At 42.3% G+C, this 72,089-nt stretch overlaps 2 protein-coding genes across 6 annotated transcripts in view; one reads left to right on the top strand and one right to left on the bottom strand.

The window, feature by feature from the left end:
- The window catches only part of ndufa10 (NADH:ubiquinone oxidoreductase subunit A10), a 6,047-nt gene extending 979 nt beyond the window's left edge, over positions 1-5,068 (top strand). The window contains exons 3-10 of the mRNA XM_062457268.1: positions 17-232; positions 851-937; positions 1,222-1,343; positions 2,286-2,365; positions 2,494-2,548; positions 2,755-2,840; positions 3,260-3,368; positions 4,791-5,068. Of these exons, the coding sequence (XP_062313252.1) occupies positions 17-232; positions 851-937; positions 1,222-1,343; positions 2,286-2,365; positions 2,494-2,548; positions 2,755-2,840; positions 3,260-3,368; positions 4,791-4,859 (824 nt within the window). The 3' untranslated portion in view covers positions 4,860-5,068. The remainder of the gene's footprint in view (positions 1-16; positions 233-850; positions 938-1,221; positions 1,344-2,285; positions 2,366-2,493; positions 2,549-2,754; positions 2,841-3,259; positions 3,369-4,790) is intronic.
- Positions 5,069-24,210: 19,142 nt separating this feature from the next.
- Positions 24,211-58,529, bottom strand: LOC134017541 (glycophorin-C-like). 5 transcript variants are annotated; one of them, XM_062457267.1, is made up of 6 exons: positions 58,423-58,529; positions 58,234-58,329; positions 56,050-57,972; positions 55,773-55,891; positions 27,143-27,184; positions 24,211-26,361 (listed from the first exon to the last, which is right to left on the bottom strand). In XM_062457267.1, the coding sequence occupies exons 4-6, from the start codon at positions 55,843-55,845 to the stop codon at positions 26,165-26,167; spliced, it is 312 nt and encodes a 103-aa protein (XP_062313251.1). In that variant the 5' UTR covers positions 55,846-55,891; positions 56,050-57,972; positions 58,234-58,329; positions 58,423-58,529; the 3' UTR covers positions 24,211-26,164. The 5 variants fall into 5 exon arrangements, with proteins under 5 accessions (XP_062313251.1, XP_062313250.1, XP_062313249.1 ...); XM_062457266.1 differs by lacking the exon at positions 56,050-57,972; XM_062457265.1 differs by having other exon boundaries at positions 58,234-58,528.
- Positions 58,530-72,089: the final 13,560 nt, after the last annotated feature.

The following is a 72,089-nucleotide window of genomic DNA, read 5'->3' as shown; positions in this document are numbered from 1 at the left end:
CTTTTGGCGTTTGTAGGGATGTTGTACATGCCCGAGCCCGACACCCACTACTTGGACAAGATGACAGAAGAGAAGGTGTCTCTTCCTTCGCGGTTTAATGGCAGCTGCAGCCTGGAGAAGTTCTACCTGGACCCCAAAGCCTCGGACGGGAACTCCTACCGTCTGCAGTACTGGATGTACATCATGAGGCTGCTGCAGTACTCCAATGCCTTGGAGCACCTCATCACCACCGGTACAGAGGCCTCAGCCCATCCTGCTGGCGATGTAGAGCAGCGTTTTAGAAACTGGGGGGCAAAGCCCTGATAGGAGAATGGGAGGTTGTGGGTAGAAGGGTATGGTAGGACATCGTTATAGTAAGTTAGTAAGTACATTTTATTTATAAAGCAACACAGCAAGGCTGACCGAGTTGCCGAACAAAAGCAAAAAACAAAAAAACTAAAAAAGACCATCAAATACATAGTAGAAACAAAATACAAACCGTCAATAACAGTAAAATAAGTAACATCACAACTCAAGAGGTAGTGGGAAACGCTAGTGCATATAAGTATGTTTTAAGTTTGGATTTAAAAACAGACATTGAAGGAGGCCTGCCTGATAGAGAGGGGAAGATGATTCCACAGCCTAGGACCAGCAACTGCAAAGGCTCTATCACCTGTACGTTTACAGCGTGACCGGGGAGTGTACAAAAGTAGCTTATCCGCAGACCTCAGTGACCTAATGTTATAGGACAGAGATGCTGTGCTGTGAGACCTCCCTGTGCCTTTCGATTAAGTCTCAGCTGAGCGTTTTGATTATGTCATTGTTTTAAACATTTGTTCAATGTTTTAATGCCAGGTTCTTTCTGTTCTAGGCCAGGGAGTGGTTCTGGAACGTTCTCCCTTCAGTGACATGGTGTTTGTGGAAGCCATGTTCAAGCAGGGCTACATCAGAAAGCAGTGTGAGTACAGGAGTCCATCATACAGGATACATATTGTCACATTTCATTCATGTTTAAGAAAAGTTGAATGCATTAAATATGCTATAAAGAGAGGCTATAGAGCCTTTGTTTGGATCTATCCCTGTGCTCAACACCAACCCAGCATTTGTATTTATGCAATACACAGTCTTGCTCTTCAGAATATAAAGTCTGGGTGGTGATGGTAGAGAAACTGCTGTCCATCTATGCCTGAACAACCTTGTGAGAGGGATCAGTGATTGATTCTCATATGTTCTGGAACGCAGGTGTGGAACACTACAACGAGATCAAAGGGATCAGCATCTGTGAGTTCCTGCCTCCTCACCTGGTCATCTACGTTGACTCGCCAGCAGAGGAAGTGCAGAAGAAGCTGAAACAGTCAGGCAAGGTGAGGAGACGGCAGCACCAGCTGGCAGCATGTACGACTTCCTGTCCTACTTCCTGTACATCTGCCAGTTTGTCTTTGTGTCTCTGTCTATAGCCAACTGGCCATCTGTGATCAGAAGTCTTTTCTGATTAATTTGTTCTTCCTAATACTCCATATAGATTGTTCTGAAGGCTCATTTTGTAATCATATTTATGTGCTCTCTGTGGTTTAGTACTGTAGGCAGCTCGAGTCTAAAGGACGTGATTGCTTCTGTGCTGATTATGCAAATGGTCCTCATTTGGAGGATCTTGGAAACCTCTGCAAATCCTCTAACAAATGCCGTAGTTCAGATATCGAAAGAGGCACTATGATTCCTTGTAGAAAGGAAAAAAGAGGCATAATTGGAACCTTTTCCCTAGCCAAATGCCTCCATGCAATGTGTCACAATTGCAAGAATGATTTGTAACTTTTCTGCACACGCTACCCATTAAAGACCACTCAAATTTGGCAGACAGGCAAACCCTCACAAAGCCTGGTTGTAATTAGCAGTGTGCAAATAGTGGTCCCAGAAATAATCTGCTCTTTAAAGATAATCACAGGGGCCTGGAGGAATGCTATTGTGAACTGAGTCAAACATTGGGCCCTGTTGGCAGAAAAGACGGTCGTTTTGAGCTTGATGTTCAGAACTTTGATTATGATTACTGCTGTTTGATTTATACATTAGATCGTTAGTTAAAATCTATTTTAAGCCCATTTAAAATTGACAGTTTAGGGGCGGTAGGGTTTTTAAACCTCGGTATCAGAAAAAGCTTCATAAACCTACTGAAAAATAAACCTGTTTTTGGTTATGAAGTAAACTAAAAAAATACTTTGGTACCACAATAAAAATAAAGACTTTCAAAGATATTTGTTGTTTGACTATAGAACTAGGAACCAAGTAGTAAATATTTGTTTATTTTCCAGTCATATCTTCAAAATGTACCTTTGGCCTATCTGAAGAGCATTGAGGATGCTTACAAGAAGACCTTCCTTCCTAAGATGAGGTGAGTGAACCTGAACAGCCTTGCTTCTCTGCAGCTTGGTCAGCCCCTGGGGTGCTGACCTGGGAACAGGACACAGAAGTCCCATCTGTGACTACACAGCTTGGTTGTGTTTGTGTCTTATGTTTCAGTGAGAGTGCAGAGCTGCTTGCATATGACACAACCCAGATCCAAGACATTGAGAGGGTAAGTAAAGCAGGAGGAATGATACGAGGCATGTTAAAGACAGTGACAGTACTCCAAAGAACACACAACAATTACATGTTTATAGTGTCTACTGATGTTTTTACTGCATGCATGATTTAACAACCAACCTTCGTTTGAAGAAGTATACATATCTCTCTGCCGTATACAAATCAGTCACCTCACTGATAAGTCCTCTTCTTCTATAGGTAGCAGAAGACATTGACGTCTTAAAGTTTGATAAAGGACCATGGATGGAGCAGGACGATGTCACTTTCCACTACACCAGGATGCTGTGAGTCTGTTAATCTTTGTATCCACACCTGGAATACCAGCCTGTTTATCTCAGGGAAGTTGTTTGTTGAGCATCTGTGTAGTTAACTGAGGGGAGTTTTGCACAGTACATTGGACTAACTAGCTGTCATCTTAAGTTATGTCCTTGTTCCATGATTCAGTATTAGATTTCCCTTCTGTGGAGAATGTCACATTGCCCCCAGTTAATATCCAATGACCTGCAGGCTGAGAACTAACTTTCGACAGTTTTATTTAGGATAAGAATATTATCAATGGGTCATTACTTCATTCGTGCTGTATGGATAGCTGTAACCAAACGCTAGACTTCCCCTGCTAATCCCAGCCTCATAGCGTCTGCAGTTTAGCTGTGGCGGCCTGGCGTTCTCTTATGCGTGCCATTTCCCTCCTGCTTTCCCCCAGGGTGGAGGACAAGCAGCTGGTGGGGGACCTGGCCTGCATACCCCGCTTCCTGCCTGAGGTCACCATCGGAGCCCACGAGTTTGATGCCAATTACTATGAATACAAATCGGTATGTGGGGAAATATCTCAACATTTCATATGTGCTCTGAATACTCGGGCATCTCTCTGCTCTTTACGCTTTACTCCATTATTTTTCATATACTCCATAATGAATTGCATTTTCCCCTGGCTGTGTTGGTGCTGTGTTCGTCAACAGCGAGGGCCTTGCCTGCAACATGATGAAGAACTGGTTTCCTTCGAAATATCGACATGAGAAATGAAAGCGGTGAAAATGCCATATGCAGAATATTCTCCAAGTCATCAGTCTTGCAGGAAAACATTTGGCTCTGACCTTTCTAGTTTATTGACTGGAGACTGGTTTTGTCTCCCTGGCACCAGGAATTGGGGCTAGGTAATGTGCTCCAGGGGTCTTTGAGCTGGCATTTAGCTCCGAGTTGGACCCTGTCTCAGTGTGGATAAGGCTGTATGCAGTTCTCCTGTTGCCCTGCTGTTGACTTAGTCTCCTGCAAGCTGTGATCAGAATAGAGTACGCCTCTTGAATGTACTTGTCATGGACACAAAAGGCTGTGTTTATAATGGCATAGTACCATCAGATCAAAATCCAATACATTTGTTGTTGTATAACCTCTTCAAACATGCATTGTCATCAAGGGCTTCACAAGAACACCAAAAATTCCTAGTAATACCCCTCAACTAAACTCACATCTCCATAGACTTGGGGAAACTTTCACAAGCAGGCTGAGTAACATTTCGACCTTGGGAGGAGTAATTCAACCTAGGGGTCTCCTCTCCCGTGCCTGTTGGGTAACTGCTGGGAGCAGATCCAGGGCAGAAGACAGATATCAAAAATGGTTTGTGACTGTGGTCGGGGTCGTGGTTTCTTGACATTTGTTAAGAAATGTATGCCACTTTCCCAATCCTGACCAATGTTGCCTTGACCTGCTGTCTTAACAGCGGTTACCCGCCTGCTCGGCTAATTGTGAAGTGGGTGGTAGCGTTAGCGCTGTGAAACTAACGACATGGCAAAGAGCTGGAGGCAGAGCTGCCCCCCTGTCTGTCACTCAGTCACTGGCGAGGCTTCAGGTTAGCAACAGCTCATAACAGGATGTTGGACAAGGCTCGGGGTGATGGACTGCAGTGTCGCCCTCAGTGACACGGCACTTTGCTATGTCATTAGTCTCAACTGTCAGCCCTCACCTGAGGATGAATGGGTCCAGACCAGCTCCTCCCTTAAAGCTTCAAGTGCAGAGACAGACCCCAGAGCCTAACATCAGACAACTGTTAAATCAGCAAGCTTCCATTAACTATTACTGACATGTCTAGTTATTGCAGACAGGACCGTGGTGACAGTGACCCCTGTTTATACTTTCCCCTGATTGGCCGACACCACAGCCTGTGTGTGGGCATGAGTGATCTCTCCTTCTCCGTTTTAATTGGCCTTTGTTACTGTTTCTTCCCTCCTTCTCTGCAGATTCCTGGAAAGAAGTACGCACCCGGGTTTAATGCTGACGTAGGAGACAAGAACATCTGGTTGAAGTGAATGAGGGAATGGTGTAGGGGAAGCCTGGCTGGTGACTCACCTCCTCCTCCCAGCTTTCCTCCCTTGCTCCAGCTGCCCTGTGGGGGAGGAGTCTATGATGGGCTCATCCAATCAGCAGCTTGTAGTCGGTGATCTGACAGCGTCTATCTGGGAGAGGTTTTATGTCTTGTATAACGTGTATGTAATAAAACAAATTTAATTTAAAACTATTCAGTATGCCTTTCTTCTTTTGTATCTCTCATACTCTGTATCTGATATAGTCTGTAATATACTGATGGAATACACATGAAGAAGTGCATAAAAGGAGGTGGAGTTTGTGTGTGTCACCAAAGAAATATACATAGACTAAATGCTGTAGTTTTACCTGTGCCTGAAAACTCTGACAAAATAAGTACATGCATACCTCTCCAAACATAATGCCTAGACCCACTAAAGGATAGAGCACTTAGATTAAACAGCAGAGAGATCCACAGCTTATCTTTGACCCTCTATTATTGCCAGACAGGCATATTACCTGACTACAGTTATGCGAAGCAGCACCAAACACACAAGATTGGTTCAATTCATGTCCCACTTGCAGCTTTTAGTGTTTCAACAGCATCCTCCCGGAATACATTTCAGGGCCAGCTATAACTGGAGTCCTTGTTTCCTGTGGGATGTTATATGAGTATGGTGTCTAAACTCCTCTAAGAAGAGTGAATTAAGCTGTTTCTAGCTTCATAGCACTTTCCCAGTGTTTAACTAAACACTTTCCCGGTGTTTAGTTGCATTTCATTTCTTTTGATTCCTTAGTTTACCCTCACTTGTGGTAATATTTGTCATGCTGTTGCTTGTGTTCACAGGGTGTTTTTCTAAAAGTAAATTTAGGTCTCAGTAGATTGAACCCAGAGGAAATGTTGGTGGAATATATAAAACCAAAAAGTCATTGTACCTTAAATTTGAAAAATTATATATTTCTGCTACTGTCTATCAACACAAGAACAGTTGTGTCCATTAAATGACATTCAATTCACTTTATTGATCCTAAAGTTAATTCAAGTATCCCATTATAAGATTGGGTTTATCTGATTATCACCTTTTATCTTCTCTGCATGACGGCGAGCTAATTACATTATAGCTTCGGCACAGGTCCATCTTCTACTATCATCATTAACAGATTTTACGTGTTGTTATAAAGACTGGAATCGCCTTTGAGTGTGATGAGCGTTTTTGCTGCACAAAAGGCAGATCTAACCGTAAGAGGCCACAGCAGGGGCCCCTAACACAGACCAGAAGAACACAATGAAAAAGGTTTTAAATGTAAGTGAAAACTAGGCCTGAAGTCCTTTACATCAACAGAGAATGTTATCAAAGTTAAACAATGTTATCACGAAAAACTTTTTAAAATTTAGTATAGTTTTTTATAGGTTTGCACTCATAGCTTGCCAAGGGATGCTATCTTTACCTTCTCTATTTCTGTTTCTCAGTTCCTAGGCTGAGACATAATTTAGCAACCAAACCTCCACAAATAGCTTGTGCTAAGAGCTTGAGAGAAGCGATTCATTCCTTTTTCTTTTGTGGTCTGTAGTCGGCTCTGTGCTTTAATCAAGCCTTGATTGTCAGAGCTGATGTACTCAGAGGGCTTTATAGCTGAGTGTGCATGTGAGACTAAAAGAGGATTCTCCAATTACACCCTTCCTGCTCAAAGATCTTTATGAAGATAGCTCAGCTGGACTTGATTCTCTCTCCTCAACGGCTCTTTATTGACAGCTCTGGCCAAAACATGTGGGGTCATAATTCACAACCCTCTGTGCTGAGTCAAGGTTTTGTGTAGCTTCAGTGTTTCTAAAGATTTGTGATATCAGACAGAATGGCACTGTCAAGTAATTTTCCAATAGACAGGACTGGAGCTGAAGATCTCAGTTTCAAAAGGGGGCACTATTGCACCATTGTAACTTAGCGTCAATATTTCAGTTTATTCAAATATATGTTTTTGTTCCCCCAGATTGATATGCATGCTGTGGTGTGTGCTTTTGTCTGGGGTGTGGTGGATGTTAAGAAGCTTCTGTTTTGACATCAGCGTTTTAGGAGTATATATTTTATATGTCAGAGAATGCTTCTCATGCAGCAGTTGCAGCATCAGTAGCATCAGATCTTAGGTCTCAGTTTGCGGAGAGCACTAAGCCTGCTGGCATGGGTCTGGTACAAGAAGCTTTCAGTGGAGTCACAGCTGATGAAAAGAAGTTGCTAATTCATTAACTCAAAACAACATCATTAATCAAAAGCTAATTCCAACCAGAAGTTAGACATCTGTCCAAAACACTTTATTGAGCACATTCATTCATCAAAACCTCACTTAAGTTCATAGCAATTCATCAAATTCATCTTCACTTTCTTATTTAGTTTAAAGATGAATACACATGATACCTTTTCCTTTGAGATTGAGACACATCTAAATTTATGCGCGAAAAAGAGAATGTGGGTGTCCCAATACCCATCTCACTAACTATATGGTAAACACATATAGTGTATATACCACAGGCCTACTAAATAGTATGGTATGGGTATTGGGACATACAAGTCATTATGGTCGAAAAGGCCCTTCATAACACTCACCAACAATTACATCACAACTCTTAAAATAAGAGTAAAAAAAAAAAAACTCTTTGCCAACATTTTGCGGACAATACTATAATAAATCATAAACACAATCATCTCACATGAGAACTCCAGGCCAATCTCTGACACGGTTCCTCAATGCCGAGTTGGATCCAAACGGTTCTGTAAGCAAGTCCTCCTTCAGGGGCTCTGGGAGGAACACCCTCTACAACAGGTGGCATGCCAGGAAGAAGGAGGACCGGGGGAAGATGGCTGCCACCAGAGGTTGAAGAACATAATGAGAAGATCAAGGAGCCTGACACGACGGTGTTGGAGGATGTCAGAGGAGCGGGGCTGCTTAAATGTGAATGAGATGAGCAGCTGGAAGACAGGGGGTGTGGGACATGGGAGGTCTTGCTGACAAGTCAATAAGGACCACTCCATATTCCACATGACATGTTCCCTCCTCGGTGACAGAAAGGCACTGAAAACCTCAGGCTCTCATTAGAGGGAATCAGGAGACTTGGTAAACTGGTGTGTACAGTATATTTACATGCAAACACAAAGCATTAATGTATCCTCATGAAGTCATCTTTTTAGAACCGTACATACGGAGATGTAGCATCTGAACTACTGTAGAATTACATCTGAAATATTATTTTAAAACATTTGAATAGGATGCAGAATAAGACTGGTTGTTATATTAATGCCAAATTATTCTTACCACAGACATTTGATTGTTTTACTGTTTTAGGGGTTTCTAGTTCTGGTTTCTGATCATTTCGTCACCTTGTGGATACAGCAACCCTAGGGGAATGACAATGTTGATATGCTTAATGTTTAATGATGCTTGAAATTTTCATGTGCCCAAAGGCCTCATGTTCATTCACTGAAACATTCTTTCCACTCCCTATTCGTAGTTTTGATTCGATTTTAATTAGCTCCAATAGACAAGTTTCAGTTTTACCAGCCTTTTCAAATGAAAATACTAACATTATTGAAGATTCTACATGTTATATTTCTATGTGCCACATTGTAATATTGTGCGATTGGCCATAATAAAGTTTTGTTTTTCCAACACTGTATGACAATTTCTTTTTCTTTCTTCTTTACGGCACTCTACCTTCTATAAAGTTTCATCAACCTAATCTCATAACTCACATGAAAATGGAAAAGATTTCTAGCACACAACTTATACAGAACTGTAGCTATGATGGTCTACTGTACTTACTAGTGGCAGCCTAGTGCATGACATTCACACTTCACTTGTTTGGTCATTCTTTGACCAACCTGACATCAGTTTAATTGTTGTCGTTCAACACCATTACAGTAAGATATCACCTTGCTTGTTGACATCTCTCCATCAACACCTCACATCAATGCAACCCAAAGGACTTGTTTTCACTGATAAATGTTGTCGAGAAATGAAAACCTTGTTCCTTATTTTTGCTCTCACTGAAATAGAAACACAGTAACTTGGATGTGTTAGGTAAATTAAATAAATTAACAGCATGAACTTGAACTTGTTCTGGAAATGACTCAACAGTGCACACAAGCACACACACGCGCAGACACACACACACACACACATAGTCTCTCAGTACCGAGGGGTATGGATTTGATTCTGCTTCCTCCCACTGACTATAAATGCCAGTTCTAGCAGAGAGAGGTGATCTCATTCATCAATATTGCGAAATTGTGTCTTGTAAGAAAGTGTGTGTGGAAATGCACTTCAAGTGTGACAAGCAATATTTTTGCCTCGTGAAAATATTCCGTCATATGACTGAATGCCACCGTACTCGGCTGTAATCTTTTCTGAAAGCCACATCTGGAGAGAGAAAGTGCCCTGCAATTTTTTTTTGGACTTCTCACGATAAATAGAGTGCTTACCCCTGAACGCTGGCAGAAAAGGCTTCTGAGAGTGCTGGGTTCCAGTGAGGCGTGTTTGCACAGTGTAAGGCCGTCTTTTGAACGCAATCATGTCCAACACCATGTCATTTACCACTCCAGAACTCATTTATTTATCACATTGTCTACTATTTCCCTCTTTGAGTCACAACTCTATTATCACCCTATAGGAAATTGTGTCATTTAAAACGAATAACAAAAATGGCTCCCAAGGCTGTGCGTCCTTCCATCAGAGTCAGGGCGGAATGAGCAGCAGATAGTGCAGACATCAAGGTGAGTGATGTCCATCAAAATATGAATGTACAAATTATAACTTCAGAACAGACTACCATATTCGGTGGTTGAGATCCAGTTATTCTAATGTACTCAGTATTTCTCTGTGTTTATGCATAGTAGAGGACGTCAGTCCGTGTGGCTCTGAATGGAAAGGTAAATTTATGTTCAGTCCCTAACAATTGCTGAAGACTTTTTAATTCTGATGTTACAGTTGTTGACTAAGCAGACATTTATTTATGCTATTCCAGTGTAGCTAAACATCCTGTACATTTAACTAAAGCACTCACTGTAAATGCTGCTGAGGTGTACATTGTGTGTTAATTATCAATCAAATTGCCCACATTTTCCATGTCTAAACTAATTGTTTCACCTAACAGTAGGCTATTTTATCTGATCTACAAAGTGAAACATCTTAGTTCAACATCATGTGTAAACATGTGCCTCATGGGCAAGGTAAAAAGAAAAAAGAAATCAATGGAACGGTTGTTGAATACTCCCTCACTGAAGAGAAGCGTGTTGTCAAAATGACTTTTCACAGCACACCACCGACCCACAACCCTACTCCGTAAAAGCTGTTCAGGTGTTGAGACTTCTGGAGATGTCCCCGAGGTCAGGCGCTGTACGGCTTATCTGCTCAGTATCCACAACAACACACAGTTTTCAACAGCTGAGACACGAAGCTGGACTCACGATGTGACTCATTGCCGAGGAAACCAGGCAAGGCTGAGCCGACGGCGTGAAGGCGATGCCGCCCGCCAGCGTTAACATATTCTATTATTTACCAGCCAGGCAGAGGGCCCTTGCCCTTAGATAATTACATAACTTAACACTTTTAACTCCTCCGTTTATAGAGCCACACACACTGTCAATGCAGATTAAGGCACTCGCCCAAGGGTGGAGAATCGGCATTGCCTCAAACGTGATTTGAAGCTTCTGGCTATAATCTTAAATCCCTACTCTGAAAATGTCTTTTTTCCAAGAACAGACGCTGATATTTCTGAAAATGGAAAAATAGAGAAAAGCCTGGGTTTGTTGGATAAGCAGTGGGAGCAAGCTTTAAATAGAAGTTTTTATTCCGATGTTCCATGTGTAATACACGTTGAGAAAAAAGGATGAGAAAATGACTTGAGGGAATCTCTTGAAATCCAGTTAATTTGCTCCCTGGCCAAAATTAAGCACAGAGCTTTCATAAATTACCATGTCATTAAGATTCGAAAGAAAAACAGATTTAAATATTCATGTATTCTCTGGCACTCTGGCCTCGTCTCTGATTAGATTTTAATTACATGACTTTGTCTTAAACAAATGAGGGGCGTCAGTGTAAAGACCCATTCGTCTTTGCGGACAATGGCGCACCTGAAAGGTAGCTCTGCTGATAAGAGCGAAGCGGATCCTTCATGAACAGAAACAAAAAGCTTCCCCTCCTGGATCCTGTCTCCTCTTGTTTACTTCGGAAGACGGACATTAAGGAACGAAATGAAATAAAATCATTGCTATCCACAGCTCGACCCAGCGGCGGTGATTCCACACTTTGTCATGAAGTGGCAGAAGCTCTCTTCTGTCTGAAGAGCGTTTCTCATCACCTCTAATCTCTCACCACCTTCCGAATGTCCCTGTTTTTGAAATGTCACCTCTTTTCACAACCCTGAATGACATACTCAACGCCTCAGTCATTTCTGAAGTGGGGCAGCATGGATAGGTCAGGGTCAATTATTGCGTCTTTGTGTGTGTGTGTCTGTGTGTGTGAAAGGCTGTTTGGCCTTACAGTAATTCATGTATGTTTGTGCACATGCATGTACATATGTGTCTGCACCTCGGTGTGTTCCCGCGCATGTACAGTATGTGTGTCTATGTGCATGTGTTCCTTTGTGTATTTCTCTGTGTGTGTGGGTGTCTCTGACTGTTTATCAATTCGAAGAACGCTAAGAACGTACTTGCATTCTTGAGAAGAACGGTCTTGCAAGACCACGAGGATGGAGAACCAAGGCCGTAATCATAATATATATTGGGGGGGGAAATATTCAAATCTGGTCAAAATGTCCCCCCCAATATATTGATATAAAAAAATATAAAAATGTCCTACGCAACGACAGGCAACCACGCACGCTGTCCAAAATTATCTTTAAAAATGTCATTCGTCCCCCCCAATGTTGACTCCATGGCTACGGCCTTGAGGAGAATGAATTGAAATGAGTGTGTTCTTGCAATGACTTCTGGGAAATCAGATGTGTTCTCGCTGGCCAAGTCACAATCCAATGCATCCTCAATAAAAGAGGCGGAGCCGCGGAACACTTCCGGGTATTTTTGGCGTCCTTGGTGACTTGTGTTCTTTGGATTGGAACAGTACTTGAAAGATGACGTCAAACGAGTTCACAAGAACACAAGAACTGAGAAAAACATGGATTGATAAACGGCCAGTGTGTGTGAGTTTCTGTGAGTGTCTTTATGTGTGTGCTCCTGTGTGTGTGTTTGTTCCTGTGCCGGTGTGTTCCTGTGAGTGCCTCTGTGTGTTTGTGCTCCTGTGTGGGTACTTGCTCCTGTCTGTGTGTGTGTGTCCTGTGTGCGCCTCGTGTGTGTGTTTGTGTTCCTGAGAGCGCCTTGGTGTGTGTGTGTGTGTGCCCGAGGCGTTGCCCATAATGCCCTGCAACTGTGTTTACACCACAAAGTCAAACCCCTACCCTCTCGCAAGGGTTGGTGCCAGGTGCTCCCCTGCCAGCGTAAACCGTTTTACGAGACCCAGCAACACCTCCCTGCACTGGTACATTCACTGCTGCTCACTTGAAGAAGAGTGTCACTGCGATAAACAAGTTCAAATTGAGGAAACAGGAGTGGGTTCCATCTGCTGTGGTTTGCAGTGCTTGTAACAAGCCTCCATTTCCTGCTGGGTCTCTCTCTCTCCCCGCTCAATGTTGGTGTGTGTGTGTGGGTTGATCAGAGACCAAGAAGTAGTCCAAGAGGGAGTCAGGTGGCTGAGCGGTTAGGGAATTGGGCTAGTAATCCGAAGGTTGCTGGTTTGATTCCCGGCTGTGCCAAATGACGTTGTGTCCTTGGGCAAGGCACTTCACCCTACTTGCCTCGGGGAGAATGTCCCTGTACTTACTGTAAGTCGCTCTGGATAAGAGCGTCTGCTAAAAAATGACAACAAAAAAAAAGAAGGGAACACTGGCATTCTCCCACAACTCACATTTAACAAATGAATAAATAGATGTTGGTTTCTCACTTCCCAGCTGTTCCATTCACTCTTAGAATTGTTGTACATGCTTGATTCAGTTGCACTGTAAAAATTGTTACAGTTCTGAATATTTTCCCCACCCCTCCTATTGCTGGTCTTCTGGACATCACTTGGCGGGCTGATAAGACATCTCACATTTCTTCATTCAGCACTTCCTCCTCGTGTCCTCTTAGACACCCCGAACCCCGGCATGCCTGTGGGAAGGACAGAGAGATGATCCCTGATAATGATCTTCGTAGAATCAGGAAGCTGCTTTTTGCCCGTGTAAGCAGCATGTCGTCCCCTATGACATCCCTAGCAGGATGAGCAACCATGCTAACTCATTTTGGCTAATGGCCCCACAACTGGATCCACCCCCCTCCTTGCCTTCACCTCCTCGCCTTCACCTCCTCTCAGCCAATTAGGTCCCAGTGTGGAATGCTAATGAGACCTGGTGTTTGATGTGTGAGGCTCAGATACGGCCTGATCCCCTTAGGTGGCATCTGTTGCATGACTCATAATGTCTACAGACTCTATGTCCTCTCTCTGCCTTTTCATCTTCATTGATTATCGTGGCAGTGGCTGGAAGTGATTCATTTTAAAGTGAAAAGAGTTGGGCAAACTTCCTTGTCATTTAATTCCTTGTCATTCAATTCTCTCTCTCTCTCTCTCCTGCTTTTCCTTCTCAACCTGTTTGTTTTCATGACTGGCCCCCTGGTGTATGGAATTGGCTACAGCAGGGCTCCTGTGCCCGGAGGCAGGTAGAGTCCAGTTAGGTAACTCAGCTTGCTTCCACTTCTCACTTTAAGGTTAACAGCTTCCACTGCCTCTCGCCAGGGGCTGCACCTGAGGCTGTGCAAAGAGGTTGTGCTCCATTGACAAACGTGTGTCATGGCTGAAAAAGCAATTAACCGTAACCTTGTGTGGAATAAAAGCTGCAGATTATTTTTTAGTTTTTTTTGTATTTATCTTGAAGTGATTAAGGATGTTTTCATGTGGATGGATAAGAAGCAGCCAGTGTAGTGCATTTTTTATTAGCACATGAATGGCAGTGAGGACAATCTAGAATGTGCTTTCTCGTAAGAAAAACACAGGTGCACTAATTAATCATTCAACAGATAGCAACTGTCAGTCAAGCTCAATGTATAGCTAGAGATATAGGACAGCATCACAGTTTTTACTGTGTGTTCTCAGAGTGGTGTCTCGGAGCACAGGGGTATATAGTTGCACCATATCTCAGAAGCAACAGAGATCTTGTCACTAATCATATTCCGAGTCCTTCTTTCATCCGTTCCCCCACGTGATCGGCAATAACAAGCGCTAAAATGAGCTCACATCACTGAATATCCATTGCTAGATAAACTAGAGAGGGTACAATTTCTGGGGAAATTGTAGGGTGTGTAGGGTTGCACAGGGGTCTGTATATTTTATATACAAATGCATAGGGCCTACTTATTATTTATAAAGATTACATAGATTTAAAAGCATCTTTTTTTTGCTGCTTATTTGCAACTCAAAATACGAGTGAAGTGTAGAATGAAATATGATGTCTTCTCATTTCCCCTGCAAGAGGCAGCCTCATAGCTGAATCAAAACGAATACATTTGGCAGACCGGTGTAAAAATGGACCTAATCTCTATGACTTAAACGTCCTTTTAAGTTTTCCCTTCTCGTGATATTTTCAGGCATTTAGCCTACTCATATTGCATTCATTCATTAATAAAGAACCCCCTTTGAAGATTATTCTACGACGTTACCGGCAGAAGATAGACTCGCGATTCAAACAGTACCATCTGTTAACTGAAAATATGCCCCCAAAAACGTAAATAAGCTTGACATTTATTTAGTGGAAAATCGCTCCTTCATAAAAAGCTCACTGGTAGCGATCATTGTCAGTAACAACGCAAAATGCGATATAGCCCTGTGTGGAGAAGCTGCCCCTGTAAATTCTACTACAGTACAGTACTAGACTACTGCTATGTTCGTCTTGGTAGCGATTGCGTTGGTTGAATTCGATTTAACGTTCCGTTGTACGGTTTAGGCTGAAATGAATTATTTTCATGAACAGATTGACAAAGTTTAGGCTGTGGCAATGAAGTTCAGGTTAGTAGTCAGATTGTTTCACCTATTGAAAGACTTTTGGTTTAAGTAAGGGGAGTGCCGAACATGTTCTGTCGCCGTTTGACTTCCTACAGCTGTGTCGATGTTTTTGTAGTGTCTCGCGTAGGCTACAGCGTTGCAGTGAGCAACACTGGTTTGAAACCACAGGTAATGATAATTTCACCCACAAATCATTTACTTGTAATGTAATGTCATAATAAATCCTACAACAAAAAATTATTTGTGAGGAATGTTTATTTTAATGATTGAAAACAGATGCATCATAGACCACTGTAGTATGTGTTGCCCGGGTAACAGAGGCTAATGTCATGCTAATGCCTCAGTGAAATAGTAGACTACCGTTTCCGAAAGTAGATGTGGGCCTACTTCCTTAATAATATCAGCTAATATTGTACATTACATTTTACAATTGTGTTTCACATCACAAAGTAAAATAAGTAAATAGTTATCACCCTGGCCTCTTTGCTTGTGGCGTTTCTGCAGCTGCCTTGCAGTAAAGCTATAGTTAGCCTAGCTATCCCCCAAGTTAACAGATGCGAAACGAATGTTCTGCTACAGGTAGTCACGCGTGTTTTCGTGACGTTAGTGACGTTAGTAACGTCAGTGACTGTGGCTAGCAAATTAGCCACCGTTAGCTTCACTTTTCGCCACAAAAACTTAATTTCCACTTAAACCATGCAACGGAACGTAAATAAAAATACAAGCAACTCAATCGCTACCAAGACGAAACATTTGACACCTAGGTTGTCTATGTAGGCCAAATATTGACAAAGATTTAGGGGGGCAAAAATAAATAATAACTAGAAAGGCATTTCCTGCTGAAAATGCGTTAGAATGCTGAAAGATGAAATTATTTTTCTTAAATTGCAGAAAATACAGAAATGAGAAAATACCCGCAAGCTGAAATGAATGTCAAAAATGTGTGAGTCACACAAAAGAGGCAGTGTGGAAAGTGAACTGCATCATCTAACAACGCTAGAACTGAAATACAATGCGAGAGAAGCTGAAAGCTGAACTGTTAAACAGAAGAAGAAGTAGGCCTAGGCTAGCTAGTCATAAAAAGAATATTATAGTCTTAACCCTCGTGCTGCCTTCGGGTCACATGACCCAAAGGTTCATAACGAACCATCGTTGTGTTTACCCAATTTTACCCAATACAAAAACAAATTAAAATAATTTTCTTTTAACCTTTGCAATGTGGGGGGTCTGAGACAGCCTAGCTGTTAAAAGAAAATGCTTCACTTTGTCTTTGTATGCGGTAAATTTGTCGCAATACGACGGTGGGTCACAATGACTGATGGGTCAGAATGACCCGAAGATAACACAAGGGTTAACAGCTGAAATTATAGTTGGGATAGTAATAGCTGTGACTCCCTCCCAAGCACAGTCAGACAGCAAATGGCAGGGCTCTATGCGACCAAAATGTGTACGGGTGCGACTAAATTTTTTCCTAGGTCGCACCGGTGCACCTAACCTCCTCGCATCCGCTGTCTCTCCACAAACGAAGCGTTTGTTATCCTAAAACGGAACTGACACTCATGGTTGGATCATATCGTGGTCTAAACCAATCAGAGACAGAGATGGGGCGGGTCTTTGCCTCTGATTGGCTGTGGTCCAGATATTCCTGTAGCTCCGTGCTGTGTGATTGAAATTACGACCTGAGCACCAGAGTCAGTTTAGCAGACCTGGGCATTGTATGGCCCGCGGGCCATAACCGGCCACAGGCTGTCTCAATCCGGCCCACGTGAGGTAAATCAAAAATGTAAAATAAATGTGTTGAGCGGTAGTAAATATGTAGTCCTGAAAGACTACAGTGATCAGGCGATTTACATATGTGCGCTTGCGCAACCTCACCGACAGGAGAGTTAGCTGTTGGTTAGCCCTCGAAAATGAAAAACTTTGCCACTGATTAACCCTTGTGCTGCCTTCGGGTCACATGACCCAAAGGTTCATAACGAACCATCATTGTGTTTACCCAGTTTTACCCAATACAAAAATTAATAAAAATAATTTTCTTTTAACCTTTGCAATGTGGGGGGTCTGAGACAGCCCAACGGTTAAAAGAAAATGCTTCACTTTGTTTTTGTATGAGGTAAATTTGTCGCAATACGACGGTGGGTCACACGGCTGATGGGTCAGAATGACCCGAAGATAACACAAGGGTTAACTTTTAACAAGACATGGACTTCTAAGTATCTGTTTACTGAGGTCAAAGTGAAAGCTGTGAAGAAAAAAAACTAAGAGAGTGTGGCAAGATGATTTAGCCAAGGCCATAGGGCAAGAAGGCCAAATTACAGGTGTTGGCCATCTGAAGGGCATGGGACAGCAAGGTGGGACCCGCTATAAGACTTTGAGCCATGAAATGTTAGGTCTCAGTTCAGGGAAGCACTTTTAAACTGTAGCACTTTCTATTTTGAAATGTTTTATTTTGCTTAAAATGTTTTAGTTTGGTAGCTCAGTGAAGCACTTAAAATATATATTTTTTATATATATACAGTATGATTGTGCTTCAAATAAAAAATATATTTACCTACACCTTATTCTTGTTTAAGATCATTTACATAATATATATGAATGTATATGGAGCGTGATAAAAAGGTGACCTTGAAATTGTGGCGACGCAAGGAAAAATTTGGGTGCACCTAAATTTTGTGCTGGTGCACCTAAATAAAAAAGTTAGGCGCACCAGTGTCTGGAGCCCTGAATGGTTTCCTTTACGGGTTTTTAATGAAGTCTTCTTCTCCACATCAAACCGTGAAAACTATGTAATACACGGTATCAAAACACATAAGCCATAACGTTAGCTGGTTAGCAAACACAGCATCAAAAGTAACACAAAGTTAAAGTACATAACAAACAGACAAAATACCTCGTTGGCTGCATGCTCTAAAAGGAAATCTTCTTATCTTATTTTACAGTCCCTTTCAGCTTTTAAAGGCATTAATATCTTAATGTAATTCTCTTGACTAATGTACTACCTAACTAACGTGTGTACAAGGACATCAGCTTTCTTCTCTGTGTTTCGCGCTCAAAAACTAGCAGCTCCACCAAGGCTCCAAAATAAAAGTCTTGTTATTACAATAATGTCAATACAATACAGTAATGCTACATACAAATACAAAATGTACAATTCTGAAAAACCTTTACAAAATATTAAAGTAATATGGTGGCAACAGTTACAATAGCAGTAGCAGATGTGTGCATTGAGTGCGTTTACTCGGCTTTCTTAGTAGGATTCAATGTGTTGATGGAATGAAACATACAGCAGTAGGGCCGATACAGGAAGACACGGCGACACTTTGTTGCAGAAGGAAGATGGTGCAAGTTTTGTCCGTGGAGCATACAACGATTAATAAAAAAGAATCATGTAGACGCGTTTATTGAGTAATCGCATAACTAATTACACATGCAAACTGAGTAATCGTATTATTGGCATAAACCGACAATTGCTAGTAATCGGGTTTCTCATGGTCAAGTAAACGTACCAATCACCTATTTGAGAGACTGAGTGGTGCGTGTCTGTCGTTACGGTGATGGTGCAGCTATGATTGCTAACGCGCTGAGGGCAGAGAATAAGAGAAATGTAGCTAGAATCCACACCTCAAACATGATAACCTAGACGCAAAACTGTACATCCAATCCAAAATCTAAGGATATTTTCCGAGACCCAAGACTCTGCCGAAACCAGAGATATTCTTTATATGTCTGTGCAGTCAGAAATACGACTCTACCTGCAGTTTCGGAAACGTGTTCCTTTTGCTTTCCTGGTGCGTGTTTGTTTGGGTGCCACGGTGATGGCGCAGCTGTGATGGCTAACGAGCTGGGCAGAGAGAATAACTAATGTAGCTAGAATCCACACCTCAAACAAGTTAACCTAAACGCAAAACTATACGTCCAATCCAAAAAATAAGGATATTTTCCGAGACCCAAGACTCTGCCTAAACCAGAGATATTCTTTATATGTCTGTGCAGTCAGAAATACGACTCTACCTGCAGTTTCGAAAACGTGTTCCTTTTGCTTTCCTGGTGCGTGTTTGGTTTTGTCACGGTGATGGCGCAGCTGTGACGGCTAACGAGCTAGGCAGAGAGAAAAACGAACATTTACCTAGCATCCACACCTCAAACAAGTTGACCTAGACGCAAAACTATACGTCCAATCCAAAAAATAAGGATATTTTCCGAGACCCAAGACTCTGCCGAAACCAGAAATACGACTCTACCGGCAGTTTCAAAATCTTGTTCTTTTTGCTTTCTCTGACGATTTTGTCACCAGATTTGCATTGGTCTCTATGGGGCGAGAGTTGGACTTTGTCTCGCTTTCGTGGAGCTCTGAACAAATGTGTACGTCTGTTGGATTCAACAGACAACTGTCTACGACCAGCATAAAATTAGCTATCTATTGATCCAAAAACGAAGCATGAAGAGCGAAAATTGTGGCAATGCTGGCAAACTAGAAATATTTTTTCAACGACATCCGAAGCTGCCCTCCACTCTAAGCGTTTCAGTCGTTTCACGTAAACACCCATGTAAATCTCAGAAACGGCTTGAAAAAGTCATGAAACATAATCAGTGATATTGAAAAAAGTTGAATAGATATCAAAAAGCTGAATTATTTAAAAATATTTTAGGGTTTTGTCAACATTTTAAAGTTTAAATGGTGGCTCTAGCTGAAAGATTGAGGAAGAAGAAGGATTTGGAAGTTGAAGAAGTTTAAAGAAGTTTGAGAGGATTTGAAAGATGAAAAGTCATAGCACCCATGGCCTGAAACTGCTGAATTTTTTGATAGCTGAACGGTTTTAATAGCTGAAGATTTGAAGGCGCTGAAAGGTGCCACGGAAGAAATAGAAGATAAATAATAATAAGTTGAATAAAGATTCAAAGAACAATACTTGGAATGCTGCTTCAGCATTCCAACAATAATAAATATATATGTGAGAGAACAAGGTTGTGCTCTTGCCGAAGGCTTGAGCACACCCAATGACTCTAACACTGCTCTTTCTACTGATAACAGAGCCTTTAGAGGATTTGTTGCTTTGTGGATAATTGGGCCCTGAAACCCAGTGATCAGGGCTGGATCTCAACTGAGTCAGCACAGACAGACCCAGGGGGCCCCTGTAGGGCCTGGCCCAACTCACTACCCCAGGCAGGGAAACAATGTTAGGGAGTCTTACACAAATTGCACATTGTTTGACTGTCCCTCATGATAAATCTCTGTACATATTTGGCACCAGTAACAGTCCTGTTGTAAATTAAATTAGACAAATGTAAGACGCTAACATGATGCGATATCATGGTTAAATTTGCTTTGTGTTTAAAGGGAAATAAATTCTGGCAGCACACATGAGGAGAGGAAGGATGTTTAGGATGTTGGACGAGCCTCCAGTCTCATGATACCAGGAATGATAATTAGGATCGCTACTCACCACGCATAATACACATGGGGGGAACAACACATGACAGAAAGGACTCTATTCATCTCTTTTTTCCTTTTTGAGTTTTGATTACCCCTAAGCGGAAACATAATAGTTACTGGTCCTGTCTAAAACGGTTTGCCTGGTATATTCAATTATCTTTTTTAAGCCCATTTTTCTCTATTTTCAATATGAGGGCACACTGGGCACAGCGTTACAGAAAGAAGTGAAAAACAAGGCCTCAACCTCAATGTCTGTCAGAGAGAGAATATGAAAGTGGTTAGCATACACTGTGATCCATTGTAATGAAATGAATGCATTAGTCTCGGGGCCTTGAAAGCAGTGAAGTAATGACAAAAAATCCTATGAGATATAAAAGTACCGCCTTTGAAGATGTCCCAGGTAAATAGCTGTCATTTCAGAATAATTTGCCTCCCACAATATGTCTCAGGCATACATTATAAAATCCTGCCACATAAGCAGTTTCTGTTGAATTGCCCTTCTGAAAAGATGTTCTCCCTCCTAATAAATGGACAATATGTTCAGTGGTGCATCTCCACAGAGGCATGGGGCTTGATTATTCTGGGGAAGACTCGTAAGAGGATGGATGCAACGTGGATGCAGTACTGTTGTGGTGAGTACTAACATTGCCTTCGAAAACATATGACCAGGTTTATAACGTTGTTTTAACACATAAAACTAAGAAATCATCACATTATGAGGCTCAGTGGCTGGCATTAATGTTAGGTGATTAAAAATGTACAATATTTTTCACAATAGCCCATCTTTCTATGTGAGTTCACACAGAGTAAACTCATGCTCTTGACTTACGCCCTAGAGAGAAAGGTGAGCATCCAAAAGCCTCCTCATGGTTTGCATCATAAGATGCAAGTCCTGAAATTTAAAGCAAGGTTTCAGAGTGCTGTGTGTCACGTTGTTTTTCGGATCTAATCTATAAATCCTTCCATGTGTCTGCAACCCTGTCCCCCTGTGTTGGTGCTGTGGCCAGCCATCGCTCAGCTCTTCCAGCCAGGCAGCTCATCTCATCACCATGTCTAAAAATACCCCGAGCAGCACCTGAGCAGAAGCGGTGAGTGTTCCCTCCTGTGAGGACAGATGTCCCCGCTTCAGTAGGGGAGAGGACAGTCTCCAGATATGACCCCTCAAAGTAAGCCTCCATCCTTCTATTCAACCTCTAAAACGGGCACCGTCCATACTCCCCAATGCTCCAAAACTCCAAAAAGAGTTGAATGTAGAATTTGTTTTTAATGAAAAGCTAAAGGACAGACCAAGGACTAACCTGCTGTGTCTCCTGAATGACCTGCAGTACATATTTGCGGGCAGTGCATAAGAAGTGGCTTGTCAAAAACACTGCAGGAAAATTGTGATTCTGTTTGATCTACGTTATGTGATAAGACGTTATGAATGCATAGACTGTAGAAATTATCTTCATTTCTCCACCATCTCTATGCTGAGTTCATCTGTTCTGTTCAGAGTCTCTCTGATGCACAGTTAAGTCGTAACATTTCTGCTTCCAACTACAGCTTTGCGTGTGGCGCACCTCGTTAAAATGTCTTATTGCATTTCTATTATTCATAATTATCTGGTTACACTGCATTCATATTAGATGAAGAATTATAATATTTAATACGCTGCAGCATCTCATTATAGTGCAGTTGGGAATGCTTACTGTTCTCTTGGTTGGAAATCTGCATGCAGATAGGACTGCAGTTAGCATTGTAGCTCACCTAAAACTTAAAATACTGGTAAACCCTATAGTAAACCCTATATTGTATAATAAATAATTGTATAATAAAATAAATAATAAGTATAATAAAAGCTTATGAAAGATCCAGACTACAAGGAACACACTGTGAAGAGTGAGAATAGTAAATATAGCCAAATAAGGGATTAACTAACACTTGTTTCTGAACATGAAGCACTCACTACCTGGGAGAGAAATTGTAAAGCTAGGTCAACTTCCAAACAAAAGCTTTGGGTAACAAACAGCACAAAACAACTTGAGCTTTGCTGGTGATACAAATGTTCTCCTGAAGAATAGCTTAAACATTGTTGGAACTTGACTTTGATATGACAATTCCCAGCACACCATGTCACCACAGTGCCACAAAGCACAAATCAAACAGTACACTAAGCTTTCATCACAAAGGAGAACACTTATGCATTTCTCTCCACCTTATTTTGCTTACTCTTAGAGCGGCAAGCCTTTGGAGTTCTACAGAATACTGAAATAAACTTCAAGAAAGCAATTTGTCTGCAAGGTAGACATTCAAAACGCTGCCTCCAGAGTGCAGAGAGAGGATGCAGGGAGACTATACACCAATCTGTGGAGTCTGTGTAAATCTCAACACACAAGATGGGTACTGGGGACCAGGGTAGGCGATGGGGCATCTTATCGAAATGGAATGCCCATGCAGGCTGTTAGTGTGATAGTGTGGAGAACCTCATAAAAACCTGCCTAGGGCGTAAGTCAAGAGCATGAGTTTGGCTCGGAGCTCAGCTTGCTGCATTTATCAGTAGTTTTCCAAAACAACGTGATCCGAAGGTTAAAAAAAAGCGACAGACTTTAAATGAGCGTTGGGACACAGTGACCGGAAGAAAAGTGTCCGATGGCCTCGTCAGTTCGACCACTGGGTGAATAATTGACTGCGCTCCTTCCTTTGCCAGGGAGTGAAGATGGAAATCAATCTTGGCCAAGCCATAAACTGTAACTCCTGTCTCAGGTCTGACGGACTCAACTGCTTTTTTCATGTGTCCGCGTGGCGGACTGAGAGAGAAGATAGCCTGGTGGATGTAAATCAGACACCGAGCACAGTAGCCCTTTACACCTATCAAATCTCCGTTTGTATTTTGTACAATTCTTGTGGTAAAAATAAATAAAATGACACCGCAGGATAGAAAAGATTTGTATGAAAAACGAGTGCTGTAGAGTTTGTCATATTTTGTTTCTGTGTAGTAGTTTCCTATGTGTAGCTACTTTTAGACTTTTGTAGCATTCATACATGTTTTGTAGCATAACTTGAATAAATGACGTAGTGCACTATCAACAGTTCTGCATACATTTTTTCTGTAAAAATGATAAACATTATGCATATTATAGTTTAGCTATTCTTCTCACTCTCACTGGGCCATAATTCGATTATTTTACCAAAATCCTGTTGGAGAAAAGAGATTCTGATGCCTTACTTGGAAGCAATTTTTAGGAGTTTTCACAGCTCAAAACAAAATCCTCTTTGCTCTGGCAGACATGCTTGATAAATTCCCAAGCTGTCCCTCTTTACAGTGAGCTCATCAGAGATATTGACAAACAGAACACACTGCTCTCTGCAGTTTAAATGGAAGTCACTTCTCCAGTCATGAAGAATGCCTCTGAACCCAGAGTAGCACTTTTCAGTTCTGAATACATTTTTATATATGTCATTTTCAAAACTTGGAAATAGTACATGTTTGACTTGGAATGCCTTTTATTTGCTTTTAGTTGGATTTACCTCATGGAAATAAATAAAACATTGGAGCTTCAAAATAATACGCAAGCATGAATATTTCACCAGTTAAGACTACATTCAGAGTGGAGGGGACTTAAGGAGTGAATAGTTCTTACTTGAATCCAGTTGTCCCTGACACAGAGTAAAGTTTGATATCTCTCTAACTGAGACTGACTACCTTCTTTCCGCTCTGTTTCTTATTGTTACTTGTTTCCTCTAAGTTCAGAGACGGACAACCATTACATCAGAGTTCTGTTTTTGAAAGCTATTATAATTGTTCAGAGTACGCAAGACTGAAAATAAAAAACTGCAGAAAAAAACAGATTCAACAAAAATTAAAATCAATTTGTAAAAAATGGTGTACATCTTTATTTTTCTGTGTAGTGTCACTGCTGATAAATAGTACATTATGAACTGAAGAGTGGTACTAATATAGAGATAAGTCTTTCTCTTTTCTTCCAGGGAAGGAGAAAGAAAAACAAGAACTGCAATATATTGAGGAGCTTGTTTATGAGCCTTTTATGTGTGATCTGTAAATTTCCTAAGTAATTACACCAAAAGGTTGTTTGCAGACAGTTCATCACCTTTGTCAGCACCTGTTATCAAAGCAGAGGAGCTGTTTTTGTTTTGCTCAGGCTTGGTTTGAATCCACAGCGCATATTTTGTATCTCTTCCATATCTTCTCGAGCAACCCTAAAGATAAAGAAAATCTCTCAAAGTCTTCACATTCCTCTGTGGTGACTGAGGGTGGTTACAGAGATTGGGGAGAATAGATGTAATTTGGAGCTCTGAGAATTTCAGTTTCACTGTCCATTTATTCCACCATTAAGTTAATGATACAGATAAGAACAAGGTACTCACAGTTGGCTTGGTATTGTTTGAGAAGGAACACACAGTCAAATAATTGTTGTTGTCATTGCCCCATGAGTCCAGGCAGTTATCCATTATAAATGGTGACTTGATTTAATTCAATCAGTCTGTATATATATAAGATATGAGCAAAACACATACACACCATAAACACATTTCAAGATTCTGGCCTTGGCTAATAAATAAACCAATCACAAGACTTTTCCCCAGAACCCTCAGGCTCTGTCAAAAAAGTATTAAATGATAAAAAACTATCCAAAAATGGTAAGTGCAGGAATACCCTTAATTTCAAACCATTATCAGATACTGGATTCATAAAATCATGCAACTCCTGTTGTAATTCGATTTGATATGCTGTGTGGTCGACCAGCAGCATGAAAGCCCAGCATGTTTAGAGCTGTTCACCACTAGTGAGGTTGACCAACTGCCAAATACATCAGCACAGTTTACTTGACAATTCACTGCTATTCCAATAAGATCAGATCATCACCCCTGAATAATCCTCTAGAAGATGTTCCCTCGTTCATCTCTTTGTCCTTCACCCAAACATACCATATTACATAGAAAACACAAATGGTAATTTACAAACACAGTGACAGTGTGGCTACAAGACTATTGATGTATATTTTTATTATAAATGCACAATGTTGCATAGTGGCATTGTATGAGATGCCTCCTCTGGGCATGATAAATGTATGCCTATTTTTTCTTCTGGGACTTTTCTTCTAATCTCTCTTCAACATTTGATCCTTTCAGAAAAGGCTGATTGTATGCTGTACATTCATTTTTTTTACTCATATTTGCTGTGTTTCTGACTTCCAAACAGTCTTTGTTTTACTCCAACATGGTCACCTTTGTAAGTGTGGTGAAAATGTAGGGTAAACCATCAATTCCTTTTTTAGAACTATCATCACAGACTTGTCTTTGCAAAAAATGTATTTGTGAATTTAGGATTCTAATGTTGTATGTGTGTCTCTGTTCCATGCATATTCCTGTTATCGGAAGATGAGAGGTGTCTGTAGGTGTTTAGATCCTGGATCTGAAGATATTCACTGACATGAGAGTCTGTAGACATGACAAGCACAGCTTCCTACAACCAGGCTAATATGGAGCAATTCCTAAGTTATATGGTATTTTACAGTACAACATATGGTAAAGCGTACTGTACAAGAGTAAGACACAGGCACATTTAGCATTTGAACATGTCCCCCACTAGTAATTTTGTTTGGGCAAATAATTTTCAGGTTAGTCACTTAGTCACAAGGAAACATTCAAAGCAGATGCTCTTAAGATGAAGGTTATTCTTCACCTAGACACACCAAGGACCCTGGGTCCTCCCTCTTTCAGCTTTGACCCTCCACCCCCGTAACATTTAACACGTTCAGAGAGAGCAGTCCATTAGATACAGCGTGAGGGCTTATCCTCTCAGATGAAGTATTCTTTCCTGCTCTGGTCCACGGCGCCGTGCAGTGTTGGGTCGCCACGCAGAGCAGCGTCCGCTGTATCGGCAAACTCTGTACCCTTGGCCTCGTTAGTGTGGTAGGTGCCCTTGTGTCGGTACATGTAGCGAAGCAGCACCACTGCCAAGCACAGGAGCACCAGCACCACTGCAGCAATCACCGCTGCAAGAGAAGGAAGGAAGGTACATTTACATTTAGTCATTTACATTTAGTCATTTTTACATACATATAAAGACTTATAAGTAGGTAGGTAGGTAGATAGAACGATAGAGGGATCAAACATGGACTATGTATTGTAAGACAGACATTAGGACAGGGGTGCTCTTCTTCTTTAAAATGTGCCCCAAATAAGGTCTAATGGTCTTGGAATACACAACGACAACATTTCCACAAAATGGGCTACTGAAAGTAAAAAGTTGTAGCAGAGACCTATTAACCAAACCTGACCCGTTAAATGCATCTGCCTTGGCCTAAATCACTAACTGTTAAGATGTTTTGTGTCTCACTATTCACTCCTTCATTGAATATTAGTCCTTTAAGACTTAAAAGTTTTATGTCAAATTCAAGAATTAAACACTTAAAGAGACAGAAAATAGTATTTTTTGGGGCATGCCATGGCCTGTTATATACAGCTGTTGGCAGACAAGGACAATGTTATGAGCTATAAAAATATCTGCAACGACACATTACATTTAGAACTCACTCCCTTGCCTGACTGACTTCCAAATGACTTTAAATAGCTTGGTTCCAAAACATTTAGCAGCATTTTTCTGAGAGAAAGAAAAGTAGTTTTTCCTTCCTTGGCCATCATTGAACCAAGGAGCATGTCTGTTTCCAACCTCAATCCATTTGGTAGATTGACATTTGTTTTTTTATTGGGGAATAATAAAACATGTAAGGCTTCGAGTGCTCCTCAGGGCCTGTTGGGTGGGTTTCATCTCACCTCCTAGTATGGGATCAAAATAGCCGTCGTCCACGGTGGTAACTACAGGGACATAGAAAAGAATGGATTTTAGATGCAACAGTATCATGTAAAAACAAAACCAGCACATCAAATGTTAGATTGCAAGCCTAAGCAACTAACCTTCATCACATGCCATGCATCTCTACTCACATTAATATTTATTTTCCCCAGACTTTGACTTTGTTATTTTAACAAATGTAAATTTTTCATGAGCATTTTTTTTTTTTATAGACAGCTGTCTCCCTGGTGTGTGGAGATGGCTTCTTTGTATCCGTCACAGGGGGACGAAATGCTCATTAAAGAAAGTGATTAAAGGTAATCATGAATTATTGCACAGGCAACATCTGCCCGCCTCGACTTGACTTTCTCTGAAGGACAGAGGCAGGCCAAGCCTGAATGTGTGACATTTGTACACAAAGTGAAATCTGAAAACAAGATCGATCCTACAAGCTCAGTGAGGTGCTTAGAGGGACGAGAGAGAGAGTGAGAGAGAGAGGGAAAGCAAAAAACAAAAAAAAACTACAGAACATTGTTAATGGAGACCCCAAAGTATGCAATTAAAAGGCAGGCTCATTAATGCCTAATCACCCGAAACATTGAGGTGTTCGCCCACTCATTAAATTCTCATCTCATTGCATTGTTTACAATGCGGACACGTTCTGAGCAATTAAAGGAGAATTACAAGACTTGTTCATTTGGGACAGGAAGCGAGAGAAAAGAATCAGTATAGTTTATCTGGGCGTCCTCAGAAACAGGATTCAACGAAGGAGCATAATGACGGAACCGCTGGACACCTCACCACGTCTTTGGGTCTCACAAGAACGTGAACCACATCAGGAGTTTAATATCTTCGTGCACAGACTAAGTAAAAAAACATTCTCTGGCTTTTGAAGTGTACTTCCCTGCGTCAATGGTACCGCACCTTCCTGGGGCCCCTTAACCATATGCCTGGATGAATTGCTAAAACTTCATTAGTGGTCAGTGTGAATGTTATTAGATTTTTTTAATGCACACACACACCCTGTCCTCTCCCTCTCAAGTAATGATCAAAGGGACTCCTAACAGGAGTTCCTGTTTGGAATTCAACAGTCATTTAACAGGCAAGAAGAAGAGTCTGCCATTGGCCTGGCCAAATTGTCTCTTATATGAATTAAATGTTTTGTAGTAACTCTGTTTCTGTAGTGTGTCATGTGGACTTAGATTATCAGGAACAGACATTTATGGCAGCAAAATCTATTTCAGTTTGTTTCCGATATCTTCATGTGGCTATTTTAACACATAAGAATCACAAAGTTATGTATTATGTTAATCTGTTGTGCGAATATTGATTTTTATGTCTACTTGAGAATGTTCTACTTGAGATACAAAGACCCTAAAGTAACCCAACACATAACGAAAATAGAATTAGCTTAAGGTTGGATTTAGCATCAGCTAATGCAGGTCAATAGTTTGCCTCTTCTAAGACAGGGAAATTGCAAAGACGGCCTATTTGAAAATGAATCGTGTCTACAGTAGAGGAATGGGTTAAGCATAATTTATATGGTCTCTTTTAATCAGGGCAGCAGAGAATCTGGTATCCGAGGAGAGAGCTCAAATCCCTGATAAATTTGCCAAGCGAACACGGGGGGCCTGTCTCGCCTGGAGGTGCCTCCTCGTTAGCCTCGTTAGCAGGATCCGCTCGCCGCCGCGACACGGAGAGTGGGACATCTGCTCCGCCCCGACGGGGATCACTAAGCCACATCCAAGGGCACTTCACTCTCCCTACTTCTGAACCCAGAGGGCCAGACAGACAGCCATACAGAGAGACAGGCAGGCAGACAGCGGAAAAAATGGGATGGGGAGGACTTAGAATACTGCGGTTTCGGATGCCACCGAGAATTAAAGCACCAACATGCCTCCCCGCCTCTTCGCTTCCACACGTTTTCGACGACACATCCGCGGAAAAGTTTGCCCCGGGAGCAAGATTCAATGCTTTCATCGCATTCCCAAATGTGGCGTTAATCTCGACCCAAAGCCGACTCTGAAGCAGGCCTGGTAAGTGTCTCCCGGTAGGAAGGAAGGGGAAACTGGAAGCCAAATTAATTCCACCCTGTAGTGCTGCGGCTGACACTGTGCTGATATCATATTCACAGGAAGTAAATATATGCTAAAGCTTGGCCGCAATCTAACTCTCTCCGCGTGTCCCTAAATACGGGCCAATTTGGGGTCCATCTTTTGGAGAGTGGATGATATCCATTAAATGTTAGATGGTCTGCCATCTTGCTTCATGCCACATGGACAATCTTAATGGAAATGTTATCACTTTTGCAGACAGAGTTTGTGCACTCCAAGAGGTCTCTCCACTGTTATTTGGTATAGTGGACAGATAAGTCATTTTCCCTGGCGTTCCTTAGGATTGCCAGCATGGGTTTTGTAATTAAGTTTCTGATAAGTGTTGAGTTTTGCTGTCGGCAACCACAACCAAAACAGTCCTGGTCTTGACAGTGGTGGTCACTTAAGGCAATCCATGCTGTCACAACGACGTGATGTTTCCCATCATCTGCCATGTGGTTATTTTTAATTTCCCTTTGTCACTAACCTGTTCTTAATGGGGCAACTCTACATACTACATTTAATACAGCTTTAACAGTTCAAGGTTGAAAGTGAATGCATTCAGTCTCAGTGAATCTCCAAGCTGAAATGGCTGGCCGGGGGAAGGCTGCCTCTCCCTAGAAGCTTCTGCTGCCTTGTGAATAGGCTACACTCCCGATTCCTGTCAACAAACACACCACCTAGGCCACACTGCCTGTGTGTAACTGAGGGTGAAAATACTCTGAACGCCTGGCTAAACACTCTCCCCCCATCTATCTTGCTTGTTTTCTCACTGTATCTCCACTTCTCTTTTTTCCCCTCCTTTCTCTTTGCTTCCACCCACTTTCTCGTTCTCCATTTCCCTGTCTCGCTCACTCATCTTTCTCTTAACCCTCTCTTTCTCCTTCTATTTCTCCATCCATCCATCCATCCTCCCTCTCCCTCTTCCTTCTCTCCACTCTTCTTCCTTTGGTTTGTTCCAGAGAGATGGATGCTTGTCGTGGATTATTTAAGGCACAGGGGGCAGCTGGTGCTGAGGCTTGAGTACAAGGAGGCGTGGGTTGCCCTTTAAATTTATATGCACACCTCTGGAGTTCTGGCAGGTATGTGAAGGATAGGATTTACTGGGGTTAACTGTCATATTAAAGGATTGTGGGAGTGGACAAACAGAATGTGTATTTGATTAGGACCTCAGCACACACCTCAGCACACATACCTAAACAACTATGAGGCTTCACTACTGTTTACCAAATATCTACTGAACCTACTCATTCTACGTTGTGATGATCTAGGAAGTGTTCTTTTCATTTCCATGGATGTAGAGAGAATACCGCATAGTCAAATCGTGAATATTTTAAATAGAGATTGAAGTATCATGACCGTTTGGAGTTGTTTTATCATGCAGTCATTCTCACTTCATTCATTCTCTATGACTTCCTGCTTCCAAAACGTATTCGACTTCAGGACTTTTTATCCCGAACCTTTGTCTGAACCCTACCTTTCTGCAGGGCACATCACAGGTACCATGGACAATGCAGAACATTTACCTAATAATAATTTTCAGTAAAAGCACTCGTCATCATAAAAAAAAAAAGTCATATAAATACTCATGTACACATAAATGGTGGACAGGACTGTGAACCATAGCTCTGTCTGAAAAACAGCATAGATGGAAATACTGTACTTCACGTCTGTTAAGACTTTAGACTTTTCAATCAAGGGGTGTCTTCTTTGGCATTCAGAAGCGTTCAGCACATTTACAATGGGATACTGTACAATCTCATATCTCTTTTCCTTTGTCCAGTTCACCAAGACCTAAGTAAACCATCCACTTTCCCTGCTAATCCTAATATTTTTTGTTTAAGATGACCAGAGCGTCCTCCTCCTTTGTGTTTCATGCCATGCTAATTTCCTCACACACAGAGCCGTGCTTGTATGCTGACCTCCAAACCACCTTCTGATAAGGAAACTAAGAAAGCTAGGTTGCTAGGGGAGCTCTCTTATCAGCCAGTGGGGAACCCTCACAGCCAGCTTTGACTTGTCTGTACGAGTTCATTAGCTTAACACACCTTTAATAGGCAGGGTGCCTGTACATATTTTCACACTACAGCCAGCTTATTTAGCAAAGCATGCATATACCACACTCAAGGATAGATGTTGAAATTGCTCTAACTGATAAACGGTCTGGCAGGAGAAAGCCCTGGTGTGTTTAGAGGTTTTCCGGGGAGAGCTAGCTAACAGAGATAGTGCTGAAGATGCAGACTCCCAGTTCAGCCCTGGAGAGGCTCTCTCAACAGCAGGGATACAGGTTGGTCATCAGCTGCAGTTAGAGTAATGGAACAAAATTATAGTCAGAGGGATGGAAAATGACTTAATATTTTAATAAAGTTCTATATCTGCTAATGGCCCACTGGGTAATCTACGAATTCTAATGAGTTTCTTTTTTTGTTTTGTTAAAACATCAAATAGTGCTGTATGATGGTGCTGCAAAACAGCCCTGTGAAAACATACAGAAACACAGACACCCACACATTAACCAGAAAAGGAGACTCATGATGACTCTTTTGAAACACACAAAACAACTTATCAGGTCAGACAGATACAGGAAATACCCTCCACATATTGGCTTTTGCTCTAATATATTTCTTCTATTCACCTATAAGTCCCCTGATGTAATCAAAAATATATGTAGGTTGGTTTTGTCACGGAGCGCACGGCGACGGTGCGCCGGTCTGCGTCACCGGAGTTCTAGTGCGCACCTGTTTTATGTTGGGACTAATTAGGACGGCTATATAAGCCGAGATGTTTCCCACTTCGTTGTGGAGTCTTATTCTTTCATGTTATGGCCGTGTGGCGTCGGACCTTTGTTTCCTGACCTTTGTTTTTGTTAAACCTTGTTTATTCCAAGTAAAGACCTCGTGCACTTTCGTCCCAAAGACGCTGAATCCTTGTCTGCTTTACCACAGGTTTATTGGGTGTGCCTGCCTTTGGCAAGGCTCAACCTATATTCTCTTTCATATATTTAGGATTCCTCCGTCAGGAGGAACCCTATTGTAATTGTTGGTATTATTATTATTAGGCTTCCTCCGGTAGGAGGGAACCTATTGTTTTTGTTAGTATTCTTATTATTATTATTTTTCTTCTCCTTGCGCCCCAATATCTCAAAAAGTCCCTGGCCATAAATTTCCAATTTTGGCACATTGATACTACATCCAAGCGGGTACCCCCACACCAAATATGGGCCACATCGGACCATATGGGGCGACGCCCAAAAGTCCAATTTTCAAAGTGATGGCATTTCCACCCCATTGCTCCAATTCTTCTGAAACTTGGTGTGCATGCCTCATTTTTCATGAAGAACAAAAAAGCCTCAAGAACCCATAAGGTCCGCCATGATGGATTTTCCTGTACAGTACAGTCCTGTACACAAAACCAGTCAGAGGCATAGTTTTGATTTTTTATTCTGACTAAACGGTTTCTAGTCTTCCGATCAATCCTCCGGTTGTAAAACATAGCAATGCGTGTTTATTTGAGCCCATCACAACACTCCGATCATCTGTTTAGCGAGACTGTGTAAACCACTGCAAAACAAGCCAGGTTACCACAGTAGCTAGCTACTTGTAGTCTACGCATGGTAGGGATAACTCTAATGGTTATCTCTAATGAAGTAAATTGATTGTTCAGGTGGATCCCTTGCCTGTTGCACAAATTCATTTCAGTAACCTAAGCCAGGACACATCCCCACTGATGCTAGACATGATTTGAAATTCCCTTCCATGACAAGTTATGGCACTCCAAACAACCTTTAAAAAAACTATGAGTAAGTTATTCTTTACAGCAGCAACCTAGTCATCCCGTTGTCCCGTTTTTATAGGAAATGTACAAGCAGTTTCAACTTTGGCTGAATCTAACAACGCTTACCACAGGAGAAACACCGGTAGCAGGTTGGAATCCAGCCATTATCATTTGGCCTGTCATAATTTTGATTATCTGCTAAACAGGATGACATCATTCTGAAATACCATGCACAGTTTCATGCAATTTCACCTTGAAATGTCAACCGTTTCTTAACCTTTGTCCCAAAGCTGACCAAAGCTAATACTCTGCCCTTTCTATTCATACACTCTCAACAGCTGGTGTGTAGCAGAGAGGATAGAGAGACTGACTTGTAACCTTATGCTCATGAGTTCAAATCCCCATTCAGCCTGTTGTTGGCCAAACATGAAGTAGTTTTGCTCTCTTGTTGTCCAACTCTCGATCTTCGACAGTGTATATGTTTATAATATTTTGCCATTTTGCGGAGGAAAATCGCTGCTTGCAGTTATATTTATTATTAGGTTCCTCCGGTAGGAGGGAACCTATTGTTGTTGTTGGTATTCTTATTATTATTTTTCTTCTCCTTGCGCCCCAATATCTCAAAAAGTCCCTAGTCATAAATTTTCTAATTTGGCACATTGATACTACATCCAAGTGGGTACCCCCACACCAAATATGGGCCACATCGGACCATAGGGGGCGCCACAGGCCACGCCCAAATGTCCGATTTTCAAAGTGATGGCATTTCCACCCCATTGCTCCAATTCTTCTGAAACTTGGTGTGCATACCTCATTTTTCATGAGGAACAAAAAAGCCTCAAGGACCCATAAGGTCCGCCATGATGGATTTTCCTGTACTGTGATAATCTGGGAAAACCTTCAAAATTCCTCTTCTCTTGAACCAAAGGTGAAATTGACTTGAAATTTGGTACAGTTATGTATCATTGACATATTTAAAAACGTTACTTAAGGCAATTGAATCAAGTACAAAATGGCTGAAATGGGTGTATTTATGTAAATGTCCACATTGCCTCAATATGTTTGTGTCACTAAATCAAATGTATTTTTGAAGGATGGTTCAAACCTAATAAGCTTTAAGGCGACATGCCTCTGAAGTACCATGCAAAGTTTCACCTTGATATGTCAAAATATGACTGAATTACAGCTGTTTGAACTTGGACCAAATCTGACAATGCTCGCCATTGGAGAAACAGCTTTTTTTAATTATCCAGTTATTGAACTTTGTGTATTCCATGCCTGGGAATGGCTCAATTGGCTGAGATGTTGTGCTGGTAATCAAGGTTCAATACCAGTCAGAGGCATAGTTTTTAATTTTTTATTCTGACCAAACGGTTTCTAGTCTCCCGATAAATCCTCCGGTTGTAAAACATAGAAATGCGTGTTTATTGGGATGGTGACCTGTAAAGTATAAGGTCGTAGGTTGTAATCCAGCCATAGTCTTTTGGCCTGTCATAATTTTGATTATCTGTTCAGTTCAACAGGATGACATCATTCTGAAGTACCACAAACAATTTCACCTTGTTATGTGAAAATGATTGAATTAGAGCAGTTTCAACGTTGGCTGAATCTAACAACGCTTACCACAGGAGAAACAGCTTACTTTTTTATACAGTAACTGAACATGATAATATTCAACACTGAGAATAGCTCAATGGGCTGGGATGGTGATCTGTAAAGTATAAGGTAGTAGGTTGTAATCCAGCCATTATCTTTTGGCCTGTCATAATTTTGATTATCTGTTTAGCTAAACAGGATGACATCATTCTGAAATACCATGCACAATTTCATGCAATTTCACCTTGAAATGTCAACTGTTTCTTAACCTTTGTCCCAATGTTGACCAAAGCTAATACTCTGCCCTTTCTATTCAAAGAAACTGTTCTATATCTCAACAGTTGGTGTGTAGCAGAGAGGATAGAGAGACTGCTTTGTAACCTTATGCTCATGAGTTCAAATCCCCATTCAGCCTGTTGTTGGCCAAACATGAAGTAGTTTTGCTCTCTTGTTTTCCAACTCTCGATCTTCGATAGTGTACATGTTTATAATATTTTGCCATTTTGCGGAGGAACCCACATCGCTGCTTGCAGCTATATTTATTATTGTTATTTATCTCATGAAAACATTGGTAAAAAGCTTTGAAATTTGGCATATTGATACAACATGCCACAAATACCGCCCAAACACAGACTGGCCCACATCAGACCATAGGGGGCGCCACAGGCCACGCCCAAAGTCCACTTTCAGAGTGATGGCATTTCCACCCCATTGCTCCAATTCTTCTGAAACTTGGTGTGCATGCCTCATTTTTCATGAGGAACAAAAAAGCCTCAAGGACCCATAAGGTGCACCATGATGGATTTTCCTGTACAGTGATAATTTGGGAAAACCTTCAAAATTCCTCTTCTCTTGAACCAAAGTCCTAATTGACTTGGAATTTTGTTCAGATATGTATCATTGATGTATTTAAAAACGTTACTTAAGACAGTTGAAATCCAAAATGGCTGAAAGGGGTGTATTTATGTAAATGTCCACATTGCCTCAATATGTTTGTGTCACTAAATCCAATGTCATTTTGAATGATGGTTTTTCAAACCTAATAGGCTTTAAGGTGACACCCCCCTGAAGTACCCTGTAAAGTTTCACCTTGATATATGAAAATATGACTGAATTACAGCAGTTTGAGCTTGGGCCAAAGCTGACAATGCTTGCCTTTTTTTATTATCCAGTTACTGAACATGGCAAAGTCCAGATCTGGGAATGGCTCAATTGGATGAGATGTTGTGCTGGTAAATGTAGGGTTGTAGGTTCAAAACCAGTCAAAGGCAATTATTTGTTTTTTTGGACAGAACGGTACTAGTCTTCCGGTCAATCCTCCGGTTGTAAAACATAGCAGTGAGTGTTTATTTGAGCCCATAACAACAATCCGATCATCTGTTTAGCGAGACTGTGTAAACCACTGCAAAACAAGACAGGTTTACCACAGTAGCTAGCTACTTGGAGTCTATGCATGGTAGTGTCAGATTCACAACCGAGGTAGCTTTAATTAAGTATATTGATTGTTCAGGTGGATCCCTTGCCTGTTGCACAAATTCATTCCCTTCCATGAAGTTATGGCACCACAAACAACATTTTTAAAGCACTACGAGTAAGCTATTCTTCACAGCAGCAACCCAGTCATCCCGTCGTCCCATTTTTATGTCCCATATTCAAATAGGACTAAATTACAGCTGTTTGAACTTTAACCAAATCTGACAATGCTTGCCATTGGAGAAATGTCTTATTTCCTGATACAAAAACTGAACAATCAATTGTCTAAGTCTGCCTCTGGGTTAACAGGATGAGATGCAGTGCTGATGTGGGAAGGGTGGTGGGTTCTAATCCAGGCAAAGGTGTTTTTTTTATTATTATTATGACAGAAATTACAGTTTTAAGTCTTCTGGTTAATCCCAGTGTAACTATCTATTATGTCAATTTTACAACATTTTGCCATTTTGAAGGAGGAATCCGCCATTGCTGCTTGCAGCTATATTATTTATTATTCCCACCCGAAGTAGTCCCTCAATTGGTGCACTAGATAGACAGTGTCAGTGTAAAAATGTTCGTAAAAATTGCTTGTATTCCCTCAAAGGTTTTGTTGTATGGTTTGGGCAGAATATACGTTTTTGTGTAGAAAAGTGCAGTTAGTTGTAGCTAACTAGCTAGCCACAGTCAGAAACGTCACAACGTCATGCGTCAGTAACAAGGCCTGTACAGTAAAAACAAGCTGGTATTTCCCAGTGAGATCATGTTATGGATGGCTCCAAATGTTTGGATGTTTGATATTAGTTTCAACAATAGGTTTAGAGGTGACATAGTAAAAAATGTAATAAAGTAAATGTCCGAGCTGCAACTGATATAAGAACACCTCACAATTTCCCCAGAAATGGTACCCTCTCTAGTTATCCTTCAAGTGTTAAAGATGAAACACATATTTTACTTTTTGTGAGAAATAACTGTTGTTGCCTGGCCATATGACCTTGAGTGATATAAAGACCAACATATTTTTCAGTTATTGGCATGGTGTGTGTGTGAGGGAGGTTACATTTAATGCCTGTCGGAGCAACAATTCTTTGTAAAAAAAAAAAAAGAATTGACCAAGGCTTCACCAACCTGTATTTTTTGTGTCAAGACCTTTTTTTTTATTTTTTTATTTTTACAATTTGGCCTCCATCAACCTGGTGAAAAGTGGACTGTGTAATTCTTCTGGCCTCGGGCGTGATTGTACGAGAGATGCTATCAGAAGATTGGTCCTAGAGGGACAGTTTCTGGGGACCGGGGTGCGTTTATCAGAGGTTATGTGTGTTGTAACCACGTGCATACTTCTGCCAGGCACATGATCCCAGAACCTCTACGATGGATGAACATTCCTGGAGATACCCTGACTACTTTTTCTTTGCTCTCTCTCTCTTTCTCTCTGTCTTCCCCTCTCTCTCTCTGACAGGGAGGCATAATGTAGACTATCTCTGAGTTCTCAATGAAAACATTTCAATCATGACTCTTAAGAAGGCTATTATGCTGGCAGGGAGCCTGGAGTGAAACGAGGAGGAGAGAGAGAGAGATGAGGACCGAGGAGGAGATTGAGGAGACATGGAGGAAAAAAGGAGAGTAGACATGGAGGAGGACGGAGGGATGGGGCTGAAACACCAGACACAGCCTTGGAAAGGAGGCCCTGAGTGGATGAGTGGAATTGAAGGAGAAAGATGGAGAGCAAGGTTAGAAACAGATACAATTGAGGGAGATAGACTGTGAGGGCTGAGAGGAGGAGAAAGAATGATGGTAAAAAATGAAGTCAGACTGTAAGAGTAAGTTGTGGAGAGATCTCCGACTAGCCCTTGTTCATCATCAGGAGGGGCTATATAAGCTGTGAGGAAAGTACAACCATTCCCCCTCACGGACGTACAGGCACTCACAAATCCACACATAAACACCCGCAGACACACACAGGGCCGTTGCTAGGAATCCCGCTCCCCCCCCCCCCATAATCAACTGTGCTGATTTTTACAGTTCATGGAAGTCAGTCAAATTAATGTACTGACAAAAAATCTAATGACATGTACAACCGACGTTCCCCCGCGCCCGGTATCGAACATGTCAACTTTGACATCTCAAGCGAAACTACTACCTATTAATCTAACGAGAAGCAAGTGACTCTCTGGTGCTGGTGCTTGAGTGAGTCTAACCGATGTACACCGGTTTTATAACTCATCTATCTGTACATCAATTATTTCATAACTGAATGTTTTTAGGAGATATCAGCCCATTGTCTGTTATTGGTTTTCACTGCGGGCAATGTCAGATAAATAGAAAGTTTCATGAAGCGTGAGAAGTAAGTGCTAGCTAACGTGTGTGCCTGGCCACCACTACACCATGATAGCTAGGTTACTAGTGTAGCCTACTGTTGGCTCACCTCTCAAATATTTTCCTGTTGTGGTGAAAAAACTTGTGAATCATATCCACCTTTCCCCGCGACGTACCTGGACACACATGCACACACACCCCGACACACAGGGCTGGGCCTAGGGTTTTGGGGGCCCTAAACAAAAACATATTTTACATATGTTTAGTTTTTTTATTGGGTTGGGCCAGCCCTGTCAACACACCAACCATCTCTCACACACACATGTACACCACACACACACACATGCACGTACAAACACACAACCACTTGCATACAGACACACACACACACACACACACACAAACACACATCCCCCCACTCGGCCATTATACCACAAATTTTGGGCATCACTCCCATTTTCTCATTTAGCACCTACACCCCTCCCCCCCACACACACACATTCCTTCCCTGGTCCCTCTCTGTATCTGGCTATGTTCTGCGGCTCCCTCCCTCCCTACCTCTCTCTCTCCCCCCCTCCCTCCATCTCTCTCTATATCTCCCTCCCTCTTAGCCTCTCCAGGACTCTCCATGCTTGTTTTGCTGCTAAATAAAAGCACTTCCAGGATGATCAATAACAATGTTATCTATCATTGGTCTTTCATGGCGCACTCGAAGAATGATTAACCCACTGAGAAAGCCCAGATTGGTATCTGGTTATTTAGGATGCCAACGTGAGGAGCGCCCTCCAAAAACATGGCTTCTCCGGATGATGCTCCCAGCCTTGCTCATTTATCTATTGCTGAGCAGACATACTCGATGGATCAGGCAGTCCCTAATCCCCATCAGTGTGTGTTACCAGAATTCTCCACACAACCAATCTGAACTGATATTTGGGCCACCACCTTGAGGAACAGAGAAATACTGAGACTAAACCTGAACCTGGTTTCATGTGTTCTCACAGAGTTAATGTGTTGGTACAAGACGTACCACACAGCACACATTTTCTGCCACACAACACGAATAGCACATCCCTATTTTTGTATTCTTATTGTTGTTTTCATGTTATACTGCTTATGTTAATTGGAGGCCTCCTTGTTAAAGATACCTCTGTGGGGTTTCTAGGGATGGACCTTTATAAATAAAGGAATCAACATACCTACATTGTAGATACACCTGTTTCCTCTGTCAGTTATGTTTTATGTTGCCACGGTAAGGCACAGCATTATGCATTGATGTTTTTCAGTGATAAAGACAGCTGAAGTGTCATCCTATTTCTTCCCATCATGCTGCTTTGTTAAAGAAAATTAAGTCATATTTTTTCATAGATTAGATTTCACACAAATTGAGGATAATCTGTGTGTTCTGTATTTTTTTTGGAACAATTATAGTCTACACTGGTCTTCCTGGTCTGGTCTTCAACCTACCCAGACACTCCCATGTTAGCCCGCTCCTCATCTCCCTTCACTGGCTACCCATCACAGCCCGTATCAGATTCAAGACCCTGGTACTGACCTTCCGAGCGGTGAACGGGACTGCACCCGACTACATCAAGTCTCTCCTCCAGTCTTACACCCCCACGCGCCACCTACGGTCTTCTTCTGACAACCGTCTGGTGGTCCCACCGCTCAAGAGCGCCCAATCCCAACACAAGCTCTTCTCCTGTCTGGCCCCCCAATGGTGGAATAAACTCCCCACCTCCATCAGAGACACTGACTGTCTCCCCACCTGCCAAGAAAAGGCTTAAGACGCACTTGTTCCGGGAGTACAACGGTACTTAGGAATGATTTTCTGGACCTGATGTTAGTTTCCTCCAGGATCACAATGACTCTTATTGAGAGACTTGTTGCTATTGTTGGTTAGTTGTAACTGATTTAATATTATTGTACTGAGTATTATTGGTTACTGTGAAATATTTTACTGTTGCTTGCTTTTCTACAGGTACACTCTTGCACTTTTTGAGGTTCATATTGTTTAATTGTAACTTGTTTAACTACATGCTCCTATGGTTCTTCCCTTTGGCACTTATTTGGTTTTTCACAATGTATGCTTCATGTTTTGGCTACACGCAATGTTTGGGGCTTGTTGTCTCGTTGTTATGATCAGTGACCTACCTATGCACTTTTGTAAAGCTCTCTCTTGGAAGTCGCTTTGGATAAAAGCGTCTGCTAAATGAATACATGTAAATGTAAAATGTAGACTGTATCTCATTCACAATAAAAAGTTTTAAAAAATTCTGTAAGGGACCAAACTTGACCTCAAAACTCATGATGTAGAACAAAACAAATGTTGGCCCTGATGGAGCTAATGGCACATGTGTACAAGCACATTTGCCTACTTATTCACTTTTAGTTACTGTAAGGTATTGAAGTTAAAGGCTAGGTATCTAATGTGTTTGAGAAGCACTTTTTGTCATATTTGCCTTAATAAACTTCACATCTTGATAGCAACCAATGCATATAAAGTTTTGACGGTAATATAAAATCAATCTGATATCTGTGGGCATCGCAAGACTGTAATAAACACAACAAATAACTAGGCTGTACCCTGACTAATGAGTGGACGGGCTACCTACTATCTACTTGCTTGCACTCTGCACCTGCACTCAATGCACATTACTGTAGTTTTGTGGGAGTGGCTTTGATGGGGGGGAGGGGGATATTTTGGTTTGAATCGTGTCAAACAGAAGCTAAAATAGCTAGCTTCGCAAAACTTGCATAACTCAGCTTTAAGGTCAAGTTACAATTATAGTTATAGTTCAGTCAAGACAATCACGTATTAGATTTGAGCATTTATTGTTACATGACATGGACATGTAGATTTACTTTGGCGGAGTGGATGATCTAAGGGAAGCACTCCCTGCCTCCTCGATGCAACACATACATAGAGCAATAGAGATATAATCCCCCTGGTGGATAGAACATACAGACAGCATGGGGGAGAAGGGGATGGTGCAGGGTGGAAGCAGCACTGATCATACAACAAATGGGCTGAGTGTGTGCGTGCGTATCTGCGCGTCTTTTAAAGACGACTTATCGGACGTGGCCCAATGGATATGCGCTGCTAACATAGGTGTGGTAGTGGGCGGAGGAAAGGAAGGTGGAGTAAGACGCCTTATGTCGGAGAAATTTAGAATGTAAGGTTATATTCTGAAAATACTGGTGCTAGCATTCCTTTGTCAGTAGAGAGCCCTCTCCCCACATGACCTATAGATGACACTAGGCTTACGTAAACAAACTGACCTAGGTTGACCATTATCATACTAGAGGTGCAATAAACCTTATCTGTGTTCAGTGAATCATATGGTCAAGCCTAGGGTCGGAGAACTCTGTAAGTTTCCACGTGCACGCGCACTCTGTCTCTGGGATCGATCATATTGACAGCTGATATGCAGGGGAGGAGACTTCTCACCAATAAATGGTCTTACCTGAAGACTTGTGAACCAGACAAACTTTGTAGCACAATGGCGTGTGATGTTTTTGTCTCCTTGTGGGCCGGCCGCAATAAAGCTTTCTTAAACTTGTTCACCGACTGACTGTGCAATGCTTGATAGATTAATATTTCTGACACCTTACGTCCCTGATAAATGGATGACGCGCGCTGCCCGATTGCCCTGCCTGAACTAGCTGCGCTTATTTATAGTTATAATTTGGAAAAACAAAACAAAAACACTGGACAGTAATCAAAAAATAAAATAAAACCAACACATACAATATTTCAGGTGGTGCAATATTGAGAGATGGATAATGAATTTCTAAGATGGTTGACATCCAAGAAATTGTAAATGACCTATAGGTCACATCTGCAGTTATTTAGAGAAATATTATATTGGTAGATAAAGCCAGAAGAGGAGGCCAAGTTGGTTTTCACCGATTGTGGCTTAGAGATAGCCCAAGGGTCTTGAAGCGATTGTGTGGAGAAAAAAAGTGATTGAAGATGGCCTGAAGGAGAATCACCCCTATTCTGGAGGACTGTATATATATACGAAAGCACCCATTCCCAATCTTCCCTTCACTGTCACCTTTTCTTTGGCCTGTTGGATTAGTTTTTTCAATAATACTTTTGTTATAATGTTTCTGAAAAAAAAACAATATTAAAAAGAGGAAAATGTGGAAAAGCCTTAAAATGCTAGTGTTAAATGTCAACCTTGAATAAAACAAGGCAATTAACATGATAATGACCACAATGATTTTAAGAGAAATCCGGACAGGTCCCTGAGCAAGCCACATCCTTGCCAGCTCTAGGTATCAGGACATTGACTTGTCTTTACATCCCTCTACAGTCATTAGACATGATCAAAGAGTGTCACCAAGTGTGAAGAAGGGATTGGGGGGAGGATGAGGGAAGGGATGCAGGTAGCTGCAGGGGAGTTTCAAGGGAATTGTTATTTGAGATATTAAATCACTTCCACCCTCAGATCCGTTCAATTAGGTGTGCTCTGCTCTCTGGCGGTTCAGTGGGAGGCTCAGGGTTAATCATGTTATGGACTCACAGAAGTAGCCAGGGTAATTGGAGGTGAGAGCTAACATGGATCAGGGTGATTCGTATGTCTTACCAAGAGAACTCCTGGTTTAGAGTGAGATGTTTGAAGTTTGGATGAACAATCACACAGCCTCTGCTAATGCTAATACTGCTATTACTTCTAAAACCATTACAACTATCGATATTGCTACAACTAGTATAACTGATGCCGTATTTTTCGGAAAATTTGATGCATTTCCTATAAACTGCATGTGACGTTACGCTGTGAGACCCGCATTTGAACAATCACGATGATGTGCGACGTTACTCCTTAATGGGTTAAATAGCATTCATGAATAGGGATGGGCATAATTAATTGTCGATCGATTAATTGATAATTAAGAATTTCGTCGATGACATTATTTTTTCATCGATGAAACTAATGCATGTTCTTTTGCGTATTCTGAGTATTGAAGGAATGCAATGGATTTCGTTATGTGGCAGCAATTAAACATTTTACCACACGAGGGCAATGTTTGAAAAACATTTCCATGTATTTCAAAAGTAAACATGAAGAGGTCACGCGAAGTCAGTGTGCGAATTACGGGGGGGTTTGGGGGGGTCTGACCCCCCCGATTAAGGCTCGGACCCCCCCAAAAGAGGTAAAAACCACAGGTCGGGGGGGTCGATACATTTATATATCGTTCTTACCTGTAAAAGTTAATATCACAATATAGTTACCAATAACAGGTTGGCGATACACAGAAATGTTGACTTTATGGCAGGGAATATCACACACTATTACACTGACTGCCACAGTCAAAATTCACTCAATAAACACAGCACGAGTGACCAGTGATCAATAAAACTCAAGTAACACCGCGCGCGAGTTACCAGGCGGTGTGCAATACAGAAGCTTGTTGAATCACTAGCGATGCGTTCTGCGTCGTGAGAAAGTGCAAGAAAGGCAAGTTTGCTATCTAATACCCCAAAAATCTGTCACAAATGTATTTGTAATGGAAATTAGCTGTAGAATATTCACAAGAATGTTAATGATAGAAACATGGTTTAACCACCAACTTAAAAGATAGCTATCGCTAGCTCTATATCAAGCAAGATAGCTTCATTTGTCTGTCTCATTTCTTGTCAGAATCTGGAGCGATTTCCAACAACCTTAATTTGTGATGAACAGTCAGATATGTTCCTCTGGTAAATTTGTAAAGATCAACTTTTTTATTTCAGAAAGAAATGACTACAAACAATTTTAGTAGTGCGTTCGTGTGTGCCATTGTTTTGCCGTTTACTTGGTTGGGGCGGCGGCAGGGGTGAACTTCTTCCCGGGGGGGGGGGGCGACGACTGAGTTGACACTGGGCGAAGTGTAGTGTGGGACCATTTTGACTTTAAAAATGACGTTGTTCACTGCCAACACTGCAAAGTAGACCAAATGGCTTCCCTCGCATCTTTCTCCGCCGCCATTACGGAATTACAACACAAACTAGCGCACAACATCAACTTCATCGTTCTCAGCCACAGAGTACAGAACATAGAGTTAATATAACTAGAGGAAGCAACTTTTGTCTTCCAAGATGGCATCCCCATTCATTTCTATGAAAAGTGCTCAGTGGCGCAGTGAGGTAAGCGAGAGCGCGAAACTGGACCGCGCCATCTTTCCACTTCCGACTCTTCCGGTCTAGCTTTAAACAGTGGCTCTTTTTTTCCCTAGCTCCGAGACCTCGTGCACGCTTGCAACTAGCTGTACACGTCATACTTTGCGACAGCCAGTGGCGAGCATAGATTTATATGGTTGCGAGCGTGTGAGCTAAGGCATTGCAGTGGCAGAATGGGGTACAAGTCCGATAAGAATCAGAGACATGATGCAAACTTTACGTAAATGTATGCTGTCATTGTATAGTATTCCTTTCACTTGGTTGTTAGAAATAGGCTATAGGGCTAAATATAGGGCTATTCTAGATAGAACTCATCACATATGTTGCTTTTTTTCTTGTGATTTGAGTATGATTTCCAACGCATTGTATCGGATTAAATAAACTGTTAACATGAACACCTAGCTCCGTCGTTGTTCTCGCCAGGCAAAGAAAGCTCAATAGTTATTTTGGTAACAGAAATCTTCAATAATGCAGACTTACCATAGCTTACTGTCAACTGTATTTTCAAACGAAATGCCACGAAATTCACACTGCCTTCAATTTACATATCAGTGTAGAAATGTGGCCTGTGTTTTATATGTTCTACAAAACCAAACGCCTATTAATGGATATAACGTGATCTAACAAGACTTGGAAATAATGTAATAAATAAAAGCTTGAGAAGGGTGTCTAAAATATACTTTATTTAACATTTGCCTTTGAAAGGGGCATATTAACAGAACTAGGCCTATATACAAGACGTTTCCATCAGATATAAGTGGGGGTGAAACAGTCACTGAGGACCTTCATTGTCCCACAAAAGCAGTCTGGCTTGATGACACGATTAAAAAAAAGAATAATGGGTGTGTTTAACAAAAATCTCTGAAGGCAAGACTAATCATATTTATATCATTTCTTATTGTGGTTGTCAGTTAAAGTATTAATCTTCGTCTTTGCTCCAGATAGACATGTCAACAATCTATGCTCACGCTTAACATAATGTAATATTTACCATCATGTCATGAACGTAAAAATGTTCTTGACAGAAAAATCAAATCTGTTTTAAATAACGGGAATAAACTATATTAACAATATTTCATGTATGTGTGACAACCATTTAATAAACTTGCTACAACAGGGCAGGCAACTCAAGCCATTTCTCCCTGTGCTCATTCAATATGGCTCTTTCAGCTCCAGGTAAATCGGCTATTGGCCAATGTGAACTTTTGTGCTCGTGCCCTGTTAGTAACCGCAAGCACATTTGCAGGCAACTTTTATTGACGTAAGCAAATAAATGGGGTGCTAGTTTACCCATTTCGGATTGGTTTCAAATTTAGCAAAAATCAGGAAAAATGTTTTTTTATGAAACAGCTAGTAGTATGAGCCAGGTTCGAGAATCTAACAAAAATTATTGGGGGAGATAGTTTTGTAAATGTTGACTGGAGTTAATAGAATAAAAACCGAGAGAGAAAAAAGAGAAAAAAAAGAGCCGGAAGTCTAACAAGAAATGCAATACTACCTACATCCACCGGGGCCGTTGCTTCAAGCCGAGGGGTGGAGGCTTGGTACAGAAGCAAAATCAAAATTGAGCGGAAGTATGTAGGACGGCAGAGCCAGGCTAGCGAGGGCCAGCCCGACGTGCACGAATACACCTGTACAAATGCAAATTAAATTTCTCGCTTCACACCACAGTTGAGATTGCGTATGTGCGTCCTTGAGAACTGTAAGTCGTATAACTTATGTTGTCAGTTCATTTAAGCCTGTTATTGTATAAGTCTATACAAGGAATCAGGTGGCTGAGCGGTTAGGGAATCGGGTTAGGGAGTCGCAGAGCGATTTACAGTAAGTACAGGGACACTCCCCCCGAGGCAAGTAGGGTGAAGTGCCTTGCCCAAGGACACAACGTAATTTTGCACGGCCGGGAATCGAACTGGCAACCTTCAGATTACTAGCCGCTCAGCCACCTGACTCCCCTCATAGATTACTGACCATTTACAATAAGTTGTGACGTTAATTATTAATTGGCAGCATTGATGCCATTTAGAACATCCAGTCGTGTAAAACACGGTGGAACTCTGTGTGCGAGTGTCAGAGAAATTTAGAATGTAAGGTTATATTCTGAAAATACTGGTGCTAGCATTCCTTTGTCAGTAGAGAGCCCTCTCCCCACATGATCTATAGATGACACTAGGCTTACGTAAACAAACTGACCTAGGTTGACCATTATCATACGTGCAATAAACCTATCTGTGTTGAGTGAATCATATGGTCAAGCCTAGGGTCGGAGAACTCTGTAAGTTTCCACGCGCAATCGCACTCTGTCTCTGGGATCGATCATATTGACAGCTGATATGCAGGGGAGGAGGCTTCTCACCAATAAATGGTCTTACCTGAAGACTTGTGAACCAGACAAACTTGTAGCACAATGGCGTGTGATGTTTTTGTCTCCTTGTGGGCTGGCCGCAAGCAATAAAGCTTTCTTAAACTTGTTCACCGACTGACTGTGCAATGCTTGATAGATTAATATTCCTGACAGCGAGATGTTTGATCGGCTGGTGGAGCAGCGGTGGGCTGTTGCTGCTGTGCTGTCGGACCGAACCGTGACCAAGCTTCAAGATGCCAGGATCTTGGGGCCTCATGTATAAACGTTGCGTACGCACAAAAAGCTTGCGTACGCTGGTTTTCACGCACACTTTGTGATGTATAAAGATTTACTTGACGTGAGAATGTGCGGGCCGTCACAGAAAGTTTTGAGCAGACGTGAGAATGTGCGGACCGTCCGCAAAGTCTTGTCTGGCTCTGCAACATGGCGAATTCTAACTGAAAAGTGCCGAAACTCACCAAACATTACAAAATAAAGTTTCCACTACAGTTTCTGTCATACGTATAGGCATCACCTTAGTTATTCAAAAAACATATTTGGGCTACCTAATACAAGTTTGATCATTAATGTGGATGATCACATCAAAATGCCAAAACCCAAAACGGGAAATGCTATATAGCCTTCTGTTTAATCCGCCACCACTTAATAACTTCTGTTAAACTTTAGGGTGTCAAACGAACGACAAAATCACTCTGGAAATGCATGTCACGCTAACCCTATAGCTGCCATGCTGTTACGATGCACTTGTTTCTTCATTTAAAGTTTTACATCAGACCATTTCTTCTTAATTTCTGCCATGGTCCGGTTCTCTGAACCCACAGCATTTATGGCCCTATAATAATAACAATGATTTTATTTGTAATGCACTTTATATTTAGCTAAATCTCAAAGTGCTACAGGTTAAAAACAAGAAAGGGTGCAAATAGTGACAGTTTTCCACTCCGCCGACTTTCTTTTGTCGCTAATACCTGATGACAGGCCGACAAACAGGACACATTTTCTCGCCTCCACCTCTGTTGTCAGAACCTCGATTTCACAGTCACCGTATTTCTTCGAATAAATAACGTTCATTTTTGGTGCAGAGTTTATTCGAGGGCGGCGTTTATTCTAAGAAATACGGTAATTCAGACAAAGAAATTAGGCCTACCTCAGGAGCGCATTTATAGTCCATCTGCATATTAATTTATGGGAGGAGGCAAGGCGGGGTCAGTGGCTCGTTCACGTGCGGTCAATCTCACGTTGATTGTGATTTATAAAGGAAAGGTGCGCAGGACCTGGCGTACGAACGGTTTTATACATGTGAATATTTCTGTGCCTAGGTACTTTTCGAGTTTTGGCCGTACGCCATCTTCTGGTATGAAAGCTGCGCAATCCTTTATACATGAGGCCCCAGACAACTTTCTGAGGGAAGCTCCCCCACCCCTCGATTGCACCCCTACAGACTGGTGGAAAGTGAATGGAATAAGGTTCCCCAGGCTTGCCAAGTTAGCACGGAGGTACCTGTGTATCACGGCAACGTCAGTCCCCTCAGAGTGGGTGTTTTCGGCAGCTGGACTGACGGTCACCAGGCTGCGTTCACGTCTCAGACCCAGAGCATGTTAACATGCTCATCTTTCTCAACAAAAATCAGTAGGCTGGTGATGAAGTTGTATGTGAGATACTGGTTATTTTTATGACGCTTTGTTAATTAGCCAAATTCGTTGTTAGTTGTTGCTAATCTCTCTCTCACCCTCTTTCTCGACTCAAGTATTTTATTTGGCAGACTTGGCGCCGTATTATATATTTTTGTTTAAGTTATTGTTTAACATGATTGTTTTTTATATTATTATTATTATTTTATTTTGGAGAAAAAAAAACGAGGGTCAGTTGTGTTTGAGCACCAGCTTCTAGCTATCGGCTCCGCTGCTTAGGAGTACAGAAAGAGTTGTTCATCTTGTAATAATGATCTCAATGAAGAAACACACTGTTTTTTATATTTTCACTGCATTTTAATATAGCCTATAAATAGTGAATTTTAATATAACAATATTAATGATTAATCGAAAATCGCATGCCCATCCCTATTCATGAATAAAGTTTTTTTTTCTATAAGCCGCTTTGAAATATAAACCGCACCACCGCAAGAACATTTTTAAATCGGGGTATAAACCGTGTTTTTATTTCTGAAAAATACGGTACTTGTTATAGTAATGCTAATGCTAACACTATTACCTTTGTATCCTGATTGGATGTCAGGTCAGTGTTCGCTTGAGTTAACAACTGATGAACACAAATTGTGAGTTGAACCAAAACTATATTCTATATACTGTAGTTATACAATGACTATCCTTACTTCATGATGTTAATTATCTGTGCCTTACCGCTGAACTCTGTGAACAATATTTGTTAATGCAGGCTGGACAATGTTATCAGTGGTACTTATAGACTTCCTGTGTGGAGTATAGGACTTCCTTAGGGGAATGCTTTCAGCCAGGGTTAAACTCTGACACTGTTTACAATCAAATCACACACAAACACACAAACGGACATACACAAACTTTCCTACACTCACATAACTTTCAGTGACCTACTGCAATTGTTTGCACAAAAACACATCCACATAAAACACACACACACACAAACAGACACACCCACACAAACATACCATTCTTTATCCCCCTCCATTTGGAAAGCACTCATCCCTTTCTCTAACTGGCTGTCTTGGGTCCTGCAGCATCAGCCAGGGGGACGGAAAGTGAATTTACTCTCTCAATATCTCCTCCAAACATATGTCTTAGGACACCAGGGGACATAATGGCACTTCCTGTGTTTTTACATCCTTGTTGCCACTCTTGTACAGTTCAAGATCCAACTGCCTCAGTGCTAACTGGGTAGAGGGATGAACAATTTCTCCAGGGTACGTTGCTTAATGGCTCTGAAATCTTATGAGGGGATCAGATGACTGGCTGCCGACTTGGAGGAAGCTGACTGGGGACAGATGGTTCAGTGTCTTGTGCTCCCTGCTGTTTCAGTGCCTTGGCGGAAAGCCTATGGGGAAGAGCAGAAAGACCCTTTTCTCTGCTGGTGCTGGCCCATTGTAGACAGACACATTGAGACCAGTGAATCAGAGAGAAGCACAAACAAACAAGACCCTCCAGGACCATGACATGCTGAGCAAAGGATTCATGTTTTGCTCTGTATTCTGAAGCCAGGCTGATTTGATCACTTTAGGTTATTACAGTTTTTCTCAATTGTTTACACACAAATACTGGTACTTGAGACACAATGACCACAACATGTAACTCATGCACCAACCCCATGAACCAATTGTGCTAAACTACAAGCACAATTCCTGCTTTACACTCAAATTGCAGTTCTAACACACACTTTTTTCAAAACACTACACACAATTCTCTGCATTTGGCACAATTTTCATGAAGAAAATCTTTTGTTTTCACAAAGAACACACTGCCATTCAAATACGCACACTGATTCATCGCATGGACAAACACCTGTCACACAGTTTTACAATTAGCAATCAGAGCTTTAGAATAAAAAGCAACAGGTGACCTTTTCTGTTTTTGAGCAATGGATGCCAACATTGGAAACAGAGGCAGAGGAGTGAGAGTAAGAGGAGGAGGACAGGGAGGACGAGGATGAGGAAGGCCAAGGACCATAATCTCTGATGAGATCCGAGCCGCTTTGGTTGACCATGTAGTCAACCATGGTCTAACAATGAGGGAGGCTGGGCAAAGAGTACAGCCAAATTTGAGCAGGTACACTGTAGCATCCATCATCGGGACTTTCCGAAATGAGAATAGGTAAGAAATCTACTCTCACTACAAAATTGCAGTAGGCCTACTGCATATCAATACAGTACTCAATGAGTACAGTAGTAAAGTATTGCCTGTGGACTGTTCTGTAGGACTGTAAAAATAAAGTATGTTTCAAGTATTTGGAAAATGTATTCCTACTTTGTATGTGGCAGAACTGAAAGATTACCAACACAAGGTGGTCGGGAACGTCTTCTGTCTCCTGAACAGGAAACTGAAATCATGAACATGGTCCTAGAAAATAACGCCATAACATTACGGCAAATACAAAGAAAAATAATAATAATGTAACTGTATACACTATACAGTAAATTATTCTGTTGTTTTGTATGTAAACCGCTGTATGTGCAACTTTGTGTTGGTTGGGATGTACACTGTGTACATATATGTAAAATATATTTGTTACCGTGTATTTCTGTGTTCTGAGTATAAAAACAATATTCTCAAATATTTTACAACACACTTATGTATGTACTGTCTGTAGTAAATGTAACACTGAACAAAAAAAGGCCTAAATCACTATGATGATAGTGTTTTACATTGAGCACATCAGTGTTCAAATGGTTCTTATAAATGTCGATTCATATGATGAGTTGTGTGTGTCATTTGAAGACAAAATACCATTTTGAGAAGAAATAACATTGTTTTGAATGTAAAGTTTAATTTTGCAGGAGAAGTGAGGGGTTTTGCCCATTGTGTGTGTGTGTGTGTGTGTGTGTGTGATTTGTGTGTAGAGTTCTGAGAGTATGAGGTATGCATTCAGAAAATGTGTGTAACCAATCGAGAAAAACTGTAAGAGTGTAAACCTTAAGAATGTGAAACGCATATTAGTGTGTTCATTAGGTCAATTGTAAATTCACTCTTCACAAAACAAACAATGTTTCTGCTAAATCTGAGCACGTTACTCTGATTCAGTGTACTGCAATAAGACTAATTAATTGGGTGATTCATGTTTTTCAATATATTCGTCATGAACAAAACTAAACAGTCCACTGTGAGCTCCTACTGAGAGGATTCTGTTGGGCCTTAGAGAGAGAGGGATGAGGGAGAAGAAAGGAGGGAGGGATGGAGAAGATAGTAGAGACGGATGGAGGAAGAAGAGAAGAAAGAGACAGATGGAGGAGGAAAAGAGGAGAGAAGGATGGAGGGAGGGATGGAAGGAGAAGAGAGAAGAGAGGGATGGAAGGAGTAGAGAGTCAAGGACGGAGGGTGAAGATAGGACAGAGGGATGGATGGAGGGAGAAGAGAAGAGAGGAAGGAGAAGAGAGGGACTGATGGAGGAATAAGAGGGGATACAGAACATCTGGTTAATAATGTCTGGAGCATGGCTAAGAGGGGGTGTTGGTGGATGCTAGTGGGGAGGTGGACACTGGAGGGGAAGAAGATAAACAGACTTTAAAGTGTCTGTCCCTGACCCCCCCAAAGGCTTGACACAGACACCCTGGTGCCCACTTCCCCTCCTCCCCTCTCTTCCAGATGAGGGACCACCTCCAACCCCTACAGGTTCCAATTTAACACATCCCGTTCCAAGGAGAAGGGAAGGCTTCTTTCCTGTGCCAGATCCACCACCTCCACGCCTCCAGCCCCCTATACACTTTCCTTGCCGCTCCTCTATTTATCGATTTTTCAGTTTCACTTTCCAGACCTATCTTCTCTCCATCTATGTGCAGTGCTTTCTCTCTGCATCCTAGTTGCTCTCTGTCATTCTGCTTGCTTTGCTCTCTCTCTTGCACTCCCTCTCTGCCTGTCTCTCTATCTTCCTCCATCCCTCCATCCCGACACCTCTTTTGCGCTCGCTCCATTTCTCCCTCTCCCTCTCTTCCTTTCATCCTCTCTCTCCCTGTCCTGCTGTTGAAGGAAGATTTAAAACACTGACAGTAAGAGAGAGATTCCCCTCAATGTTCTGCCCATTCTGTCTGCCTTCTCTTCTGCCTGCAGATGAACTCTTCCAAGACGCTGTTCTCTGCAGCCCAGACACACCCAGGTCAGGTCTGCTGTCATCCCATCTGCTGTCTAAGACAAGTCCTTTTGTGATAACAACGTAGAGTTGCCACCGTGGTTTCCTTTGTGAATCATTATGTGTCTCAGACGTCATTAACATGTCCCAGGAAACTGTGAAAGGCACACTGGGGCTTAGTGTATGTGTCTGTTAGTGTGCGTAGCAGTATGTTGGTGTGTGTGTGTGTGTAAGCTAACTGAACATTTTAAAGGCATGTGCGCGTGTACAAACACAAAAGTGCCCTGCCATAGAAACTTTTACATAGAAGCTGACAAAGTATAGCGCTAATGACAAGAAGAGAAAGCCTCTGTTCCCCTGCTCACCTCCTTAACCCTTGTGTTATCTTCGGGTCATTCTGACCCATCAGTCATTGTGACCCACCGTCGTATTGCGACAAATTTACCTCATACAAAAACAAAGTGAAGCATTTTCTTTTAACTGTCGGGCTGTCTCAGACCCCCCACATTGGAATGGTTAAAAGAAAATTATTTTTATTTGTTTTTGTATTGGGTAAAATTGGGTAAACACAACAATGGTTCGTTATGAACCTTTGGGTCATGTGACCCGAAGGCAGCACAAGGGTTAATGAGATCCTGCCGACTGACAACCACCAAGCATCCCTTTATGCAAACATCTCCAGCACACACAGTCACAAACAGTTCTCCCAGACAGGCTCACTGGACAGCTGGCCTAAAATAACAGATCATTATTTAACACTGCGACTAAACACACCTTTAAATTGGGCCTCATTAATGTTGTGTGGAAAGGCCAGGGATAATACCATACCTACACGCTGGCAGCACCGTGCCCTGCACACCTGCATGTGTGACTCGATAGAAATCCTGAATTCTACTCTGTCAAATCCCATCACAGGTATACACTCACCTGTGACTGTAACATTTCTAGCTAAGGAGTTGTAGAACTGTAATGAGATTTGTCAGCGCAAGGACTGCATGAATATAAACTGTATAAACAGACGATATTCTGTAGAATGACTCATTCTCCACTACCTATTGATTGTCAATACAATAGCAGAGTATGAACAACTATTACATTGTTCAGTCTAAAGGGATTAAATATGGTGTTCTGGAGTGGGATTACTGTTGGGTTCTTCAGTGTGTGTGAAGAGCTTCACTGACAACACGTCGTACCACCTCCCCGATGCTACAACTGTATCGATTGTGTACAATATTACAACAGTGACTAGCAGTCAGGGATTTTCACAGAAGAAACTGGATTTCTGGTTCGTCCAATTCAGGGGAGAACTCACCCAGAAGGCATGATAGCAGGTAATTGTCAATTAACATCAAAATCAAATTCCACCATGGTGTAGCACTTTATGGACATCAGCAGTCAAGCATTATGACCAATTTTATGCTTGCTTAATCATTGCTGTGACATAGAGGGGAGCTTTCAAGTTCATTTTTGTCAAAGAGTGACAAGCGAGTCTCTTCATGGTCTTGAAAATATTGTAGCAGCCCTGTGCTCTGAATCCAAAGAATATTTTTTGTATGTAGTCCAAATAAAAGAATTGCAATCTTCTATACTTTTATATTTCCACAAAAGTAAAATAAATCTGATCGTTCCCAGGAGCAAATGACTGCCCAGCCTTAAGCGCCCATGATGGAAGATGATACCCTCCTCAGGCTCACTTGATTTGTGAGATAAAATGCTGGTCATTTGGTGAAAATAACGAAAGAGAAGGATGTCTGCTGCCTCTTATAAATTTATTTGTTTGTGAACATGCATAGTAATTGAGAGACAGCTTTCAATATTTTTGTATTGTCCCAACATTTACTCCTCCACCCCAAGACTGATTTAACTGTAATGTTAGTGATGCCAGAAGACACCATGCCTCTTTGAATTAGAACATTTTTAATTAATTGTTATTAACTTACATGTTTGTTAACTCATACTCACATTTATAACCAGACAGCCCTGCTTACAACTGTAAAAGGGATTTTCTCTTTGGTCTAGCGATAGATATTTGGGTTCTCACATCACGTTGGTGGTTTCATCACTACCTCAACCCACAGGCAATGCTGTTACGATGATGATAATGAAGTCACCCACAAAAACCAGAAGTAATGAATTCTCCCACTTAGAAACCAGAAATGAAAGAGTGGCGTGAGCTCAGCAGCATTCTGAAGAGGTTTGTTGGAGCCAACGTTGTCACATGTGTCCTGTGCTACTTATTCTTTTCCTCTGACACATTTCCCTCTGTCAGTCCTAGAGCCACAGGCCTGCAGGAAGCAGTCACTCCTGCCAGCGTCGTACGGCAAAACACTCATCCAAACGCACATCAAAATTGAAGGTTTTCTGTCTCTTTCTCTCTCTTTCTGTCTCTCAGCTGGTTGTCCATCTGAACAATAATGCTCCTTTTTGTTTGTCCATGTCCAGAAGCACCCTGCTGAAGGGAGGTTGGGTGGACTGCATGTTTTTGTGATTCCTGTCTTGTCAGACTACTGTTGACAACAAACACCCAAGCGAGTCTGACAGAACACAGAAGCAAACACAGTACAACAGTACAAGTAGCTGTGATCGCAAGGAAAAAACAAGCTAGCTGTTGTTCCTTTCAATCTTGTTTGCAGAGAAAGAGGGACGGTGTTGACCCTGTCATGCTGCTCTCTCCCAGCTGCCAGCCCTGCTTTCTAAAGACCTCAAATAAGCGGCAGATATATTTATACTGCATGAGTCCTGCCAGTTCATCTGAGAGTGAATGTATTGTTGGACTACAACTCCCATAAACTCCTTGCTCAACTACTCCAAACGATATCTCCAGCTGTCAAAGTGGAGTAAAGGGTGATATAGCAGTCAGCGTTTTCTGAATGCCAGACACACTTGTTGAAGAGTGACGGCAAAAGTTGTTGATGTGGGTCTATTTGTGTGAGTGTGTTTGTGCGTGTGTGTGTGTGTACTTGTGCATGTGTAGGTTTGCATGTGTGTTTGTTTGCATGTGTGACCAAACAAAGCATCAAAAATGTATGTGTTCATGTGAATGTTGGGTTGTTTAATCTTCTACTCACCAGTTGGTGTGGCCTCTGTTTGCGCCAGGGCAGGAGGGGTGGTGGTAAATGGCGCAGCAGAGAAGTTCTCCATGCTGAGAGTATGTTAGGATGTCCGGAGATGGGATTGAGGGGGACAGCTGAGGACAGATGAACAGAGAAACGGAGAGAGAAACAGGGAAGTAGAGAGCGAGAGAGTGAGAAAGAGCGAGAGAAGGCAGAAGGCCTAAAGAGCTTTCCTGGAGGAGGAGGGGAACGGGGGGGGGGGGGGGTGGTTGAAGTAAGGCTCTTTGGTTACCTAGTCTCCATGGAAAAGGAAGAGAGGATATGGTGCAGTAATCTCTCCCAGTGTGTCCAGTTAAATAGGAAAGCACAGATCTTAATGCACTTACTGATACAGTACTGTACACGCATGTAAACAAACCAAAAAAGACCAAACATAATATGTCAGTACTCTGAAAATACTCTCTGCTTTAAGTAAATCAAAGTCAGATTCATCAGGATACAATTCAACACGATACAGCATGATAAAGCACACTATCAAGTGAATTGTCTGGTGACCAATTCCTGTAGGCACCCAAAGGCAATGTATTGATGCCTGAGAAATCCAGTCTAGCTACTGTTGATCTTTTCTCAAACTGACCAGGAAAATGCTTGTATTGGGAATTGGACACACACTACAACATCTGCAGAACTGCAAACAAGCTCATGCTGAGAGTCGACTCTGACTATTGCCTCCCCTCTGAGAGTCCTCCACAAGCCCTGCCTCCGCCTGCTGGCTGGCATCTGCATCCACTGACCCCTCAGCTCTTCAACAAACAGAGGAAGTGAGGCTTTGACTGGCCGTTTCTTATCACAGACACACATTCAAATAGGCGCTCTGCAGAGCCGGATCTCTGTCCATACCACAGTGACCTCCCCCCTCATGCCAAGTCAACCCGCTCAAGCCTGTGGTCTGCTCAGGCTAGCTATAGCACTGCAGATGGGTCCTACATGGTCTTGTAGAAATCATGTGATGGAGATTTTACATTACACATAACACCAACATTGAGGTTACATGTAACTACATAGCAAACCCTACAGTAACCATGTTGAAGGTACATGGGAGTTGGCATATTATTGAATGGTATTTAGTGTGTAGGTTATTACAAAGATGAAATAAGTCAAAATAAGAGGGATGGAAGGGGTATCAGGGGTAAGTGGATGTTGTAAAGGGGAATTTGAAGGTTATGTTACCAAAACAAGATCCATGTTGTTGTTGTTATTATATTATTCATAGAAATCCCAACATCTCCCATACCTTACAACTTGTACCACAAAACCACAATGAAGTGTAACTACATATCATCAGGTAATATGTTCAGTTACATATGCAACTACACTGTTGTTGCCATGGGTATTGGTACAGTATTTAGTTACATGGTAATTGCCTTAATGTTAAGTGTTGCCAAGATTGTTATGTAAACAGAAAGGTCATACAGGATCTTAGTATGTGGATATCATTAGAAGTGTTAGTCGGCATTTGAGAAACAAGTGCAAGTGTTTCTTAAATTGTAGATTGTTGGGATTTATCATGAATTTGATAGACAGTTCTGTGACTCATAACACTGGCACCTAACCCTTCGAAAACAAAACCTCTGTGCATTGTGAGTTTGTTTTGTATAATCTGTATGTGGATGACATGGCATGTGTGCTGCCACAGCATGAACTATGAACCCCTATGTCTCATACTAATAATCTTGAAACAAGGTTTTCTGTGTTTGGGGTCTAATTACCAACCGAGCGAGACAGATGTTATTCACAACCACTCGATCACATGAGCTGAAGACGCTACTTGTGTTCAGCATTCATGCAGGTCATTCCAATTTAATTACACAGCATGGCAACAATTACAGACCCCTGCATGGATCAGAACATAACTGATCTCTTATATATATAAAAATACTTTAATAGTTACACAATATAATGCAGTTGTTCATAGTTAGTGAATAATTCACAAAACATCATCAATACATTGTTAGAACACAATGATGTTTAATAAACTACAGACCTGATGAACTAAAAATGATCAAATTATCTACAAAGGCTTCATTTTGTGTAGTTATTACAAAGTGTTACCAGAACTGTCCAACAGGAAGGCTTACACAGGTCGGCCTGATATGTGAGTCAGATTAAAACAATGTGACCTCCCTCCAGTGTCCCGGGATGGCGTGGGAGTCAGCTGTCAGAGAAACGACTCCTGTTCATTAATTTCTATACTTTAAAATGAAACTAGTAAACTAAATTAGTTTTCAGGACAACACAGTGTTGGTATGGTATGTTTATAAAGTGACTCTGGGAGCCATACTCCTAGCGAATATTCCCTGCGACAACTGATTATGGGAGGCCTCACCAGCTGTCTCAACACATGAGGGGAACGACTTTTCCTTCAACACACTACAATTGTAGAGACAGTTTTCAAGACCTAAAAAGGTACACTCACCAACTATCCAGGACTGCACGCTGTGTGTCTGTGAGCTGTGGGTCTGGGTACTGGATAGACCCCCTGCTCTCTCTCCTACTCTCCTGGTCCACACTCCTGAAAGGAACTGTTATTCAGAGCAGTATAGCAGAGCAGCTAGTGCTATGGAAGCCTTGTTCTCTCTTGTTGACAGGAATCACACAATCTCACAATATTGTCGTCAAACCCTGCAACTTTTTACTTGGCGTGAGAACCGGGTGGTCTGCACGTGAACTGGACAACTTTGCTTCCACCCCCTCCCTTTCACTCTGGTAAAGTTATTTCCCAGTATGGAATCTCTTCTGCTCCACCAATGGGCTATGAGGCCCCGCCCATCCCAGCAGCAGACAAGTGAAGCACAGCTGTTCCAGGGCCGAGGCTGCCTCTGGTCAGGAGTCTGAGGGAGGAGACAGGAAGTTGGAGAACAGGAAGGAGAACGAGGTGTAACCCTCCAGCCAAAGTTGAGTTTTGTGAAGGAAAAGTGTGAGTGTACTTCATGAGGGTATGAATGAAACTATGAAACTTTAAATGTATGATATCATGGGCATCTCTCTGGACCATGTCCTGTACATCTGTTGGCAGACATATCCAGCTCAATTGAAAATTGAGTTGATCTTCAGGGGATGGAATATTGCAGTGATACAGTTATGTGGAGAGGCTGAGGGATGTGATGTGGACATGGGGGAGCAGCGACAGGGGGAGTGGAGGGAGGGTTGAACAGCTGCATGATGTTTGGGTTGTGTACAACCAAAAGCTATTGTCTCAGTACAGCACTGCATGGAGAGAAAACCAAACATTCTGTCCACCTGGGGAGGCAATCAATTCATTGTGCTGATAAATATACTACATGTTTCACAACTCTTGGTTTATCATCAATACAGTAAGCTATAAACTTCCTGTGATTTAAACTGTTTAAATTATATTTTATAACATTGCAAATTAATTTAATCAATTACAAGGCAAACCTTTTACAAAATGAGAATTTATTTTAAATGTTACCTGGTTTACCATGATTATTGAGAAAGAGAGAGAGAGAGTGAGAGAGCGATAGCTCATGGCCAAGGCCAGGTGAGGAGGGTCAGAGGAAGAAGAGTGCAAGGAGTAGAAGAAGTGACCACTTTTCTCTTTAATACCCAACCATCATCTGTAAGAAACAACCAATCAGAACACATCTGGACCCTTACTCATTAGCATTCATAGCTACCAACTTAACAGGAGGTCACACGATGAGGTGTGAGAAACACCAAGCACCAACTCCTTCAGCATGTGTCCCCCAGGTCACACCTTTCACAAACATATTATTTGCAGTAGAGTATATATTTCCCATCATAATTACCCAGAATCATTAGTCATTTTAAACTTTGATCTTGGTAAGATGGTAAGACAAAAAAAACTTTGATGGATGCACGGTGAATAGCAGGTGATTTGTATTTGATCAGTGAGAAGACATACGTAACCATGATTCTGAGGACAGCCGAGATCCTCTCCTGACACACAGATTATCTTGTTCTTCTATGCTCACATCCTGCACCCCATGAAGAACTCAGGAGCTTTCATCTTCCCCGAGACAGAAATCATATGGAGGTCAGTGGAAAAGGGGGTTTTGTGCAATGGTGGGATGACAGGGTTAGATGATAATGACTGCTCCTCAGTTTTATGAGGCAGGGTTGTGGGGATTTTCTGCTCAGTTACTGTAGCTAACCTACATTTTAAATAGCATGCCTTCCATGTGCAAAAGCACCATGATGTACAGCAGGAAAGCTATTAGACTGAGAAGACATCAATGATGGACACTCCTTGTGATTGTTTTGAATGGATTGTGTATTAGTAACTGTGTGTTGACTATGTTGATTTTCAACATAGTAGATTAAACTGTTCCCCTTTTTACTTAACAGGTTTTAAACAATTTTCACCCACAAGTAAATATGCTTCCAAAAGGTGTATTTTGTCTTTGACAGCTAAATGCAGCCTGAGTTGTCCTCCACTTACCACTTCCTCAGCTCTCTGCTCTACTGCATTCTTTCACTCATACTCACAGGCACATTCTGACTAAACTTATTATGACAGCTGGCATCTTAACTATGAAGGCAGAAATATCTGTCTGTGTATGCCTGCGTCTCAATTATTTAGAGAATCTGGCATTGTATGAAATTGTAGTTGTGCAGGTATGTTGCTCAGGATCCCCGGACATGCAGTGCGGACTATAGTTGTTTGGATGAGTGGTCCGCGACAAATAAATAAACGGTGTTTGTGGCCATGCTGAGCTGCACTAAGCAATTGAGCTATGGATCTCGTGAGAATGGGCATTATACTATCATGCGCCACCAATGGGCACCACCAACTGGCACTGTATGAGTAATTGTGTGTACTTATCTTGTTTATCCTCCTATGCCACAACATTCCTGGCAGGTTGAATCATTTTAGTTTAATCAGAGGAGGCAGCAATGGACAAAGAAGTGTGCTAATGGTGATACCATCCCAAACCTGCAGGCTGCTATAAAACCATTGTGTATTAAGTGTGTTCATCACGGGTGTTCAGAACACGATGAAATACCTTTTCACACCTCGTTTGGGCTTCAGTGAGAGTCTTTAGACCATTAAGCACAACAAAAACATTACACATTATTTACATAATGGATGATGGACGATCCCACTAACCGTTAATTGTGGAAGTGGAAATTACTGTAAACAAAAAGGTTGTAGCTTACTCTTAAAAGCTACCCGCTGTGAACCTGGCCCTACAGGGTTCCTCAGCACATTGATGGACCGTTACTTAAACAAAGCTTGACTTTCTGGAACAAAATAGCTTTTTAATTGCCGCCATTTTCTTTCATAAAAAATTGGCGCTGACTGGTGACTGTCAGGCACTACAGATGCTGGGCAAACAGTTTTCATCTCCCTTCCCCTAGCACCAGATGTTTCCCTGTCATTTCCAGCTATTACATTAATTACCTTGAGAAGGCATTGTCTCATTGCATATATTGCTACCCCAAAGTGAGGGACAATATTGCAGCTTGTAATGAAAACTGTTGTTTGAATCACCAACCCTCGTGAATTTATACGACCATAAAGGCTTGGTATACATTCTTTAAGAAACACTGTGTGAGCATTTACTGTGCTTATGCAATGAGTTGATTCATGGGAGTTCCCTCGAGTTGCTAACCCTGGCCTGGGACTGGGTTGTCTTATTATAGAGAGGTTTTGGTAGTCCATGATCAGAGTTAATTGTGTAGCCTCCATGTTAGTCCGTTGGGGATCCTGTGGATTGTTCTGTGTAGTGGGACTGTTTTCACACCATTAGTAAGAAGAGTGTTTGTAGTAATTACTGACAACAACTACATTCCCTCTACCAGACACACAACGGAAAGGAGACAGGAACCTGCTGACTGGCTTTTTAGGTTTTTCTCTCTCTCACACAAGCACGTATGCACTCACATATGCACACACACACACACACACACACACACACACACACACACACACACTCAATTCATGAGATAGGGTCTTGGCAATTCTTGTGGGGACTCACATTTAAGTCCATAATCCTGTTTAACCTAACCCTCAACCCTAACCTTAACCCAAAGCTTAACCCTAACCTTATCCAAAAACCTAACCTTTGCCCCAAACCCAACCCTAGCTGGTAACCCCAAAACTATCCCTATCTCCAAACCCCAACCCTTAATTGAATTCCAACACAAATTCTAACCCTAACCCCCCTTAAAACCCAATATAAAAAGCACTTGAACTTGTGAGGATCAACTAATGTCATGCACAAGTTCATGTTTTTTGTTTTAATATTATCGAGGGGAGTTCTGGTCCTGTTAGAAAAGTTAAAGATGTAACTGTTATCCTGTAATAAGAATGATTCTGTGTTCAGCATTCCTTGTCAGTAGAGAGCCCTCTCCCAACATGAACTCTGGGTAACACTAGGCTTACGTAAACAAACTGACCTAGGCTGACCATTATCTTACTAGAGGTGCAATAAATGTGTTAACCTTATCTGTGCTGAGTGAATCATATGGTCAAGCCTAGGGTCAGAGAACTCTGTAAGTTTCCACGCACACACACGCCAGGTCTATGCAAGGGAGCCAATGAAGAAGAGCCATGGGACATTTGCATGCCTTTGTTTTAACCAATGACTGTCAAGAGCAGTTCTGTTTAAATAGGTAGCTAGCACAACATGCTAGCAGACAAACTTTGTAGCACAATGGCGTGTGATGTTTTTGTCTCCTTGTGGGCCGGACGCAAGCAATACAGCTTTCTTAAACTTGTTCACCGACTGACTGTGCAATGCTTGATAGATTAATATTTCTGACAGGTCCCCACAAAAATAGCTAAACAAGTAAAGGTGTAGCAAGAGTTTTCAGTCAGTTGAAGGACTAGTGGGAAGCACGTACCTCCCAAAGACCTTAAGCCCATCCCCTACACGCTGAAATAAATAATGGTGATGTGCTTTATGATGTGTGTGGTCTTTGGCTTTGGAGATGGGGGTTCTATCCTCGTCTTTACACAGGCACACACATCCACATGCTCAAAACATATGCCAACCTATTAGTCTTTTAACATCAAAGTGATGGTAATTTTTTATGCTCTGATTATTGATTTATGTTGCTATGCTGGGCTGCAGTTTTAAAACCAAGGATCTTACTTATTTTTAATCAGAGGAAGGGATGGAACTCATATGTAGACCTCCGTCATGTCTAAATCTCAAGCATCAACGATTGGACACGAAATCAGAGGAAAAGGCCCAATGGGGATTTGACGATAGATGTCACATGCAACACCTGCCCGGTGGGAACTGGTTCTAGTGTTTAGGCACTGTCACAACTTTTGTATTGTGAGCAGTGCCGCTGCTAGCCATTTTGGTGCCCTAAGCATAATTCCTTTATGATGCCCCCCCCCCTAAAAAAACTGATTGTTTTTGCCAGTTTAACTTTTTATTACCAAACATTTAACTCAATACCAATAGCCTAACACAACAGCAGCATCACAATGTAACACCTATACAGAGGTGGTGGTTCTCTGCTGTGTATCTGTCCCTAAACAGCTAGTTGAGGGTGGTTGATCAGGGCTTGGCAGGGACGGACTGGGAGTAAAAATAGGCCCTGGACTTTGATCCAGACCGGCCCACCAGAACCGGTCCCCGTATACGCCACCACAGCTGCCCTGCCAATGCATCCACATTCTGTGTTTGATGTGATGCTAGTTACGGAGTTCCCAACGTAATGCTCGCGCGCAACACGCGCAAGCGAAATTTTTGGGCCTTTATTTGAGCGCAAAATAGTTTTTGAGCTTCATGTAAAATAAACAGCCGTTTTTCAATTGGTAAAACCTTGTCTAGTGAAGGTGATGTATTTTTGTCTCTTAATGCTTCAGCCCCACCCTTACGTTTCTTAGCCTGGTTTTCCAAATTATAAACATTTAAAACTGAAAGCATGCAGCCAAGGAGCTCTCCACCTTTATTACTCATTTAAAAACTATTTGATAAATCGAATATAAAAGCATCATAGAATGTAAAGTAAAGTAACAGCTAGCTGGCGTCAGTTACTTGTAAAATGCATTGATAATGTTTAACAGTAAAATCTCAATTTAGCTTGCACCTAACATTTGAGTTTGAGATTTGAGTGTGCTAACGTTAGCAATAACGTCAGCTAGTTCAAGGTGTATGCATAGGCTAACCATTAAAGATCCTGTAAAGTAAATTCCATGTTTTGCTTCTAAGTACATTATATACGTGTGAAATTAGTTCCTGAAAGCATGTGCAAAGCGCTAAAACTTTGTCACACTTAAATGTGGAGTTAAACCGAAGAACAGTCACTCTTCCGTTTTCAGATCAGGTTTTAATGGGCGGAGCCAAAAAATGCCCTATCTACGTCATTTCGCCCCATCTACGTCAGATCACTGAATGGCTCCTCCTGCTGTACTGTTATTGTAGCCTACATCAGCTAGCTAGCTTCAGGATGTCTCCCACCACCCGCAACTGGATATTCCCTGGATGCAAGAACTCCAGCTGCGCTGCAACGCCATTTAAGTTCTCTATTGATAATGAAAGGAAAAATAGGTGGATAGATTTTGTGAAGAGCCACGCTCATGGAAAGCTTCGGATAAACTCCAACAGCCGCCTCTGCGCTGACCATTTCACGGCGGACAGTTTTAACATGGACCAGAGACAGACGGGGTTCACCAACACACGGCTTCTCTTGCAGCGCGGAGCCGTACCGAGCATCGCCCCTCCGGCCGTTCACAGGGCTCTCAAGTGTCACGCATTGAGCGTGACAGTCACTCATTTCGGTCTTTTGTCACGCCCTCCCGCCACACTTTGTATTTCTCATGCAGAAAAAAAATATTTATAATATATTTAATATGCCGCAGCACCCAACCAAAATTCCTCTGGCCGTGCCACTCTCACTATAGAACCGGCAGGAATCAAGTGTCTCCCCTGGAGTTCTTAGTCGAGCCTGCCACTTATCAGCCAATCAAAAAAAAGAAAGGGTCTACACAATAGCCAATCGGAAAATAGCTCCATTGTATCTGGGTAAGATTTAATGCAACAACCAATGGAAAAAAAGCATATCCTTTAATTTTTCACGTGATTCTGCTACGTCTTCCGAAAGTTTTGTTCACCTACAGAGCAAACCACTGGAGCTCGAGCAGAGTAGGCTAAGTCATGATCTCCTGTTTTAATGTTACAACAAATTCACAACTTGTTTGACACAAACAATGACAACTTGACTGCTGTTAGAAAATGTTTCCCAGATAATTAGCATCAGTTTTTCATGAGTGTCTGTAACTTAACCAACTGTTTTACAGCCTGTTCACTGACAACACCTGCTCAGAACAAGTAGTTCATAGATGTAGCTGGTGTGTATCGGTGAAACTCACTCCTCAGGTATGTAACAGGCCACCCGCGTCGACGGATTACTAGCTTTTCGTTGGCGTAGTTGGTAGTGGGGGCACTTGGGATGTCAGAGGTGGCAAGTTCGTACCCAGTGCGGGACGAACATAGGCCCGATACCTCTTGCGGAGTTTGCAATACGACGTCTGTTAATAAAATTGGCCTAGTCATATTTTCGTTATCACACGATGACTGACATATTGTCACATTATAAACATCTCTTTCCAAATAGGCGTAATAATTTAATAATTTTATTAGCACTAAATACATTGAAGTGTTTTGCATAGTCGATGTTATTTACATTTACATTTAGTCATTTAGCAGACGCCCTTATCCAGAGCGACTTACAGTAAGTACAGGGACATTCCCCCCGAAGCAAGTAGGGTGAAGTGCCTTGCCCAAGGACACAACATCAGTTGGCACGGCTGGGAATCGAACTGGCAACCTTCGGATTACTAGCCCGACTCCCTCACCACTCAGCCATCTGACTCCAGATGTTATAGGTCACTTTTAAAATAATGTCATATCTTATAATTATATCCTGGCCATGGATGCATTAATCATTGCTGCCTTTCAAAGATGTCAGGTAAAAAGCAATTCATTCATTTTGAACCCCTCACGGGCGGGGGGGGGGGTGAGAATGTCACTCTTGCCTGCCTTCAAAACTTGAGAGCCCTGCGTTCATCCTCCGGTCGCACCTCGACCATCCACCGCCGCCAGCAGTTCATCACTCAGTTCTGTGTGCTTGTTATAATTATTTACATTTACATTACATTTATTCATTTAGCAGACGCTTTTATCCAAAGCGACTTCCAAGAGAGAGCTTTACAAAGTGCATAGGTCACTGATCATAACAACGAGATAGCCACAAAACATTGCGAGTAGCCAAAACATGAAGCACACATTGTGAACAACCAAAATAAGTGCCAAAGGGAAGAACCATAAGAGCATGCAGTTAAACAAGTTACAATTAAACAACATGAACTGCTATAAGTGCAAGTGTACCTGTGGAAAAAAGCAAGCAACAATAATAAAAACAATATATCACAGCGAGTACAAAAATGTAAGTCAGTTACCACTAACCACAAGAGCAACAAGTCTCTAAGCAAGAGTCATTGTGATCCTTGAGGAAACTAACATCGGGTCAAGCGAACCATTCCTAAGTACCGTTGTACTCCCGGAACAAGTGCGTCTTGAGCCTTTTCTTGAAGGTGGAGAGACAGTCAGTGTCTCTGATGGAGGTGGGGAGTTGATTCCACCACTGGGGGGCCAGACAGGAGAAGAGCTTGTGTTGGGACCGGGCGGTCTTGAGCGGTGGGACCACCAGGCGGTTGTCTGAAGAAGACCGTAGGTGACGGGTGGGGGTGTAAGGCTGCAGGAGAGACTTGATGTAGACGGGTGCAGTCCCGTTCACTGCTCGGAAGGTCAATACCATTGACCTTCAATTGGTATACCAATACCAATTATACTAGATAACTTTTCCAGAGGTATCTCTGCTATGAGTTAGTGCAAACCGCTAAATTGATATTAGGCTACTCGGTGTAGAATGATGGTATTTTGGTGAAATGGTAGCTAATGTGTTAGAAGTAGCCTAGTTGGAGAGCTCACTGTCTGCTGTCTCTGGTGTCCATTTTTACTGTTACAGCTCAGGGGGAACATTTCATTTATATGCATCTGTATGTTTCACTCATTGAACAAATAAATTCAAATTCTATACGGTTTTGTTCGGCTTGACATAGCGTCCATTATCTGGGTCGGAGGTAGGCACTAGGCAGCGAGGGGCGGAGCTTCAGCTCCTTCAGGCGACACGCCCCCCCAGTCTCAAGCAGAGAAGACTACAGATTTTTTCACAATTTCAAAGCCTAATTTAACATACTTGTCGGTGTTATTTTTTCATTCGAATTTGGATGGGTAGTTAATAACACATTATTCTGTGGTGTGGCAAACTTAAAACTCGTTTCCAGGTCCACTTTACAGGATCTTTAAATTAGCAGCACATTTCCCGTATTTAACAATGAGTAAACATGGACTTACCTGAAAGTGATGCACGGGCATCATTTCGCAGTTTCTTTCTCTTTCTTATTTCTGCCCCTGACTCCTGTTGTCTTTTTGAGGCCATTTTCGAAAAGTTTACCCTACTGTCAAAGTTCGTCAGGCCACTGAGATAGGAAAGGGCACCCACGGCGAGCTTGGGAAGTTGAGTGTGTATTAGTTTTTTTTTGGGGGGGGGCACCATCGTAACTTTTTTTGAGTAATTCAATATATCTCTTGTTCTGCCTGTTTTGTGATATACATGCCTAAAAGGTGCCTAATATTTATATACTGATATAATATCGGCATTATAATTATTAGTACTATGATGGCTTAAAGATCCACCGAGCGAAGATGAAGTGCCTGTTGGGAGCAGATGCAACACAACGCACAGGTGTTACACCTGGTGAGACGCAGGAGGGGCCAGGCCTGGAGTCACCCCACAGTGCCCAGAACCTCCAAGTGATGCAAACTAATCCCTTGAGCATCAAGTCTGACAGGAGGCGGATCAAATGGCCTGCAGCTAGCATGACCTCACTCTGGAAGCAGTTTGATGACGATGTCGACCAAATTCTGGAGGCAATGGCGAAAGGAGAGGCCGACAGGAAGCTACGAGCTATGACTACAATCATTGTCAGCATCGCAGCTGAACGGTTTGGCGAGGAGGAGAAGAAAAGCTCCGGAACATTTTACTTAAAGAATCAAAGAGCTGTAAGGATCCACAACATTAGGCAGGAGATGAAAGCACTGAAATCCCAGTACAAAGCGGCAGGACAAGAGGAACGCATTGGCCTGGCCCAGCTAATGTGCATCCTTCGGAAAAACATCAGAGTTCTCCGCCGGGCTGAGTGGCATAGGAGGCGGCGGCGCGAGAGGGCACGTAAACGTGCTGCTTTCATCGCTAAGCCCTTCAAGTTCACTAAGGATTTGCTGGGGCAGAAGCGCAGTGGCAAACTGGCCTCCTCGCAGGAAGACATAGACCAACATCTGAAGCAGACGTACAGCGACCCCGCAAGAGAGCAGGAGTTGGGAGAGTGTAACAACCTCATAGAACCCCCTGAACCAGAAGTGCAGTTTGACATGTCGGAGCTGCAGCTAAAGGAAGTCAGGGAGGTTGTCCGCAAAGCAAGGGCAAGCTCTGCATCAGGACCGAGAGGCACTTCATACAAAGTGTATAAGAACTGTCCCAAACTCCTGCTGCGTCTGTGGAAAATCCTGCGAGTCTTCTGGAGAAGAGGGAGGATCCCTGAACAATGGAGAGTGGCTGAAGGGGTATGGATCCCGAAGGAGGAAAACTCCACTCAGCTAGACCAGTTCCGCATCATCTCCCTGCTGTGTGTTGAGGCAAAGGTTTTCTTCAGTGCTGTTTCCAAACGGCTGTGTACCTACCTGGCAAAGAACACCTACATCGATACATCTGTCCAGAAAGGAGGCATTCTAGGAATGTCAGGATGTCTGGAGCATACTGGTGTGGTGACACAGCTCATTCGGGAGGCCAGAGAGAACAAGGGCAACCTGTCAGTGTTGTGGCTTGACCTGGCAAATGCATTCGGTTCCATTCCACACAAGCTGGTTCAGCTCACCTTGAGAAAACATCATGTACCCAGCAGGTGTAGAGACCTCATCGCTGATTATTACAGCAATTTCAGGATGAGGGTCTCTTCAGGAGCAATAACATCCAGTTGGCACAAGGTGGAGATCGGTATCATCACAGGGTGTACTATCTCTGTGACATTGTTCTCCCTAGCCATGAACATGCTCACTAAGTCTGCTGAGCCAGAGTGCAGAGGGCCCCGCACGAATTCCGGACAACGGCAACCACCCATCAGGGCATTCATGGATGACCTCACAGTCATGACAGAATCAGTCACAGGCTGCCGGTGGATTCTGAAGGGACTTGAAAAGCTGGTGGAGTGGGCCCGGATGCGTTTCAAACCCGCCAAATCAAGATCAATGGTGCTAAGGAAAGGGAAGGTGGAGGACAAGTTCCGTTTTAACATCACAGGCACAGCCATTCCAACTATCACAGAGAAGCCAGTCAAGAGCTTGGGCAAGGTTTTTGACTGCTCTCTGAGAGGCACAACATCTATCCAGTCGACCTGCACTGAGTTGGATGGCTGGCTGAAATCCGTGGACAAGTCAGGCCTACCTGGGAAGTTTAAAGCCTGGGTCTACCAACATGGCATTCTTCCCAGGATCCTGTGGCCCCTCCTTGTCTACGCGGTCCCTATCTCAACAGTTGAGACCTTGGAGAGGAAGGTCAGCAGACATCTCCGGAGATGGCTTGGATTACCAAGGAGCCTGAACAGCATTGCACTCTACGGGAACACCAACAAACTGCGACTGCCTTTCAAATCCTTGGAGGAGGAATTCAAGGTAACTAGAGCCAGAGAAGTGGTTCAGTACAGGGACTCAAGTGATCCGAAGGTGGCTAAAGCAGGGATCCAAGTGAGGACTGGCAGGAAATGGAGGGCAGAGGAAGCGGTTCAAGAGGCAGATGCAAGGTTGCATCACAGGAGCCTGGTGGGAGTGGTCACACGAGGTCGAGCAGGGCTAGGATCCTTTCCAACTCCCCAAATGAACACCAGGGGGAAGGAAGGGCGACGACTTGTTCAGGAGGAGGTGAGAGCAGCCGTAGAGGAGACGAGAACCTGCAAGGCAGTGGGAATGAAGCAACAGGGAGCTTGGACGAGGTGGGATAATGCGGTTGAAAGGAAAGTGACCTGGGCTGAGCTTTGGAAAGCCGAGCCTCACCGCATCAAATTCCTCATCCAGGCAGTGTATGACGTGCTTCCAAGCCCGTCAAATCTGCACATATGGGGCATAGCAGAGACACCAGCATGCCCACTGTGTTCCAAGCGAGGAACCCTGGAACACATCCTCAGTTGCTGTACAAGGGCACTTGGAGATGGTCGGTACAGGTGGAGGCATGACCAAGTCCTCAAGACCATTGCTGAAGCTATCAGCGCAGGACTGGCGTGGGCAAAGCAGTTACGACCCTCCAAGCAAACCATCGCCTTTGTCAGAGCTGGGGACAAGCCAACTCTTGCCAGAAGATCATCATCTGCAGGTATCCTGACGTCTGCAAGAGACTGGCAGTTGTTGGTGGACCTTGAACATCAGCTGAAGTTTCCCAGCCATATTGCAGTCACCACCCTGCGACCAGACATTGTCCTTGTGTCTGAGTCCACCAAGCAAGCAGTGCTGCTGAGCTGACAGTCCCGTGGGAAGATCGCTTGGAAGAAGCCTTTGAGAGGAAGCTCTCCAAGTACGCAGGACTGGTCAGTGACTGCCAGCAGGCTGGCTGGAGAGCAAGGTGTTTCCCTGTGGAGGTTGGATGTAGAGGATTTGCAGCCCGTTCCTGATATGGAAAAATTCAAGCGGCACTGTGTAGATTTGAATAGTCAAGAGATGGCGGTTACAATAAATTTATTTTGCTTGTACAAATCAAGATTTAACAAAGTACTTTGTGATCAGTCATAACGAAGGAGGTGCTAGCCACAGGTCGTTCGCCAGAGTGATGAAGAACAATCATAAAACCCTGCCTTATATAAACTTTAGATCAAATGATTCCTCTGAACTCTGTTGATTGGTCAGCACTGCTCAGTGACAGTTTGAAACAATACATCTCTGGTGACAGTTTGACTTCATATCAAGTTCCCACGGTTCTTTAATGTGGCCTCTCTCCCCAAACCAGTAGATAGTAAAACCACAGGGGTTCACCAGTCAAATGGTCAACTGTCCTTTGTGTGGGCACTTCAAACAAGTATTTGATTAACCCCACCCAATGCAACAGGAAGGGTCAGAGCAGCAGATCACAATAACAATACAGTTGAATCCACATTGTCTCCAGACCAACTGTCTCTTCCCCCCAGGTGACAAGAACTCTTTCAGGTCACCCAGACTTCCCGTCTCTTAGACTTCACGTCTCCTAGTTATAAAACTGCAAATGGCATCTCTACCAAATGGAGTTGACTCTTAATCAACTTTAGACTTCCGTTAAAACACATTCCTCATATATGAAACACACACATTATAACTGTATTCCAAAATTTCCACGACAGTTCCTTGGCCAGAGCCTTCAGTAGTTTAGGCATCGAGGGTGAGAGAAAGAGGAGAGCCATCCGCAGTACCACCGATGCGGCAGAGAGAGCCTCAAGATGGCTGTGGCTCAAAAGAGGGGAGCCATGGAGTCATGGTAGCTAGCTAGCCATCTGGACACAAGCTGGGGTCTGATCAGCCCCGGCTGGGTCACCTGGAGGAGGGCGTATGATGTTGAAAGACCCGAAACGTCCAATGATCCCAGGAACATCACTGAAGTTGTGTCCAGATTAGGCATCAGTAGATGTATGTACACAGTGATGATTTTTGAGTTGGCAATTTTTTGGTGCCCCCTCAGGACTTGGTGCCCTACGCACAGCGCGTAGTGCGCGTTATGGGAGTGGCGGTACTGATTGTGAGGAAGCAGATGCCTGGAAGGCGTGGAGGCGAATGATGGCTGATTGAGCATATGACAACATTCACACACGTATGAGAATGAACGTCTGTACCTGAACATGTTTGGTGTTTAAAATAACGTCTGTAATAGCCAGGTCCTCTGTTGATATTGTGATTATGATGAAGTGCCATCTGTCATGAAAGTATACAACATCGATGAAGTTCTGTGAGTCTTTAATGTCTGAACAGGCACTTATCAATTCCAACTTGTTTCTAACCAGTTTTTTATTCTTTGCTTATCCGCCTTCTAGTGTGGCGTAGTTCTGTGCTCAATTGGAGTGCTCTTCTGGAGCCTCCTGAGGAAGGCCTGTAAGGCTAAGAAACCCTTCCCCCCCCGCCACCTCCCCGCTGTGCCCACACAAACACACATACACAAGGAGAAGCAATACAGGAGCTTGAGAATCTGTATTGGCTG

The sequence above is a fragment of the Osmerus eperlanus genome, chromosome 3, assembly GCF_963692335.1.
Source record: "Osmerus eperlanus chromosome 3, fOsmEpe2.1, whole genome shotgun sequence".
NCBI lineage: Eukaryota > Metazoa > Chordata > Actinopteri > Osmeriformes > Osmeridae > Osmerus > Osmerus eperlanus.
This window is presented reverse-complemented; position numbering and strand designations above follow the sequence as displayed.

What these genes read in the sequence shown, in the direction of transcription:
- LOC134017541 (XM_062457267.1), bottom strand. Translation starts at nt 55,845, where the DNA reads ATGGAGAACTTCTCTGCTGCGCCATTTACCACCACCCCTCCTGCCCTG. An exon ending in AACAGAGGCCACACCAACTG is followed by an intron (nt 27,185 to 55,772) that starts GTGAGTAGAAGA and finishes ATGTCCCTGTAG; the next exon opens with TTACCACCGTGGACGACGGC. An exon ending in TTTTGATCCCATACTAGGAG is followed by an intron (nt 26,362 to 27,142) that starts GTGAGATGAAAC and finishes CTTCTCTTGCAG; the next exon opens with CGGTGATTGCTGCAGTGGTG.